The 65,998-nt window shown below is 37.8% G+C and overlaps 1 protein-coding gene and 1 long non-coding RNA gene across 2 annotated transcripts; both read left to right on the top strand.

Annotated features, from left to right (window-relative positions):
- Positions 1-17,016: 17,016 nt before the first annotated feature.
- LOC135702812 (large ribosomal subunit protein eL22-like) lies at positions 17,017-23,557 on the top strand. Its single transcript, XM_065223852.1, has 3 exons — positions 17,017-17,112; positions 17,355-17,522; positions 23,244-23,557. Exons 1-3 carry the CDS (start codon positions 17,101-17,103, stop codon positions 23,508-23,510), a joined length of 447 nt encoding a protein of 148 aa, XP_065079924.1. The 5' UTR covers positions 17,017-17,100; the 3' UTR covers positions 23,511-23,557.
- Positions 23,558-44,329: 20,772 nt separating this feature from the next.
- Positions 44,330-59,546, top strand: LOC135702814 (uncharacterized). The gene is made up of 2 exons (XR_010517720.1): positions 44,330-44,417; positions 59,359-59,546. It is a non-coding gene; the product is annotated as an uncharacterized LOC135702814 (long non-coding RNA).
- Positions 59,547-65,998: the final 6,452 nt, after the last annotated feature.

The following is a 65,998-nucleotide window of genomic DNA, read 5'->3' on the forward strand; positions in this document are numbered from 1 at the left end:
ATAAAAAGATTTTGTAAAAAATCGTTTTCTAATTTACTAAAACATTGTATTACTTTTCAGGTTTAACTGCTGTAAACTACTGTATGATAGTTCGTCGCCGCCGTCGATTTATAGTCGATCATCCTTTCCAGTGTACTTTAAGACGAAATGGACAGGTTTTATTTATTGGACGGATGAATACATTTTAATTTCAACACAGAACCTGTACGTATTATGAAACATTATTATAAAAATATATTCTTGCAGTACACTCAACGTTTGCTTAAAGCGAATCACCATTAACTGAAACGTGTTATTTAACTCTTAAAGTCTGCTAACGCTGTAGTTGCTTTAATTCAAACACACAAATTTCCTTAAGAAAATTTATCATATTTCGTTTAAATTTTTGCAATGTGATTGTGCAAATGAAATTAATGTGTGAGACACATAATTGTTTTTATTCGAACTTTAATAAATATTTTAGTTAGTGACAGATAAAATACATTTGCCAATCCATATCCCATTGTTTGTGTATATTATTTTAAAATGTTCGGATAATATTTTCAACATGGTATTATCAACAATCAATACGAAACTAACGATTTTAAATTGGCTCACCACTTTAGTAGCCTATTGGTCCCAAGCAAACGATTAACGTACCCTATTCTAGTTGAAATTCTATTACTACACTATGTTTGTTTTGATTCGCTATGAAAGTTTGACAGATAACATCAGGGGTGTGTGGATTCATGCAGAACATGCAGGGGTGAGTGAAATAGCTTGGGACTGCTTGGGACCGTTGTTCTGGTACTGAGTGAGCCAAAAATAATAATGATTTTCTTCGGGACCCAGTGGTCTTAGAGTTACCTCTATGGTATTATCATAGAAGTAACTCTAAGACTAGAAGGTCCCGAAATAAAGAGCTCAACTTTTTGGCTCAGCTCTGGTACTATCTTCGGTCCCATGCTAATCGATTCACCCCTCGAAACATAGGAAAATCCACTAACCCCTCATTTTATCTGTCAAACTTTCATAGCGAATCAAAACAAACATAGTGTAGTAGTAGAATTTCGACTAGAATGGGGTACGTTAATCGTTTGCTTGGGACCAATAGGCTAGTCAAGTAGTGCGCCAATTTAAAATCGTTAGTTCGTATTGATTGTTGGTATTATACACGGTCTGAATCCAACACAAAACAGTATACATATTTTATTTATGTTATTTTATTCAAGAGTTTCGAGTAAGGAAAGTGCTGTGCCGTAATGTGGGTCGATCACCTTTTCGTGGTACGTTACGGGATGTATGATCTACCGCCGAAACCTAGTCATGACTGTAACCGTTTGGTCACAAATTCATAGGTTTTTGTCATTTATGTTATATATTCAGAACCTTCACGTTTCTTGTGCAAAAACAGCAGTATACCACAGAAGTGATAGGGTTCTGTACCGCTGTGAAAATGTTGTGCCGTTACGTTATGTCCACCATAGAGCTACAAACAACTATACAAACAAGGATGACGGGATGACGGGATGAAGGAAAACTGGGAGAAAGAACGGCCATTGCCCAAAATCGGCCTCTTTTAATATCAGGCGTCCGTGTGCTAAGACGCATTTTAATTAGCTAAGTGCAGTGATTAGCTAAGTGCTGTTTTTGAACGTGAACCAGGACCCCCCCCCCCATAGCAACAGCTAGTGTGCGCTAGGGAAATTTAACGTTCAGGTAACTAAATACACTGCACCAAAAACCGTAAATTAGCTACGTATTCGTCCGATAGGACCTCTTTTTATATTGGACCTTAAAAGGTCATCCGTCAGCACACGGCCGGCTCGAGAAATATTGGAACAGTTTCCGAGCCGAAACACTACTATCTGGCCAAACGTAGGCCATAATCGCAAAATAGTTTTCCCTTCTCGGCTTGACCAAGGTGGCCTTGCCACGGTCGGCCGATCGTGCCAACGAAGGACGACGCCTGCCATCCCATCGTCCAGCAACGCCCGCTGGCCTGTCATCCGCTCGCTTCGCCAATCTGCCGAGAGTTCCGGCCGCACAGTAGGACAGGAGTCACTGTGTCGGCCATCCCGATTCACCATCAACGGCAGCAGCGGTATGTACCGGTACAGTAAACAACGCGATTAGGCTACACGACACATATTACACGAAATTATGAACACAGAACAACACGCACCCAACACAGAAAGTGGCAAATAAAAGCATCTAAAGAAAAGTGAAAGTTCTTCGTTTTTGTATCGCGAAACCCTCTGATTACCCGGTAGCTAGCCGACCCTGGGTGTTCCGGAGCTTGCTCTTGTCGCCTGAGTCGACCGGGTGCTGTATGTTTGATCTCCGAGTAGGTAGTTGGTGAGTGCTGAGTTCTTACATCAGTTATATGACTGCTAGGGGAACAGGATTTTTCAGTAATCTAAGGAACGCATCTTAGTCCTAGTCTTAAGGCCGGCGCACAATAGATACGTTTTCGGGTTTTTTGACAGATAATGCATGGGCTAGTCCTTGTTCATTTTTTATGCCTTGTTGATAGTGACAACACTCGGCTTTATCCATCGAGGATGAACTTGAAACAAGGAAAAAATGAGTTAGTTAGCCTTTATCTATGCGATTCCTAATCTTCTATTCGTTGTTCCCTAGTTTGAAGCGGTTAAGACTAGGGTTCTGATGCATGGTCATTATCGGTGTCATTGCTTATTTTTGTTGCTAAGGAATCCAATTTTGACTGACAAAGGGGCGCGCCTTTGGAGGGTGCTCTCACTGTTCGAAGGGTATAAAAAGCGGGACCTTTCGATTAGAATATTCCTTACGAGCGATTATGGCCGCCACAATCTGACTGACTTTTTGCTAAGGAACATATGATTTGACGTTTGGGTTGTGTCGTTTGACGTGTAAACGTTCAAATTTGAACGTTTACACTTCAAACGACACAAGCCAAACTTCAAATCCTATGTTCCCTACCAGAAACTCAGCCAAATTGTGGCGGCCATAAGCGATCGTAAAATACTGGATACAAAATACACCTCTTCAAGACGGGTAGATGAATCGAAAATACTCAAGTTGATAGCCCCTCGGGTCGAAACTTGTCCTGATAATAGTAAAGCCCTACAGTAAAAGTATGGACGTCTGTCAAAAGTTGTTCCAATCGAACCGTCAAAATGCACCGCTTTGCTCGATTGGAACAGCTTTTTTCAGTTTTGCGGTGACAGTCGTCCATACTTTAACTAGAGGGCTTTACACGGTGTTTCGTGAAAATCCATTAATGGGTAAAAAAATACCCATTTTCAAACCATGTAGGGTAGAGCGCTACTTCGTCGTAATCGCCCATTTCCGTTCTATCGATCAGAAAAGATCAATAATATCAATGACTTCACCGTGCACAAATCAAAAATAGGTTTGTTCCTATGCGTTAGTTCATTAGCTACAACATAAATCCTGTTAGAGCGCATTGTATGAATATTTACGCTCATTGTTCTCAAAACAAAAGAAGCGCTCCTAGCGAATCCCCTTTTTCTACGTTTATCCGTAGGACGAAGAAAATCTAATGGCGTTTCAATGCGTTTGGACGGAATTGAAACTCGTAGAACGAATTTAGAATCAAGAAGCAGTATTAGATTTTAAACAATATCTCAACAATGTGTGACTCTTTATCAAATCTAACGGTACGTATGGAAAGGTGAATAAATTTAGAAGTCATCTTTGACAGCAATATTCGATTTTTAGTTAAAACTCGTTCAGAAAAGAGAGGTAAAGTGCGCGTTGTGCTTAGTAGGACGGAAATTAGATCAAAAACCCTATGCAGCTTTCAAAAAATGGGGGAATTTAGAAATCTTTAAATGGGTGAAAAAATACGCATTTAAAGAATCAGTTCACGGTTGAATTTTACCCACTAATGGGTGAAAAAACACTTGGAAATTTCATCGTCTCATTTCCGTCACCGATTCATTGGAAATGCTAACAGTTAATGTCCGCAGCATATTTTGCGAAAATAGACGATCTCCGGAAAATTGTTACGGCTTACGGATGAGGTTACGGATAAGTCAATACAAATTATCTAATATGGTATTATAATATTTCGTGTAATAAAATTTGAGCGGAACACCTGCATTTATTTTCAATGTATAGAGCTTTTTGACGTTTAATCGGCGCACACTACTGCACCATTTACATCGAACGAGTGCGAGCAAGAGGGAAACAGATTAGTGGGAAAACAAACCGTCCATTCATCCATGAGTGCTAGATAGAGAAAGACGATTAAACGTCAAAAAGGTCTATTAGAAAGTTTTTTATATCAACGAGGATAAATTACCAAGCGCTTGCATCCTCCATTTGTAAAAATGGGTATTTTTTCACCCGTTTTTCTGTAAACACAATTTATGAAAATGGGTGAAAAAACACCCATTTATTGACAAACCACCCATTTACCCATTAATGAGTAAACCATAGTTTACCCATTAAATGAGGAGGGGCACTTTTAGCACAAACGAAGTGTGCTTTTAGCGGAAATGGGTATTTTTATACCCATTACTGGGTTTTCGCGAAACACCGTGTAGATAGTAGCACTAACCGCACAGGTTAGGGGCTGTTCATAAACTACGTAGACAATTTAGGGGGGGGGGGGTTGACAATTATCCACGACCCATACAAATTTTAAAAATTTCGTATGGACAATTGTCTACCCAGGGAGAGGGGGGTAAAGAATCCCAAAAAAACTGCTGTCTATGTAGTTTATGAACAGCCCCTTACTTCTTTCCTTTTGATATGATCATTGGACGATCACCGATTAAAATTTATCCAAGCCACACTCAACAAATAAATGTAGAACATATTCAATTATGGTTTTGATGAACATTTCGACAGTGAGCATTCATAAGGGCGTATACGCGATGATCGATTCTCTTCATCGATTTTCTCTTTTCTTAATAACTCGCTAGATTTAACGTTTGTCGGTGCGTTTGTTGTTGCTTTTGAAAGCCAATACAACCTATTACAACTCTACATTGAACAAATTCTACAAAATTGTTTCGCTTAGCTGTAGCAATGCAAAGAGAAAAACGATGAAGAGAATCGATCATCGCGTATACGCCCTTATGCATGCTCACTGTCGATTTGTTTTTTAGAATCGATCAAAGTTATTTACACTCCTTTCCTTCTTACTCCCTCAATTCAAAATGGAATCCGCTCGCTTGCCGCCCCACCTGACCTTATCGCTGTCCTGGATGAAGCTGATTTTCACCTTCTTTTATAATGCGTTTATTTTTTCTAGGCTCATTTGCTGTAGCTTTGCGGAGCCGATATTCATTGTTTGGATAACAAAATTACTTTAAACTAACGTTAGTAAAGCGGGGGCTGATTACTCGCGGCTATCTCGAGGTTAGGGGTAACAAATTGTAACAACTGGATGGCAGGGTAAGGATTGTAAACACAAGGTTTGGAGAGCAATGTGCTCTTGATCTCGAACTAAGCGACACTCTGATTAAAAAGACGAACATGGGGGTACACCGATGGGCAGCTAACAACTTGGGAGAACACAAGATGACACTAACTACTAAATCCTCAGATCTATCCGTATTAAAAACACATAACTTAAATTCAAATAGTCGAGATCTCGGCTTGCCAAGACATCTCTAACGGGTATCGCGGGTTGTTTTCCTCGGGCCTAGAGGGATGTGGATAACTCAGATCTGGCAACACGGTGTAAGGTAATCTGATTTTCCCCTTCTGTTGCAGCAGCTCTGTTCAGTTGTGTTCTTAAAAATACAAAGCATACATTGCATTACATGATAATGTTTGTCGCTATCTGCGTTGTTGGTTTTTTTTTTCTTCGCTTGTGTTCTCGGTCCAGAAATTTGTAGCATCGCGAGTGAAATCTTTATGGTTTCTCTACTAGCTCTCTCACTCAGCTTTCTTCCTGGTGTCGTCATCATGCCCTTGTCCTCCTGTAGTGTTTTGGTCCGATCCGTCATATATTGAGAAACACCGAATTCTTTCGTTATAAGTCGTGAGAATGCGATACTTCTCATTATTATCATGAGTTTCTAGAAACTTTTCCTTGAGTTGCTGAATGATTTCATCATCGTTTGTAGTAGGCACACTGTCAGTACTTCTGATCGATTGTAAACTGGGTGTTTTTAGTGACTCTGAAAATGAAGTTAAAAAACATATTTGACATTACTGTAAACACTACACTACATTCGAGCCTGACGTTACAAAGTTTTCAATATGCTATAATGTGACGTCATGCTCGTTTGACTCATGGCTACCAATGTAAATACATTTTTTAAATACAATATTCACCTAGGCTGTTGATAGCAGGAACTCCGGATGGTCCAGCGGTGGGCTCTTCGAGTGCGGGTTTATACAGTTTGAGGTAGCAATTTCTGCATATGAAGGAACTGCCATCTAATTTCACTTTTTTCTTCACCGCATGCACTTGAAGAGCTTGGGTAAGAATCCTCTTTAAAGCATTTGAAACCCACAAACAACAACAAGAACACCTAAAATTCATCGTTTATAAAACACTGGCTGTACAGAATATCTTTGGATTAACAGAGCTTTTGTTTCCTTACTGATTATTTCACTTCTAAGTTCATCCTTAAATATACCACCATGCATTGTACCTACGAACGAACAGTAAGAATAATTATAGAAATTTTCGAAAAAGCAATATGGAAAATGAGTAGAAGACAATGAGCAAAAAGTTTGGTTTTCCTATAGTAATTTCTATATAAACTTCGAATAGTTTGTGCCAAGTCAGTTTCTTACCAAGGGAGTTTTCCATCAACTGACATCACAATCCGTACGAAATCTGCTTCATAAGAAAAGTCTTAAGGGCAGAGTAGCTCTTAAGAAGCCATGGTTGTTCGCAAAAAAATATCAAAAAAAGATTGAAGTGGGTCTAGGACCCCATTTCATGGACCAGTGATGACTGGAATAAGGTTATCTGGTCAGACGAGACGAAAGTAATGCTATTTGGGTATGATGGTATCAATGGTGATGGCGATCACCCAGTTTAATCATGGTTGATAAGATTGAAGATTTTTTTTTTTGAATAAATTTTAATCATTTTTGATTCTATTTTAATAATTTTTGATTGAATTTTAATCTTTTTCGATTATATATCAGTATTGAAAAAGAATAAAATTTAATACTGGTCAGATTATTTCGAATTCAATCATGCTTGACTACTGCCAAAGTAATCATGGCTCGGACTCAATAAGGTGAAGCGGGAATCTGCATACTTTTTAAGCTTTTATGATTTAATTTATCTTTGAGTGTGGTTTACCCATTAATGGGTTAATGGGTGGTCTGTCAATAAATGGGTGTTTTTACCAATTTTCTTAAATAGTGTTTACCGTAAAATGAGTGAAAAATACCCATTTACACTATCTGTCCATAAATGGGTGGTTTTTACCCATTTTTTGGATTGTGTTTACCGTAAAATGGGTGAAAAATACCCATTTTTTTAATTGTGGATGCAAGCGCTTGGTTATTAAATTTTGTCCTCTTTGATATAAAGAACTTTCTAATAAATTAAAAATAAATGCCGGTGTTCCGATAAAATTTTATTACACTAAATATTATAATACCATATTGGATAATTTGTATTCCCTGTCCATGGATGAGGGACTTGATGATCATTTCATGTACCCAATACTAATACCTTTCTCTCTATTCTTTTATTCGTTTTCTATATCCCTTCACCATCACCCCATATCCCATCATCTTGACGAGAGATGAGTTACTTGCATGGTGCACGCCCAAGTCGTACTACAGGATAATATGCCGAGCGTGGTTATATCACAAAAACCTCGACAAAAACCACGCCGGAACGGAAATCGATGGAGCTGAGGAATAATGAGGTAAATTCTACACAGTATTTTAAAGGAACCAACTCTAAGCAGGTAATAATAGCAATTAATAATCAAACAACCATAAAAAGGTAAGAATGAATTTATTTATTTTAAATACAGTAATGACCTGATTTTGTCAGCCCCTCCGCGCTTCAGACATTTTTCTTTCAATAATTTCACATACCCATAAATCTAATTTTTTTTCATTCATCGTTAAGAAGGATATTTAAAGGTTCAAAAAGATTACTGAAAAAGGGCATGGGTTTTGTAGAACATAGGAATACAGACAAAATCGGAACATTACTGTATTCCATTTACATATTTCCGGAGAGCTTCGAGGTTGGAGCGTAGTTGCTTTTGTAGTTAGGCACGTCATTTGTCTTTTTCTCGCGGATTGGGGCTCAGTCTGAAAAAAACCTCGGAAAAAACTAATAACACAAACAGGTAAAGGAATAGTTCCTTTATGATTTGGTATAGTTTGTTTGCAAGATTGTTTTTTTGTTCGCGGGAGACCGGCGATTGACGTGTTTGTTTGCAGGGGCGATTGCGCCCAGATTTTGGGGTTCTCCGGATTTATGGTCGTAATCTAATACACACATTTGATCACAATACGAGCCTAAAAGCTGCAGTGACCTATACACGGTAACCAGCGTAAACACATAAATGAGTAAAAAAAATACACATTTTTTATATATATATATGCAGCTGTTAAAAAATTTGTAAATTTGGAGATCATAAAATTTGTAAAAAAAATACACATTTTAAGAATGTAGTTCATTCCTCGTTCTGCTAGCGAATGAGCAACATTAGGGTCTGTTGTCTCGTCACACGGCATAGCTTTGAAAGTGTTTTTTCACCGCGAAACGTTATTTTCCGGAAAAAGTTTTTGTGCCTCAGGTGACTGGCGAAGCCTACGGTCGGACTGTCCACCTTTAAAACCCGCTTCGACGATACCGAAATTCGGCATACGGCAAAACACACGGACGGTGTGTACAACTGGAAACAATAACCAGCAGAAAGCAGTGAGCCACCGCACGGACATCTATTGTGGCAGAGCAGCAACAGTATAAGCAGTAGAAACGGTAAGGGCAAATAGTAGCACGTATCTGTTTTTTGTATACCCATTCCTCTGACTGTTTGCTTGTGAATCGTCTGTCTCTCCCCCAGTGGAATCGTTCCACATAGGGTGGTTCGTAAATCAAAAAAAGTAAAAAAAAAATAAATTAATTACTTCTTAACGAAAGTTTTAAATTTCGTACACTGATAAAACAGCAAAGATTTTATTTATGTAATTTCACACATAACTTTCATAAAACACCCCACACATAAATTTTATAAATATCATAAACACGATATGTGTCCTACATATACCAAGTATGTGTACCTCAAATAAACGTCATGTTTTGTGTCACATGGCAAAAAAATATGTGTGGTACACATAAAAAATATATACACCCGACTGCCTGACCGCGGAAGAGGTGAATTTCAAAATGGAGACTGGAAAATGTTACGAAGAACTTTAACAAGTAGAGCGATGGGGCCAGGTGGAACGGGAAGCAAGTGGATTAATTTGCCGATGCCGGCAGCTTGGACATCAAGGATCAAGTCTCGGATCAAATACAGCATCAGTGAGAAAGAGTAAGTTTCGGGATGAATTTTGAGTTTAAAGTAGCTAATTTCGACACCTTTTCTAATTTCAGTTGTAGTTGAGCGCTAAGCTTCCGGAATCACCACTCACTATCGAACGCTGCTATAACCATCATCCAAAGAGCGGAAGAACTACTGACTGCTCTGAACCTGATAAATGACGAGAAATCGATGACGATGACAAAGGGAGCCCAAAAAAAAAAATCGTCAAAATTGTCGTCGTCCTCTTCCGGTGCTGAAACAGTATATTAGTAAGAAGGTCGTGACATTTTTAATCAGTTACCTGAAGGAGGACTACTAGAGCGAAAGGTCATGAATAAATGATTATGAGAATAACTGTAGTGATGAGAAAAAATATATATTGATAAATTGCATTTTTTTCGCTTAGTAAAAAGAACCTCTTCATGCTTTGCAGGACTGCCTCGCGTACAAGAAGCGTACCAACAATGTGAAGCGTTCAATAAAAGAAAGCTCTAAGCTAACGTTTGCAGAAATGGTTAAGTTGCAAAATGGAACCTCTGCTTCGTTGGCATCAACACTTTTGAGATTTTGTCTTCCGATGAACTGGACTCTGACATAGCAGATGAGAGTGAGTCTCCGGAGGTACACGCCCCCGGTAAAAGGAAGCCGACTAGCTCCCCGGGAGTGCGCCGGAAAAAAAAATAAAACCACTCTCAAAAGCATGCAAAAATCTGAAGGAAGCGGGGATTCATTGAAAAAGCCGAACAAATCGGTAATTGCTGCTCCATCTGATCCTTGCTGCAGCTTTTCCACCCCGCCGCTACCTAATAAAGGTAATCGTAAGAGGTTACCAAAAATAAACATCACGTCTACTCGCAATTCAAAGAAAACTCTCTCGTCCAAGCGAGGAAAGATTAAATTTAAGGACATTGTGGATAATATTTTGTATGCCCTCGGCTTTCCCGATGAATCGCCACTTCGAGGGCTTATTGACCTGCTTGTTTCTATAGTCGGAAACTACTTCAAGCAATTGACTGCATCATGGCCCCTCATTGGTGAATTCATATCTTTCGATGGATAATTCGTCGAGTGAGGATCAAGATATGATCACTTTATTACAATGGAACTGTCGTAGTTTAATACCTAAATTAGACTCGTTCAAGTATTTGATTCACAATTCTGATTGTGATATATTTGCACTCTGTGAAACCTGGCTTTCTTCTGAAGATGAACTAAACTTCCACGATTTTAAAATTATCCGCCTGGAGTGAGATGATTCATATGGTGGCGTACTTTTGGGGATCAAAAAGTGCTACTCCTTCTATAAAATCTCAATCCCAATAATTTCAGGCATTGAAATTGTCGATTGCCAAATAAATGTGAAGAACAAAGATCTTTGCATAGCTTCTGTATATGTCCCTCCAAGGACTTCCATAAACCGCCGTCAGCTTTGGAGTTCAGTTAATATCCTTCCATCTCCAGTTCTAATACTGGGCGATATAAACTCACACGGTACTGGTTGGGGCGAATCATACGATGACAATATTGTGATTTGTGCGACGATTTCAACTTGACTATCTTGAACACTGGTGAAGCAACACGTATAGCAAAACCTCCTGCTCGAGAGAGCCGTCTTGACATTTCTTTGTGCTCTAACTCACTATCATTAGATTGTCTGTGGAAGGTTATCAATGATCCTTATGGTAGTGATCACTTGCCAATTATTATTTCAATCAAAAGTAGTCGTCTAAAAACAGATCAGTCAATTCAAGTTCCTTTTAATCTCACGAGGAACATTGATTGGCAAAAATTTGTATCGGCGGTAACTCTTGGTATTGATTCTACCGATCCTCTACCACCACTGGAAGAGTATCGTTTCTTTACCGAACTAATCTACAAAAGCGCATTAGAAGCTCAGAAACGATGTGTTCCAAGTGCATCCCTCAAAAGAAGACCCGCCACCCCTGGATGGGATGACGAATGCACAAAGTTGTATCTTGAGAAATCCGATGCCTTTAAAGATTATCGTAGACATGAAAGATCTGAGCTTTTTGAAAAGTATCTAAAGCTTGGAAAAAAAGCTTAAAAACTTACTAAAAGCAAAGAAACGAAATTACTGGTGTACTTTTATCGAGGGACTTTCTAGAGAAACCTCGATGACAACGCTTTGGAAAAAGGCTCGCTATATGCGAAACCGCTCATCTTCCAATGAGAGTGAGGAATACTCCTCCCAATGGATATTCGACTTCGCTAAAAAGGTTTGTCCAGATTCTGTTCCAGCACAACCAACTTTACGGGATACAGCCCGAAGTAACGGTTCTCTGGATGAACCATTCACAATGCTGGAATTTTCAATGGCACTTCTTTCATCGAATAACTCTGCTCCGGGAAGCGATATGATCAAATTCGACCTTCTAAAAAACCTCCCCGATATCGCTAAAAGACGATTACTTAACCTATATAATTCATTTATGGAATTCAATATAGTTCCACCAGCATGGAGACAGGTTAAAGTAATAGCTATTCAAAAGCCTGGGAAACCAACGTCTGATCACAATTCTTACCGTCCGATCTCTATGTTATCATGCCTGAGGAAATTATTAGAAAACATGATCCTATTAAGACTTGACGCAATTTGGTTTCCGAAAGAGTAAAGGAACAAACGATTGTCTAGCGATGCTTTCATCTGATATTCAACTGGCCTTTGCGCACAAGGAGCAATTGGCTTCAGTCTTTTTGGATATTAAGGGCGCATTTGATTCGGTTTCCATAGACATACTGTCAGACAATTTGCACAGTAGTGGATTACACGGTATTTTAAATAATTTCTTGTATAATTTACTGTCAGAAAAACAAATGAGCTTCAATCTAGGTCAACTGAAAACTTCTAGAATTAGCTACATGGGCTTACCCCAAGGTTCATGTTTAAGTCCCTTACTTTATAATTTCTATGTCAAAGATATTGATAACTGCTTAGATAATCAATGCACGCTTAGACAGCTTGCAGATGATGCCGTGGTTTCCATGAGAGGTCCACGTGCAGAAATCTTGCAAAGACCATTGCAAAATTCCCTAAATAATCTGTCTCTCTGGGCAAGAAATTTAGGGATCGAGTTTTCACTGCAAAAAACTGAATTGGTAGTGTTTACAAGGAAGCGGTTTCCAGCCCAACTGCGTCTAAATCTTTTGGGCAGAGACATTACCCAATCTTTAACCTTCAAATACCTTGGAGTCTGGTTTGCTTAAAAATGCACTTGGGGTACCCACATTACGTATTTGAAACAAAAGTGTCAACAAAGGATCAACTTTCTACGATCAATTTCCGGGACATGGTGGGGTGCTCACCCGGAAGACCTCATTAAACTATATAAAACGACTATTCTTTCAGTTCTTGAGTATGGCTCTTTTTGCTTCCTCTCGTCAAGAAAAAGCCACCTAATCAAATTGGAACGTATTCAATATCGTTGTTTACGTATCGCCCTTGGCTGTATGTATTCAACACACAATATAAGCCTAGAGGTCCTAGCGGGTGTAAAACCCCTGCAGAACCGTTTCTGGGAGCTCTCATTAAGAATATTGATTAAATCAGTGCCAACATTTCAAAAGGGCGTAATTGCTTTTGTAAACAATGGCTTTAGACGTCGATTTCTCGCAAATGAAAACCCACCCCTCTAAATTACAAATTCTAGCTGATACAGGAAACATTCCTCTGCGTGCTGGTGTCATTTATTTTCATGAGTGAGCTTTCATTCGCGAGAAATCGACGACTAAAGCCATTGTTTACAAATGCAATTACGCCCCTTTGAAATGTTGGCACTGAAATGTAGTGTCAGTAACAACCTTGTGATTGAAAACTTCGAAGAAATGCTCGAATTGAGCATCCAGTCTAGATTCGTGCGAATCTATCTTAATTATATGTCATCGGATATTAGCCTTCCTTGCTATAACCCCTCTCGTGTATGCTTTACTAACTACAGTTCCCCCATTGACTATGATCTCTCCATGAACCAGGCTATTCAAGGAGTTCCATATCAACTTCGACCTATCTCAATTCCCCGCATTTTTGCTGAAAAGTACCAACAAGTCAATTGCAATAGAAGATTTTTCACTGATGGATCACGCATTGATGGATCCACTGGCATCGGCGTCTTCAATGAATACTCAACCGCCTTTCGGAAACTTCAGGAACCTTGTTCCGTTTATGTTGCTGAGCTAGCAGCAATCAACTTCGCATTGGGGATGATTTCCGATATGCTCATAGACCATTACTTCATCTTCTCAGATAGTCTCAGTTCGATTGAGGCTATTCGGTCGATGAAACAAGGTAGGCACTCATCTTATTTCCTTTCAAAGGTAAGGAGCAGATGAGTTTGCTGGTCGAAAGATCATATATGATTACCTTTGTATGGGTCCCCTCACATTGCTCAATCTCAGGTGGGCGCACAACAAGCCGAGATTTATGATAGAAGAATTTCACATCATGATTTTTTCCCATTAGTACGTCTGAGTTCTCTTTTAAGTTGGCAAAACGATTGGACAAGTAATTCTCTTGGGCGGTGGTTACATTCCATTATTCCAAATGTTTCTTCGAGAGCGTGGTTCAAAGGTCTGGATGTAAGTCGGGGATTCATTCGAGTGATGTCAAGACTTATGTCCAACCACTACTCGCTAGATGCACATCTCTATAGAATAAACCTCGTTGACAGCAATATATGTAGGTGCAGAACCGGTTATGATGACATCGATCACGCAGTTTGGTATTGCCCGGGTAATGACGCCTCCAGAGTGCGACTATTGGATACCCTAGTGGCCCGAGGTAGACAACCCTTCCGTGAAGTAAGAGATGTATTGGGAACACGTGATCTTCCCTACATGCAAGCGATCTACGAATTCCTTTGTTTGTCTGATGTTAGAGTTTGATGTGACTATCCCCTCCTTTCCAAACAATTTTCCGCCATTGTGTCCCAGTCTTATTATCCTCCTGTTCCTGTGCTACTGGCCCTTGCCCAGCCAGGATTTGGTCAACCGTCCGAGAGTAGTATCTGAAGGAGGCTTCAGAAACCAGTTTCCTACCTAGATCCTTCCAATTGAAATTGTTACCCACTAACCTCGAGCCCGCCACGAGTAATTGGTACCCAATACTAACCTAGAAATACTGCTATTTAAAATGTAAATCAAACATTACTGATTTTGGCTCCGCAAAGTGTCACACATGACTGAGCCTAGTAAATAAACGAACTAGTTTAAAAAAAAGAATGAAGTACCAGTCAAAAAATGTGTATTTTTATACTCATTAATGGGTAAAAAAAACTTCAAACTTTGCTGCATCCTGATTTGTTGACGCACGCCATTTGCTAAATTTTCTGTGAAGAACAGCAGGTAAATGGAGGAACTACGGTCCAAACTGGACAGTGCGCAACGATGGACATGCTAGAGGGTAGGTGATTTATACTTTTGTCATACACAGCAAAAAAAAAATGTAATATCGATCCACGTAATTCAAGCTGATGTATGAAATAATGATGTAATAGCAAAAAGCAAATACAATATTACATCAATGGACGTAATTTTGTTCTCAAAATTGATGTACATCGTACAACGTAATATTACACAACCGGCGGAATGATCTCTGTGCAGCTGTTTAGATGTAATATTCAACAACTTTTTTTTTTCTGTGTAGCTTTTAGTTTTAGTTTAGTTTACATACTTCATATACTGATTTTTGTTTTTCTTCCCTTGATTTGTTTTGCGTGCTGACCACCAATGCTACCGACGCCAGGGAGGAAGCTCTCATACCTGGACCCTACCTATCGACCCATCACCCATTATATTTTAGTTCTAGAAATGATTACTTTTTACACATTTTGCTGTAAAAACCGTTTTTGAAAATTGTGTAAAAAATACACTTCTTTTGATGTTTGCTGGGTTTACATATAAATGTGTAAACGCAGTTTACACATTTTATGAGTAGACCCCTTTTTTCACGAAATGTGTGAAATTTTACACATTAATGTGTTTACGCTGGTTACCGTGTATTGTTAGAATTGTGTATCGCATGGAGAGCCCAACCGAGATGTTAGCCTATTAAGACTGCAGTTGGTCAACTCTCGAAAAAAAATATTGGATAATTTGTATTGACTTATCCGTAAGCCTCTCCAACATTTTGGATTCTAACCTTTTCCGGAGATCGTCTATTTTCGCTAAATATGCTGCGGACAGTAAAGGGTCAAGGCCGGCGCACAATAGATACGTTTTCAGGTTTTTTGACAGTTAGCCCATGCATTATCTGTCAAAAACCCGAAAACGTATGCATTGTGCGCCAGCCTTCACCCACATTAGATCCGTTTGCGTTGCGTTGACGTAAATTTGACAGTTAGACAATAGATTTAGCTGTCACTTTGCCGCAACGCGTCCGATCCGGATCTAATGTGCGTGGGCCTTAACTGTTTGTATTCCCAATGAGTCGGTGACGGAAATGAGACGATAAAAATTTCGAATTGTATTTTTTTTTCACCCATTAGTGGGTAAAAATATACCCATATAACCCGTGAACTGATTCTTTTAATGGGTATTTTTTCACCCATTTTATGATTTCAAAATGCCTCCATTTTTGGATAGCTGCATACATGGTTTGAAAATGGGTATTTTTTACCTAGTATGGGTTTTCGCGAAACCGTGTACGCGTGTTTTTTGCACGCTATTTCAAAACTTCCTAAATTTGGGTACAATCCACACAGATCGGTCAAAACTGGACCTACCCAAAAATGGGTAAACTGGTGGCCTGAATTTATAAAGAGGTGACATCTTATCCATTTGACAGGTCTTCTGCTCGATTGGAATGACTTTTCCTATGACTTTGACAGACGATCGATTGTTCCAATTTTGACATGTCGTCTCTTTATAAATTCAGCCTCTTTAGGGTAAACTATGTTCGGAGTGACAAGTTGACAAATGAACAAAATCGAACGGATTCATGTTGATATATGTATGTATATATCTTGATAGAGCTGGAATTAGGGCGTAACAGCTTTTGTAAACAATCACTTATTTTGATGATTTCTAGAAAGTTAAGGCTTGCCAACGCAAATCAATAACACCAACGGGTAGGGGGAAGAGTTCCCCTACCTGACGGTTATGCTGGTTTGCGTGAGCGTGCCTTGAGTTTAAAGAAATCATCGATAGAAGTCATTGTTTACAAAGGCTGTTACGCCCGAATTCCAGCTCTCTCTAGATATGATATGTTGTCCATTTGTCAACTTGTTACTCCCAACATAGTTTACCCATTTTTGGGTAGGTTCAGTTTTGACCATTTTTGGGATGGTTGAGGTTTGAAATCAATGAGCTGGATTACCGAGGTGAAGCAATCACTCACACAACCACTGTACGATACACGCAAGCACACGCAAGTAGTGACGTCACTACTTGCGTTTACGTTGATTTTTTGGTTTACTAATACAACCCTATTTCACGATCTGCTTAACCTTTCTCTGTACTCATTGGTTTGGTTTGTGGTTTGGTGGTTTGGCGTGTGCATTATTTATTCCTACCTTAATAAAACATCTTTAGTAGTCATCTTGAAAGAACTTGACGTTGCTACCAACCTTCCGAAATTGTTCACCCTGATTTCTTTTTCGTCCAACTTTTGTAAAGCAACGTCATGGCTCCAGTGGTGTGTTTCAAATTATTAATTTTTCTAGTGCATTCTTAGAACATTACTCTTCGTTTCACGATTCTTGGATGCTCGAAATTGTAAAGAAATTGGAAGATTATGCATTATGAACTGTCCGAGCGGTTTGACACCGCTAAGATCTTTTATTGTTGAATGCGATATCTCCCACGTGTGCTGAGCAAATGTTCAATAGGATGTATTCCGGTGATTTTGATAAATAAAAATGTTCCTTTCGTTTTTAGGTGAAAGCCGTCGCGTCTGTCAAGACGAAACCCGGCAAGGGTGGCAAACTGCCCAAGAAGCAGCTGCTACGAGGCAAGAATGCCCTGAAGAAAAAGAAGGAGCACTTGCGTTTTGGAGTCGACTGCACCAACATTGCCGAAGACAATATTATGGATGTCGGTGATTTCGTAAGTATACGAACGAATCCTCATTATCCTGATTACGGATTGTTAAAAAAAACGCTGATAATAGTTTCCGCTGCCCGATTCTTGATAGAAGCTAACTAAATTGTATCCCCTACTCATTGTGTACCGAGATACATACATAACCACACTTTTCCATCAGTGGACTTTGTTTACTAACATCGAAATCATACCCGGTTATCATTTCCGGTCTTCCTGCTATTGGGTAGGCAATCTCTACATTTCAACCATATACAGTCTCTCCCTTACTCGACTTATTCAAGGGACCATAGGCTCGTAAAGTAAAAAATCTTAATTTCTGCATATTAGCCAAGAATGCAATAGTCTATTTAGCTATTCTTTATTTGAAAGATTTTAGCCATTTCTTGACATAAAAATTCACAACCTAAAACCGTTGTAGTAGATCACAATTTTAATTCACAGTGATCCGGGAAAAAAATAGGCGTTTGGCCATAGGAACAATGTGTCTCCTCCCTCCTAATAACACTAGTTTACAAATAAAAGTAAAAAAATAACTTCAATGTTCGATCTATGATCCTTATGTAAAATCGTGCGCTGAATCAAAAAATGTAAAATCCCAGTAGGATATTTTTCTAATGTTATTTAGTTGGTCGAAAGAAAATTTTCTTATCTTTAAGTTGGCCATAAAATAATTTAAATAGCTTCATTACAGCCGGAGCTATTTGTATTTTAGTAAACAAACCTTTTTTGAGTGATATTTCATTTTTTAGCTGTATCTAGAAACCTACCGAGATTTTTTCTGACTACATTTTTGGATTCAACAATCGATTTTACATGGGAAATGACCACCAGCTTACAAAGTTCAAATATGCTGTGAACTAGTGTAATCAATTAATTGTATACATTCTACAAGAATCTCTTGCAGGCCTAATGCCTACTGAAACTGTTCATTTCATTTTTGTATGCACAAAATACTTTTCTCTAACGCGAATACTTGAACAATGTAGCTCAAATGTGAATTTTTTTTGTAAGAAAATAAGGTTTATAAGTAGTTTCTAATAATTAATCGGTTTCGATATTTGATGATGCCAATACACCAGTAGTTAATTTCCTGTTTATATTATTTCATATAGAAAATAGCGGTCATTAACAAATTTTTTTTTTTTTTTTTTTTTTATTTATTTATTTATTTATTTATTTATTAGGGGGATTTACGTATTCTCGGCAATATCTATGTAACGCGCACATTTGCCGTTTTTGGTTGTTTATATTCATCTGATGCCTGCTGCTTTATCAATTCCCAGGGCTGGTAGCGAGTCGCTTTTTAGTGATAAAAAGTCTCTGTTTAAGGCCAAGTCACTAAAGCCACTTTTTCTTGTAATAAGTCACTATTTTCAACTTTGTAGCGTGAATTTATTTCAAGATTGATTATTCTTTGCGTTGTGACCTTTAATTGTCTTTCTCTATATACACGATGTCTACTAGTTTTTGTGGATAAAATTACCTGAGTTTTCCAAGTAAGTCCAAGATCTTAAAATATTAAATGTCTTAAAGTTTCGTATTCCATGTACAAGTTCAAGATAATGCAAATATTCAAAGTGCCAGAATTAAGTAAGCAAATAAATGATTTATTTCAAGTTCGTAATTACCTATATGAAAGATTAGGAATCTTCAATGCAGTCTCATTAACTTTACAACAATTGTAGGAACTTTGGAGAAGTTCTGAGGAATGAAAGGAAATGCTGAGAATTTCAGTGAAGCTCTATAAACAAACTGTAGGAACATAAGGGAAGTTAACACGCTGAAAATATGGGAAACTTACTGGAAGCTGTCAGAACCTCAAAGCGGTTCTTTTAGCACCCGAGACTTCTCAGGAATTTTTATTTTAAATTTTTTTTAAAGAAGTTCTAAGCACCTCGAAAAGCTGATTAAAAATCTATAATCGTAAATTTAGATAAATTCAAGATAAATCCATGATGTACTGGAAAACAAATCGTAAACCCGCAAATTTCAGAGAATTTATGAAAACTTCAGAAATATTTCAGAAACTTTACAGAAGTCCAAAGAATTTCAGAGAAATTTAAAGGTGTTGACGAGAATTCTATTTATTTCCCAGCAGGCTTGCAATTGCTCATTACAGCTCAAATGCTAGTTTTCGTAATTATGAAACTATGGGATACTATAATCATAATTTTATTTGTAAGAAGCGAGAAGAGGTGGTAAAGTTTGTGTATGACATAAAATTAGTCAATTTTGCTTTCAGAAGGTCACAACTAACGATTTTATGACCGCTGATTGCTCGCTCATCGTTACAGCTAATCGCTATTGTGACCCTCTGAAAGTTAAATTGACAGGTTTTATATGTCATACACACACTTTACCTTCTTTTCTTGCATCTTGTAAATAAGAATTATCATTAAAATATCTCATTGCTTCAAAAATCTGAAAAATAGCATTTTAGCTGTAATGAGCATTTGCAAGCTTGTTTCCCAGCATAACCGAGGTCTTCAATAGAAATAAGAGCTTTATGGAAACTTCGAGAACTTAGGTCAAAGAATCAAAGGGCAGTTCAAATAATTTATAGGAAATATTGGATACCTTAAATAAGTTTCGAGAAACTCAGTGAATTTCCAAAAACTTCAGCAAAGCTCCGAGAGAATTCCTGGAAATTTTATGAACATCCGGAAAACATGAGAGTATTTTAAGGGTGTTATATCATGGAGATTTCAAGAACTTTAAAAAATGCGAAAATTTAGCTTAGTTGATTAGAGAACATCAACAAAGAACTTTTAGTAAGATGCGATATCTTCAAGAAATTCCAGAGAACTAAATATAGATATTTTTAGATAGTTCCGAAGTACTTCGAGGACGATCAGAAAGCTTCAGAATAATCCCATTAACTTAAGCAAATTTGCAGCGACTAACAAGGAGTTCCGTGGAATTATAGGGTATTCCAAGAATTCTATGATTGATCATAAAATGTCAGAAGCGTCAGGGAATTATGAATATATATCAAAAAATTTGCTGGATGATTAAACAAATTTAGAGAACTTCAGGTAAGCATAGATACGTTCAGGGAAAAGTGAATGTTAATAATAAGAAACAGCCAAATTAATTGATTTCAGTCAAGTTGCGGGTTCTTAAAAAAAATACTGATAAATTCAGGGCAGTCTAGAGAACTTTAAAGAAATTCAGCAATCGTTTAGGGACCAGGAAGTCTAGACTATTGAAGAAGTTTTAAATTAGTCGATAATTTAAGGGAAATTTTATGAACTTCAGAAAAATCTTGAGAACTTTATTGAAAATCATAGAACTATATTAATTATTTCGTTCTAATTTCATGAAAATTGCGGGAGCACAAAAGTTCCATAAATTTAGAAAAACTTCGGAACTTCACAGAAGAACAGTGGTCTTCTGAAACCAAAAAAAATATTTAGCTATTTATCAATTTTATCTAGATGAACGCTTCATTGGGACGGTACTAATACATATTTTTGGTCGCTATTTAAAATTTAGTCGATTGCTGTATTTATGCATGGGCCATTTCCCCTATTTGTTTAAATTTATTTCTTACGGAAGATTAATCCACTGTGAATCTTTAAAGTTCAAAGTGTGAATGAAAATAACGGGAAAAATTAAATGTTTGTATTTTAAAATTCATTATTTTCTTTAAAATATCCTTAGTAAGAATTTTTTTAAATTCTTTGAGCCTTCAAAAAACAAGTTTTCCTGAGGATTCCCTGTTTTCCAGATTTTTGTAGTTAGTAGACACCGTGACTAATACCGTGGGTTTAGTTATAAATTTTCTATTGTATTTTTCGCTTTAAAGGTTCATATCGTACATAAGTGTTTATGAGATAATAATTGAATAAGTCATTTATTTGATGCGCCTACTTTTAGGTCACTTTTTAGTCGCTGTTTTTACAACTATAGTTAACCTTTTAGTCACTTATTTATTCAAAATGGTCACTAAAATCACTATTTCTCACACCAGCCCTGCATATTCAAATCGATAGTATTGTCCCAAACTGTTTTAAAACAATGCTCCTAACTTCTCAGGTGAGTGTGACTATTATCGGCAGCCTCTTTTTCTTCGGCAACCTTTTCTTGATTCGCTTGTTAATCTGATGGTCTATTATCGGCAACTTGAAATCAGCAGCATTTTGTAGTGCGTGTGTTTCATTTCAAGTAAAACAGGAAAACAAAATGTGTTTGCTCAGCCATAAAAACCTTATCAGATCAGATGCTGTAAGTCTTAGGAATCTTTTGAAAACATTCAACAAAGTATTTTGGTGAGAAAATACAGTGAAGTTACCGTATAAATTGTTGTTCCCGAAAACAGTCAATGGGTGCCGAAGCCGACATTTACTCTATTTGATAAATAAGAGGTTTGTAATATTCTATTCTTTTGCCTCTAGCTGTTTCAATAAAGTATAGTTACAATTAATCTTTCCCTAATATTTATGCATATTCTTTTCGAGATAGTTAAAAGTATTTGAAGCATTTACTAGTGGAAATTAATATAAGGACACTTTAAAAGCCATGGCTCCTCTCAAATCTATAGAATCAGAGGAATTCTATATCATGTGTTTTTTTGGAAGCCACATTATCATGCTACAATATGAGCCTAAGAAAGAACCAATTGCATCATGTAGGGGAAATGGCTCTAGTGTTGGCCTATGGATCTAAGATTGGGCCCATCGCTAAAAGTCTGCTATTTATCAATTTTATCTAGATGAACGCGTCATTGGGACGGTATTAATGGATATTATTGGTCGCTATTAAATATTTAGTCGATTGCTGCATTTATGTATGGGCCCAAATTAGGGCCATTTAGGCCGACATTACATTCATTTCCCCTTCGTAGGAACAATAAATACGAAACGAAATTTAATTATTTTATTCATGTGTTTCACTTATACATTTTTGCCAAAACATAAGCCTTATACATTCCATAAGACAAAACACATAGGTCCTATAAGAATGCATACAAGGATGTGTGACTGCTTATACATTTCATTTGACACATGATCTTCATTAACTTCTTGCAAAGCGTCTGCTTATTAGTTGTCTTATACATTTTATGAATAATTAGCATTAGAAATTTGCCAAAAGCCAAAAGGAGATTTCTATCCGTGAATGGAAATGTGTTTTTCTCCTTCGGAAATAAATATAAGCACAAGCACGGCATACAAAAATGTATGGTAAATTGGCCATTTTCGAAACATTACATAGTATGGCACCAAAATAATAAAAGAGTTAGTACAAATAATTATTAAACTTCATTTCTGAAAAGTGATCCAATCGCTAGAAGTTCTCGAACATCACAAAAATCATTGGTTGATCAGCGATGATCACATAGGAGATACTTACATTTCAGTGAAGTAGAGCCCACCGAGATAATAGCCTAGTATGATTAATTACGTTGGTAAACTCTTGAAAAAAAAAACTGAATTTGATTTCCCAATCATTCATCAAACGTATTATGCATTGTTTTTTATTATGATCAAAGAATTCAGTTTGAATTATTTATTTTGATGATTATGTTTTATGACGATATCATGTTGAATATGCTGCATAGGCTATACTTTGTTCGCATTCCTGTCAAAAATAAACCAATCACGCCTGAATCACAAACTTTATCCAAAACTATACCCAGTTGTTTCGTCTTGTCTTGGGGTTGACGAGCTGAGCAGTATTTTGATCATCTAATCTATTTTCAATGTTTTCTCTTCCATTTTCCAGGAAAAGTACCTGAAGGAACGCTTCAAGGTCAACGGAAAGACTGGAAATCTTGGAAACAGCGTATCTTTCGAACGACAGAAGATGAAGGTCTACGTCAACTCTGATGTGCACTACTCCAAACGCTATCTGAAATACTTGACCAAGAAGTATTTGAAGAAGAACAGCTTGCGTGATTGGATTCGTGTCGTATCCAACGATAAGGATTTGTACGAACTGCGCTACTTCAGAATCAGTTCCAACGATGATGAAGAAGAAGATAACGAGTAAGCTTTCTGAATACATGTAAAGGCTTCGGTTTAAGAAGTTCAAAATGATATCCAAACTTGTATAATTCTAAATGATTCGAAATCCGACCAAGTGTTGTTGTTAACCCTAAGATGTTTTGCATGATCATGAACATTAGGTAAGGTTAAGGTGAATCGCTGTGGAAGTTTTATTCCTAATTTATCTAATTTACACCTTGCAATTTCAAGAGCACACATATCGAAAAAGGCAACAAGGAAACTGGAACTTTACGTTTGCTGCAATGCAGTTAACAGGGAGTTCCAATTTCATGAGCGGTGTCGTAACAGTCCGAGATTTGTGTTCTAGAAAACTATTAGCGAATTCGTTTATTATCGGGGAACGAAACCGAATTTTTCGTCAGTGCGAACCTCAACCTGAGCTGGGGTTTAAAAACAAACGATCAAACTGACGTTTGTCAGAAAACAAGCAGACCCAATCTTGATACCCCATCCAGGTTGGAACTGAATAATACTGGATTAACAATAGAAAAGGGCCCATCAGCATTTGTAAACAAACCGTTCTAAAGCCCTTTCCTCACAAAGCGAAAGCAGCCCACGCAAACCAACACCATAATCGGGTAGGCGAAACTTTTCCCTATCCGATAATAGTGTTGGTTTGTGTGAGGAAGGGGCTTTAGAACGGTTTGTTTACAAATGCTGATGGGCCCTTTTCTATTGTTGATCCATTATTATAAACGAATTCGCTATATAAGTGATAGTAGGGCATATCAGCCATCATGACGGGCAGTGATCATGATCATTAGCAAATTGATATTTTTCCGCTGTCATACACTCTCAATAGCACGTGTGATATTGGAGCAAAATATAATGCTTGATATTGAATTTAGAAGCTCCTTTGATATTGCGAGACTATTCACAACGAGTGAAGTTAAAGGTGAGAGTTGAATTGACGCAAAAATGATTCCATTGCACCTCGTTTTCTTAAGCGCTCATTACACATATCAATATATTAACATTAAATTGACATACTGACAATAATATTGAAAAGGTGATATTGAAGACGATAATTGATGGCAAGTATTGACGAAAAGCTGATTTTAATTTCATTTTGTCAATCCTCAGAATGTGTTGACAAAAAACCGTAAATTTCGCCATCAATATCATCAATATACGAATATTGACAACATTAATGGCAACACGTTAGAAGCCTTTTACTTCAATGTATTAAAGTCAATATTACATGTCTCAATTCCCGCACACAAGAAACATGGATCAGCAAACAGAAAGTGTGTATAGAGTTAACGTTTGCATTCGGGTCCAAACAGAAACCATTGCTGGACCTGTTTGTATAGAAAATACTTGCTACACACTGAATTCGAATCACCGAAGGCGGTAAATTTTGCCAAACAAAAAAAAATCAACAAATTTTAATTGTATCTTTAAAAGGGGTTTACCAGGTCTGTACATTTTCGGAAAAAATCTCCAAATTTTAAAATTTTCCACTGATTTGTAAACTTTTACCGAACAGTTCCGTAGTTTAAAAACTACCAAACAGCGGAGTCCTGATTTAGTAGATATATATAGAAACCAATTTTCACCCAACTTATACTTGCACATTTTAAATTAATTTCCAGGATTTTTAGAATAAATAGTGTTATATAATGATCTAGTCCAAGTCTATTCTTAAGTTCTCATATAAATTTAAAGGAATTTTGTTTACAGAATGATGAATGAACTAGGTGATTCATTATAGCATCCAATTTTATTTTTGATATCACTGAACTCTCCTGTTTCGTTAGAAGAATAACGTTTACCTAATGTTGGTGGGCGGGCTTAATTTCATGCTTTATAGTGGAGTGTTGGAGACGGTAGGTTTATGGTCGGCGTTGCTGGCTCATGCCGCGATAGAATGGCGACATGGGCAGGCGATGGGGATTACTAAGCTTCCCCTCTCTGATAAACCGCTGCATGAGAGAACCAAAGATCTAGTCTAGCAGTGATAGTATCACACTTGTTACTCCTTTTATTGAGAGCCGCGTCGTAGTACGCTTACGTATAGGCACTGACGTTGGGTGTGATACTGGCGGGTTTTGCCGCAAATCACTCTTATTTTATTTATTTTTTACGCAGATAGATTTATTTGGGTTTGCAAGGGAATTATACTATTGAAATATTTCAGAAAGTGCCCAACAGTGCTCCTTCTATTTGCGTGACAAGCTTTCATTGTTGTTTTCATTGAAGTATTACTCAGAAAACAATGTTAAACATCATTTTTGTACAACATCCCACTGCGACCTAGCAAGAAGTACAGTCGACTTGTTTCGCGCTCCGGTATTTCGGAAGTTTTCTCGGTATTCGGTTGGTTTAAATTATCAGTTTTTTCTCGCTTAGTGATTACTGGCATAGTACCCGGCTAAACAATTATCTGAAAGTGAGTTTTTCTGAGAAGAAAGTGGTTTTCGGCGCCATCGGAAAGAAAATTGTTCACTTGCAATTGGATATTCGCAAACCAATTTGCGCTTCATCGGTGCGTGATCACGCATACCTGCACACAGATCATCGTCATCGAGTGTCAGCATCTGCCTTCGCATTTATACCGGTCATCCATCATCGTGTGTCCAGCAGAGTGCCGAGCATAATACAAGCACACCACTACAAAGATCGCCCGCACACGCGCATCGAAGGTCACCCACGCTGCGCGTCGCTCCGCTGCTGCTGTGTAATCACTCGGTGGTAGTAGTATAGCAGATAAGTTTTTTTTTTCCTGTTTCTTTCTCTCGCCCATCAGTTAAATTTAATTTTGTGTTTCTGTGTTTGTAGTTTTTTTTTCTGTTTATTGTGTCTGTGTGGTTTTAAGCATCGTTTCAGTGGTAGAGCGTTTACCGCTCCCACTAGTACGGCAAAATGGACGTCTCGTCAGAAGACGATATGGACATTTTGTCGGAAGATGACACCAGTTTGCCACTCGATGGCAAGAAAAGACGAAAACGTCCTGTCATTCATGGTTCGTCTCAAAAAAGCCCCCGATCGCGAGCCTATCCAGATGACTCGACTGGGCCATGGGTTGTCTACTTTCAGCCCAAAAACAAACCTTTGAACTTGATGCAAATTTCCACTGATCTGACGAAGCGATACTCAGCCGTGACCGAAATCACGAAGGTTAGGCATAATAAACTTCGTGTTGTCGTTTCTAACCTGAAGCAGGCTAACGAGATTGCTGCCTCCCAGCTCTTTACGATTGAGTACAGGGTTTACATACCAGCTCGTGATGTGGAGATCGAAGGTGTGGTCACCGAAGCGAGTCTGACCCCCGAGATCTTGGAGAAGCAGGCGGTTGGCCGTTTCAAGAACCCCTTGCTCCCCCCGGTGAAGATACTGGATGTCCAAAAACTGGGCTCAGTATCTGTCAGCGAGGGTAAAAAGAGTTTTACCCCCACAGACTCGTTCCGTGTGACCTTTTCTGGTTCAGCCCTTCCTCACTACATCGAGCTGGGAAAACTTCGACTACCTGTGCGCTTGTTCGTTCCCCGGGTCATGAACTGCCAAAACTGTAAGCAGTTGGGACATACGGCGTCCCACTGTGGCAGCAAGGCACGCTGTTCCAAATGCGGGGAGAAGCACGAGGATGGCGCCTGCACAGTCACTGCACCAAAATGCGTGTACTGTAAGGGAACTCCTCATGGTCTCTCGTCATGCCCGGTGTACAAACAACGCGGGGAAAAACTAGAGCGCTCTCTTAAAGAACGTTCCAGGCGGTCTTTTGCAGAAATGCTTAAGACAGCCAAGCCATCGACCAACGAAACAAATCCCTTCGCTCTTTTGTCAGATGACGAGTCTGGCTCTGACTTGGCTGAGGAGGGAGTTTCTTTCAGTTTTCCGGAAGGTTCTGCCCGGAAACGAAAACGCATCCGTTCGCGGAAAGTTGCAGATCAAGAACCCCAAATCAGCTTGCCCAAATCAAGGAGTGGTGGAAAAAAGGAGACTTCTACTCCTCCTGGATTCCGCAGAACTGATTATACCCAGGATTTTCCACCTCTCCCGGGGACATCCAAAACCCCCGATGCCCCAATTTTCAGAACACAAGCCCCTTCTTCATCTGGGTTGTTCTCATTTGATAACATTGTGGACAGTATCCTCAATTACCTCGATATTTCTGATCCTCTGAAAAGCATTGTTCTGGCAATGCTTCCTACTGTGAAAACCCTCTTGAAGCAGTTGACATTAAAGTGGCCCCTCCTTGCAGCAATCATCTCCTTCGATGGATAATTTTCCAAACGAGGTCGGGGATTTGATCACTGTTCTACAGTGGAATTGTCGAAGTCTTATTCCTAAGATAGAATCGTTTAAGTTTTTGGTTCACAATAACGATTGTGATGCATTTGCTCTGTGTGAAACTTGGCTCTCTTCAGATATCGATCTTCCTTTTCATGATTTTAACATTATTCGACTGGATCGTGAGGATTCGCGTGGAGGAGGAGTACTTTTGGGGATCAAAAAGTGCCATTCCTTCTATAGAGTGAATCTTCCACAATTTCCAGGTATTGAAGTTGTCGCATGTCAGGCTTTTGTTAAAGGCAAGAGCCTTTGTATTGCTTCTGTGTATATTCCTCCCCGAGTTTCGATTAGTCAAAAACAACTTTCAGATATCTGTTCAGTTCTTCCTACTCCACGGTTGATTATGGGAGATTTTAATTCCCACGGTACAGGCTGGGGGGAACTGTATGATGACAACCGTTCTACTTTGATATATGACCTCTGTGATAACTTCAATATGACAATTCTTAACAATGGAGAAGTAACACGTCTGGCTGGTCCATCCTCAAATGGAAGTAGATTAGACCTCACACTTTGCTCTAATTCATTATCGTTGGATTGCACGTGGAATGTGATCCAGGATCCCCACGGTAGTGATCACTTGCCGATCAAAATTTCGATTGCCAGTGGGTTCAATTCGTCGGAATCCGTTAACGTCGCGTACGACCTCACCCGTAATATCGATTGGGCAACGTTCAAGACCGCGATAGATGAAGCCGTGTCGTCGGTAGAAGAGCTTCCACCGTTGGAGGAATATAACTTCCTCTCCAATCTGATCTTGGACAGCGCGCTTCGAGCTCAAACTCGGCCGGTTCCAGGAACGTCTTTTCGTAGGAAACCTCCTACCCCTTGGTGGGACCAGCAATGCACTGAGGTTTATCGTAAAAAGTCCGACGCGTTTAAGCTTTTCCGGAAACGCGGAACACCCGAGTATTTCGAAGCGTACTCGACTCTTGAACACGAACTCAAGAGCCTCATCAAAGCCAAGAAACGCGGATACTGGCGGCAATTCGTGGACGGTTTATCGCGCGAAACGTCGATGAATACGCTTTGGAACACGGCGCGAAGGATGCGTAACCGGTCTTCAAACAACGAGAGCGAGGAGTACTCGGATCGGTGGATTCTCAAGTTCGCGCGAAAAGTATGTCCTGATTCCGTGCCGGCACAGATGATTCCTCGCGAAACGACGAATTCGGTAGACGAGATCAGCCAGCCTTTTTCAATGCTAGAGCTCTCACTCGCGCTCCTTTCGTGTCGCAATTCGGCTCCGGGGGCTGATAGGATCAAGTTCGACTTGTTGAAGAACCTCCCAGACGTCGCTAAGAGGCGCATGTTGAACTTGTTTTGTCAGTTCCTGGAGTTCAATATTGTTCCAGATGATTGGAGGCGAGTGAGAGTTATAGCCATTAAAAAGCCTGGAAAACCCGTGTCAGATCATAACTCGTATCGTCCCATCGCGATGTTATCGTGCATTCGAAAATTGTTGGAGAAAATGATCCTTTTTCGCCTCGACAAATGGGTTGAGACGAACCACCTACTCTCAGATACTCAATTTGGTTTCCGTAGGGGTAAGGGAACGAACGACTGTCTCGCGTTGCTTTCCACAGAAATCCAGTTGGCTTTTGCTAAAAAAGAGCAAATGGCTTCTGTGTTCTTGGATATTAAGGGGGCTTTTGATTCAGTATCGGTTGAAGTCCTTTCAGAAAAACTCCACGCTTGTGGCCTTTCCCCATTAATTAATAACTTTTTGTACAATTTGCTGTCAGAGAAACATATGAGCTTTTCTCATGGAAACTCTACAGCTTCTCGATTTAGTTACATGGGTCTCCCCCAGGGCTCATGTTTAAGCCCCCTTTTGTACAATTTCTATGTCAGAGAAATTGACAATTGTCTAAGTGACAACTGCACGTTGAGACAACTTGCAGATGATGGCGTAGTGTCTATGACAGGGCCCAAAGGGGTCAACCTGCAAGGACCCTTACAGGATACCTTAGACAATTTGTCTACTTGGGCTATCCAGCTAGGTATCGAATTCTCCACGGAGAAAACTGAGTTGGTCGTTTTTTCTAGGAAGCATAGCCCAGCACAACCGAAGCTTCAACTTTTGGGTAAGCCGATCACTCATTCCATGTCTTTCAAATATCTTGGGGTCTGGTTCGATTCCAAATGCACCTGGAGATCCCACATTGAGTATCTGAGACGAAAATGCCAACAAAGGATCAATTTTCTTCGTACAATTACCGGAACGTGGTGGGGAGCCCATCCACAAGATCTTCTAACGTTGTACCGGACAACGATTTTATCGGTTTTAGAGTACGGTAGTTTTTGCTTCCAGTCGGCGGCTAAAACTCACATCATCAAACTGGAACGTATCCAGTATCGTTGTCTTCGTATCGCATTAGGATGCATGCACTCGACTCATACGATGAGTCTCGAAGTGTTGGCGGGCATGTTGCCACTATCGGATCGGTTTTCGGAATTGTCCCTCAGGCTCCTCACCCGTTGTGAAGTTATGAACCCACTGGTAATCGAAAACTTTGAGAAGCTTCTTGAGCTAAACCCTCAAACTCGTTTTATGTCATTGTACTACGTGTACATAACTCAGGATGTCAGCCCTTCACAGCATAATCCTCATCGTGTATGCTTCTCCGACTTCGGCAATTCAGTTAGTTTTGATTTATCCATGACGCGGGAGATTCGTGGGATCCCAGAACATCATCGTTCCATGATTGTTCCGTCAATTTACGCTGCAAAGTTTGGCCAAGTTGATTCCGCAAGATCGTTCTTCACAGATGGATCATTAATAGAGGCGTCCGCTGGTTTTGGTATTTATAACGAATTTCATAGCGCCTCTCGAATGCTTCAAGCTCCTTGTTCCGTATATGTTGCTGAGCTGGCGGCAATACATTATACGCTAGAAACGATCGCCTCACTTGCACCAGATCATTATTTTATTTTTACGGATAGTCTCAGTTCTGTCGAGGCTATTCGATCCATGAGGCCGGTAAAGCACTCCTCGTATTTTCTCATGAAAATACGAGAGCTTCTGAGTGCTTTATCTTTAAGATCTTTTGTCATCACCTTTGCATGGGTCCCATCTCATTGCTCGATTCCGGGCAATGAGAAGGCGGACTCACTTGCTAAGGTGGGCGCTATGCAAGGCGATATTTACGATCGACAAATCGCCTACAATGAATTTTTCTTCATTTATCGTCAACAGTCGCTCGCCAGCTGGCAAAATAAATGGAGTGAAGGAAGTTTGGGACGATGGCTATTCTCGATCATCCCTAAGGTGTCGAAGAGTCCTTGGTTCAAGGGGTTGGATGTGGGTCGAGACTTCATTCGTCTGATGTCTCGCCTCATGTCCAATCACTATTCGTTAAACGCTCACTTGTTTCGTGTTGGGCTGGGAGACAGCAATCTCTGTGAATGTGGACAAGGTTACCAAGACGCCGATCACATCCTTTGGTCTTGTGCTGAGCATCGTGGAGTCAGATCTGAGCTATGCGATTCCCTTCGGGCTCGAGGTAGACAACCTAATGTTCCAGTTCGGGATATTTTGGCTAGACGTGATCTGGAGTTTATGAAACTCATATATGTTTACTTTAAGAATACTAACCTTAGATTGTAAGTTTGATTAACCTTGTGTTTAGTTTGTGTATTGTGCGTGTAGTTTTTTTTATGTTTGTCTTCAAGATGAATAGAAATAAGTTCATGTTTTAGGATTAATTAAATATTTGTATAATAAATCATATTTCAAACCTCCTTCTCCCTTTCCCCATCCAAAAAAATGTAAATCTCCACTAACCTCGAGACGACCGCGAGTAATCGGTTCAATTCCTTTAACTCTAGATTTAAGACATGAATCATGTATAATGCAAATCATAACTCGGCTCTGTAAAGTTTATTCGATTGAGCCTGTACAAATAAATTAATTAAAAAAAAAAAAAAAAATCATTTTTGTACATGGTATTGTAACTAATCTTATATGTGCTTCATTTTGATTTGGGATAAGTGTTTGAACTATGGCTCGGGATTTCCACTGCGGTGTGCTTCTATTGTGACATACCCATATGTATTTTTGTGGGGCCACATAGTGGAAACGTGAGAGCGTAGTTGGAACATTTACCCTATACAATATACAATTTAAAATTAGCTTGGAAACTAACTTCAAAGTGAAGCATTTTAGTCACTTGAAGGTGTCATCTGGGACGAACAAAGATATAAGATAAGATGTGTAAAAGCCAGAAGTACTTGAAACACGTTAAATTGTAATTTAAAAGCATGGGTTATGTAGGTAGATTAGAGATTTCAGTTATTTATTAAATAAACTTCAATTATAGAATTCAGAAAGTTAATTAACATAAGAGATAGGACGCGGGGGGTCCGCTTAGGGAGGCGACTAGCCTATGAAGTTGTATAATAAATCTTCCTATTTAGTGTATTTGTTAATTACAGACAATGTCAATAGCGAAAGTCATATCTTCAACCAGGCGCTTACGAACAAGTGAAATTTTAGGAAAGATGTGTTAAATATGTTGATAGGTTTGAAATAAGAATTAGGATTGTTGTGCTTTAGTTTTCGGTAAGGTATGATGTGTCAACAAAGCCCTTTTGAGCAAATTTTCAAACATCAAATTGATTGAGTGATTTATTGAAAGACATTGCGTTGCGAAAATTGACAAGTCATACATCTAACATAGTAGTAGTAGCAGTGTCGCATAATCTTATCACAATTGCTGCAAATAGTGCTTGAGGGGCCAGTAGGGCTGAATACGGATCAAAACTAACATAACTACTAACACTAAAATGATCCCGGAACTAACACTTATCCATTGCACTTTTAGCTATTTATTAGTTTTATTTTTCTACTAAGTCATCTATGCTTCTTTCTATTGTTTGGATCAAGTACCACTAATACTAATCTACCTTTATGTATGTTTTACTCCCTTTTAACCCATTATCTTTATGAATGGCGAATCATATGACGTGAGACACGTACAAGCTGGAACTCAAAGAATTACTTCGAACAGGATGTCAAACAAATTCAGGACCAATCCAAATGAGACCAGAAACCAACAAAGCATCGGGGAGTTATATATTCTGGGAGAGGTATTTGATAAATAATCAAAAAGTGGTAAGTTAAAATCAGAGCCAAGGATCATGAGAGGTAATTGTCAATAATTCATTAATTAGTAGAAATCTCGATAACTTTTTCAAGGGAGCGTATCGGCTTTTGTAGGCGGTGCGTTTGGTCGTCGATTTGGCTTAACTGGCACTATCATCAGACAGGGGAAATTTTCCTCTACCTGCTGGTGGCGTTGATAAGCGTGTGCGAGCTGCCGGTTGCGCCGGATCGACGATCGGATGCATTGTTTGCAGGAGCTGGTGCTTCCCTTTGAAAAAGTAATCGAGAAATAACCATATTATCCTGTAATTGATATTACTATTTTTATATATCAATGAAATTAGTCATGACAGAATAACAGATGGGGAAGGACAATAGACACATGTTGACACAATAAACAAGACAAGTGGGGGTTAATACACAAGACAAAATGACAAAATAAGTGACGACAGAAGACAAGACTGGGACAAAATCAACATTAAAAAAAAAAAAAAAAAAAGAATGCGCAATTATATTATTAAAACTATTTGGATCAGCACAAAAACAACAGTGACCAAATGGGCACCATAGCCTAGGAACGTCTGTGTGTTGATTTAAAATAGAGGCTCATAGAAGCAAAATTTATCAATAAAAGGGGTCCAGTGTAGAGTTTTAGCAAGTTGCTGCCACTGGATCACTACAAAAAAAAAAAAAAAAAGAATAACGTTTACCTAATGTTGCCCATACATATAATGCTTAGTTTTAGGTTTTATCTTAATGATACACTATATTTATCATCATGATGAAAATCCTCTTATACTTTCTGAAAAATTACTATTGATGATTATTAAAGTAAACTAATGACCAGAAGACGTGCAAGAAAGTTAATGTAATGTGTCATACAAACTGTATTAATGGCCACACATATAGTTTATTAATTAACATAGGAAGTACCGTGAACGTGAGTTATTTTGCGACTTGTCATTCAAAATATTGTCAGTGTGTCAATTTACTGTCAATATATTGACCCGTGTAACGAGTGCTTTAGTGTGTTGTCATTAATGTTGTCAATATTTATGTATTGATAATATTGTAAGAAAAATTGACAAGACAATGTTTGTCAATATATTGACATGTGTAATGGGCGCTTTAGAAAGAAAAGGTTTAATAGTGCTATCTCTTTTTTATCTTCAGACACGATACGACCATAGAGGTAACTCTAAGACTAGAAGGTCCCGAAATAACGTACTCAACTTTTTGGCTCAGCTCTGGTACTCTCTTCGGTCCCAAGCTAATCGATTCACCCCTCGAAATATAGGAAAAACCAAAAACCCCTCATTGTATCTGTCAAACTTTCATAGCGAATCAAAACAAACATTGCGTAGTACTAGAATTTCGACTAGAATGGGGTACGTTAATCGTTTGCTTGGGACCAATAGGCTAGTCAAGTAGTGAGCCAATTTAAAATCGTTACTTTCGTATTGATTGTTGATACGACTGCTACCAGTCGTTATGGAAGTGTAAAGCAGTGCGTTCGTGTGTAAAGCAAAAATCATGAAACTCAATCTCACCACAGTTTGGAGAGATTTGCAGCTGGTGAGTTTTGCTAGCTTGATATTTCGAGCTGCAATATCAACCGCAGTTGTGTCAACAATCAATACGAAACTAACGATTTTAAATTGACTCACCACTTTAGTAGCCTATTGGTCCCAAGCAAACGATTAACGTACCCTATTCTAGTTGAAATTCTATTACTACACTATGTTTGTTTTGATTCGCTATGAAAGTTTGACAGATAACATCAGGGGTGTGTGGATTCATGCAGAACATGCAGGGGTGAGTGAAATAGCTTGGGACTGCTTGGGACCGTTGTTCTGGTACTGAGTGAGCCAAAAATAATAATGATTTTCTTCGGGACCCAGTGGTCTTAGAGTTACCTCTATGGTTGTGTGCTTGTCGATTTTTGTCTACGAAATCAAGCGTGATCTTGGGCTTTCGTGAGATTTGATTTTTTGATATTTTTCCAACACTGATGACGGCCATCTTTGAACTCTTCAAGGAAGCATCTTTAGTGTTTTTTCTTAACAGTGACATCCAAAGAAACGATTCCCGCGAATTTAACCATAAATCAGATCCACAATTCTAGGGAAGCTAGTTCAATTTCCTGGGAAACTACTAAAAAGGCATACAAAAAATACATTTTTTTTTCTGAAAATATAGTAAGGTTTTTATAACACTAGCTCGAATGTAACACTTGCCCGGTAATAATAATTTTCGGAGATTTTTTCCTTATTTAAAACATGAGTAGTTATTTCGAGTTGTATTTTTGACAGTTTAACAGTTTTGGTTTTAGGAATATAAACTTTAACACGGATAGAAAAAAGTATAGTTCAGTTTACAAAATTGATTTTTTTGTATCTTTGTCACCTGGAAGACTATACTGAAGTATGCTGCCCAAGAATTGCGAGAGCTGGAGGAGGCGCTTGCACATTCATTCATCGTTCGGTTGCTTTTGAGACGCTGAAAATTGAGAAGTTTCTTGAGGGTAGTTTAATTGTAGTTGCGCTTCGTTCTCCAAAACTTAAAATCAGAGAGTTAGACCACCTCATGCTGATTTGACAGAAAGTATAAGTTTTTTAGACAACTTGCTGGAGAGTCACAATGGAGTCCCGTTTCTATTCAGTATCAATCAATGGTTACATCAAATGGATATTCGTTTCTAAACCGTACAGATGCATCTAGTTTTACCTAGAGTCGGTTATAATGAGTCACGCCAAGAGAAAAACAGTTGAACTCGCATCACGGTTTTCGGAAGATTCCCATTCTTTTCACTTGGCAACTGAGGACTTCTACAACAACTTCAAATGACTTCTAGCGAGAGAAAAATATTGCGACTGTAGTAAATCATTATATCAGTGATTTTGTCAAATTATCTTAACAAAAAATAGTAGAAATTCTCATTACTAATCATTACCGAGCGTATCCCATGACAATTTAACGCTCACTGCGTGTTTATGCTCATTTCTTCGATTATATTTTATATTTTATTGCAATACCTTTCGTGGACCTTTCATAGCATCGTAATGTTTATTTACTTTGCACGATAGGTAGCCGGTTTGACAGTTCAATAGGTAGACTTGGCTTCACTCTTGGCGTGACTCATTATACACCGACTCTAGTTTTACCTACGACAATAGCTTGTCAGGATCAATAATAAATTGATCATGGACTAACAGATCTGACTAATTATGAATTCGCAGTTGGATTGCATGATGTCAGCTTCACTGATCATAGAGCTTTTTGACGTTTAATCGGCGCACACTAATGAACCATTTAAATTCAAGGAGTGCGAGCAAGAGGGAAACAGATTAGTGGGAAAACAAACCATCAATTCATCTCTGTGTGCTAGATAGAGAAAGACGAATAAACGTCAAAAACGTCTATAGGGCAATGTTCCCTGTCCAAGGATGAGGGGCTTGATGATGATTTGTCAAGTGTCGCTATGATTTTTTTTTAATTTGTTAAAATTCTAGTTTTTCTTTAGTTCATTGATTTGAACGGTTCAAGCGAGTTAATTTCACGGAGCCGTAAATTGTAGTTTTATAGTAATTTTAATATTAGCATAAAATAAAATAGTAATTTTAAATTCGCTTTCGTAAAGCTAAGGTAAATAGTTTGCTTTGAGTGTATAGTTAATTTATAAGAAAGTTCTAACTTTTTTTTTGCACTTCGAAACTTGACGGGTCATACCTCTAACATAGTAGCAGTGACAGTGTCGCATGTCCTAACAACAACTGTCTGCGACTAGTGTTCGAGGGGCCGACAGGGCTGAATAAGGGCCAATACTAACAAAACTCTAACACTAACATGACTCCGAAACTAACGTTCATGCATTGCACAAATAGTTATAATGTACACTCAAAAATATTACAAAACGAATATAGATTAAATTTTATGCATTTTATGGTTTTTCAAAATTTATACATTGGTTCGATTAAAATTTTCGTCAAATTATACCAAGTCCGAATAACGGAGTGGAATTCGATCAGTGTTTACTAAAATGACAGGAATAAGAACATCTGGATTCCCTTCGGAGCTTCGTGCTGGTGATGGGCTTTGTCCCAGTGGATTTCTACAGCGCCTGTAATCTGCTGGGCAGCATCGAAATTGTAAGTATTTTTTTTAAATATTATTAATAAAAAATAAACTAATGAAAAAAGCTTCCTGAGACAATTTTTATTTTCATTTGAAAACAATAATATTTACCATAAATGAAATAAAGAAGCGAAAAATACATTCTCTTGAATAAACCGTACACAGCAAAAAAAATGTAATATCGATCAACGTAATTCAAGCTGATGTATGAAATAATGATGTAATAGCAAAAAGCAGATACAATATTACATCAATGGATGTAATTTTGTTCGCAAAATCGATGTACATCGTACAATGTGATATTACACAACCGATGGATTGACCTGGTTGCATCAGTTTCGATGTAATATTCAACAACTTTTTTTGCTGTGTATCTATGCATTGTGAGTATGTTTCGATTTTATACTATGGCACGCATAAACCATTTTTATACTAAGTTTGCATTCTCTCCCTTTATACCGACCTTTGCGTCGGTACGGAGAGTTGCTATTTAGCGTAACTTTTATACTATTTAGATTTCAATATTTTTTGAGTGTAGTTGTACTTTCCTAATAACCCAGCTATCACAGATAAACAGACATAACATTCGCAGGTTGTTCATCGAATACGCATTTGACGGTCAATTTGAGTGTTTTTGGTTGGCGCGTACGGTCGGTTCCCTTGCGTTTGACGTCTGCACACTAGCGCCACTGTTAATCGTACTATCCATCACATGATACTCGACAGATGGCGGTAGTGTTTTAGTGACTTTGTGGATAGAAATATTAAATGTGTTATTTCTGTTTGTCTGTGCATCTATGTTTCTTTTTCGTTGTGTGTGTGTGTGTGTGTGTGTGTGTGTGTGTGTGTGTGTGTGTGATGAGGTAAATTCTACACAGTATTTTAAAGGAGCCAACCCTAAGCAAGTAATAATAGCAATTAATAATCAAACAACCATAAAAAGGTAAGAATGAATTTATTTATTTTAAATACAGTAATGACGCGATTTTGTCAGCCCCTCCGCGCTTCAGACTTTTTTCTTTCAATAATTTCACATACCCATAAATCTAATTTTTTCTCATTCATCGTTAAGAGGGATATTTAAAGTATACTTTGGTGCAATAGGTTCAAAAAGATTACCGAAAAAGGGCATGGGTTTTGTAGAACATTGGAATACATTTTCAAAAAAAGAGGCTGACGAAATCGGGACATTACTGTATTCCATTTACATTTACATGATTTATCACATATTTCCGGAGATCTTCGAGGTTGGAGCGTAGTTGCTTTAGTAGATGGGCACGTCATTTGCCGGTTTCTCGCGAATTGGGGCTCAGTTTGGAAAAACTAATAACACAAACAGGTAGAGGAATATTTCCCCTATGATTTGGTATAGTTTGTTTGCAGGATTGTTCTTTTGTTCGCGGGAGACCGGTTGTTGGCGTGTTTGTTTGCAGGGGCGATTGCGCCCAGATTTTGGGGTTCTCCGGATTTATGGTCGTAATCTAATACACACAGTTGATCACAATACGAGCCTAAAAGCTGCAGTGACCTAGTGAGCACCATAGCTCGAGTCGTCTGAAAGTATTGTGTATCGTATGGAGAGCCCAACCAAGATGCTAGCCTATTAAGACTGCAGTTGGCCAACTCTCGAAAAAAAAAAGGTCTATAGGGCAATGTTGATAAGTTTAAAAAAGTTTAAAAGGCTTCCCGAATGCCACAAGAGAGGATACAGTTATCGAAATTACTAAGTGCAATTTTGATCAAGCTTCTTTAGACCTTTGTCGGATGGCTCCACAAGCAATAAATTTGAATGAGTTTTGCATCTTAGCTTCGGATATAATTGTAAACAACTCACAACGGGTTAAACTCCAACAAAAACATTCACGTAGAGCACCTTGGATAGATGACTATGAGACCTGACTAGAGACCTTAAAAGAACAGCTCATGATTAAAAGAAGGGAAAATCTCTGTTCAAAGTAAATCAATGGGGCGAGTTTTAGTGAGGCGGCGGCAGTACCAGAAGTGGAAGTGTAAAAATTGGTAAAATATTTTAAGGAGATTTTCCCTTCTTTTATACATTAGCAGTTCTTTCGAGAACTTTGGCAAAACTAATATCGATGATTTGACAGATTGCTAATATATTTTTAGGACATTTTCCCTTATTTTTAAATTTATTTATGAGATTGATCGCAATGCATCGCCAAATCGACGATGCATTGTTTACAAAAGCTGATACGTCTCTTTGATAAAAGTTGTCGAGAGATGTTAAAACCTATTTGTACCTTCCTAGCTCGCTTTCTACTCTCTATATTTCTACTCGCAATTTTCACACTGCGGTACTCTAAACGGAACTATCAATTCTATACTTTCATTTCCTCATCTATCGTATAAACATTACCACTTTAGTCTGTTATTTGAAATTAGCATCTTCAACTATGAAAAGCATGTTTAAAATAAACAGATTTATTTTTGATCACATATTGTTGTCAATTCACGAGGGGCACGCAATACAGAGAACCGGTGCGTTGAAGTTAAAATGCAATCAAAAGTACTTAAAGTAATTAATGCGTTTTGAATTAGTACTGACGGCAATTAAAATTATCTCTCCGTGTAATTAATGTAATTAAAAGTATTGAAAATTTAATTAATGTACTTTAATTACGAAATTTCAACTGTAATTAATGGAGTTAAAATGGAGTTCTGCACTGTGTAATTAATGTAAATAAGGGGAAGTTTACCGGCCCGGAAATAAAAATATATTTTCGGCACGTTTTTATTTTTCTAAAAATATTGGTACAATTATCTAAAATCCAAGAAAATCAGTTTCTTCTTTAGATTTTTGTCAAAAATTAAATGCCAAATTATTTTTTCTATCTCATCATGAAAAAACAATGGACCCTTAGCAAAACCGAAAAGTCGATGTTTTGTGGTTTTTTGAGTCCAACTTTACGCCATAATGATTATAAAAAATGTTTTTGAACGTGAATTTTCTTTGAAAAATTAGAAAAATGTGATTTTTTTTAGATTTTTTATACCTTTTTTCAATATTTTTAGAAAAATCAAAACGTAAACATTTTTTTCGGAGCGGACTTCCCCTTAAAGCAGTAGTTAATGAAATTAATTTAATTACAGCCGTTGCCTGCGTTGGAGTTAAAGGTTATTGCGTGCCCCTAGCAGACCCCCTTCACTCTTTGGATTTTTTTAGAGACTGATAACAGCGCCAAACGGTTTGTGACGTGACAACGTTGAACTACAGCGTTGGAAGAAAACACGCACACCAACATCTATACATTTACGAACCCACACAACTGAGCGGACGGTACAGTGCAAATCAAAACACGAAGCGGTGTCATCACTCATCGTTTTCATTCAGCTTCGGCTACTTCCGTTTGCGTTTGCTTTCACCGGCGTTGACAAATACTTCCTACGTTATAAAATAGGAAAGTAATGATTATTCCAATGTAATTTTTGAATAGAATGCGTGCTGCGTTGGCCAAAGAAGACGGCATATTTTATTACGTTTAGCAATGATTTCGATAATTTCCAGTTGGAATAATTCTTTAGAGAGAGTGAATGCTTTTCCCATGTTTACTTCTATGCTTATTAAGGGGTTACGCCTACCTGCCTACTTTCAAAAAATCGATTTTTTTATTGTCCTAATCGAAAGTATATAAAGTCAAGAATATTTCCTCAAAAGATCAAGTTGATCCGATGAAAATTGTGAAAGTTATGCGACGTACAAAAATATTCACTTATAGTGGACTAAACCCAACTTGAAACTTTAAACGCGATTATCTCGGAATCATATTTTCAAAACCGGTGCCAAAATTTTCTCGAAATGTATACATTCGATTCGTCCGATTGGTTTTGATTTCTGTTCAGTACTATTTTGTGCAGTCCACGATCGTTCGGATTTCGTCTATCATTGATTTCGATTTTTTACAGCCGATCAAAGACAAATTTTAAGGATCAAAAATCGGCACTTCAACTTTGCAAGGCCGCCATTTTGTCAAAAAATTTAAAAAAAAAACGAACGATCAAGGACTAGTTTAACACATGCTTAACGATTTGGCATGGTTTTTTTTTATTTCAGATGATTACATCACAAACCGCAGTTGGCACCGCAAAAAGCGTTTTTTAGAACATCGTCCACGGGGAGCAGCCGTGCGGGGCACCAAGACCTCGTTTTTACAGCATCGAATGATAAATGTCCAATTTAATGTGTGTTCAATAAACGGCAGTAAACCGATTTTCAATATGTTGCGTCGTTTTCGAGAAAAAAAATCCAAACTTTCGCTTTTTTTTGGTCTTGCAGGTAGGCGTAAGCCCTTAAGATTCTTTTGAGCACCAGCTCCGCAAATCATCAATTACTATTAGAGATTTGCATCTTACTGATACCGGTGGTATATTGGAAACTCTTTCGCTCGAAAGCAAAACATATTACAAGCACATCATGATGCGCGCTTGGATGTGTGATTGTTTTCTCAAGTGTTTCTGTTGCGTACAAAGTGGTAATGATTGAACATCGGAAAAATCACAAACAAGTAAGAATTTTGGTATCGCAATATAATGATGATGACTTCGAGGATGATATCGTCCTCTTTCCTCGGCTGATCATCAACGTCCGCATTGACATCTATCATAGACGAGTGCACGGATGGATTTGAGTTCACTCACTCGACAAAAAGTGACACAACACTAAAAATGAACACATAAATAATGCTCGCATAACATTTGAAAATGGATTATCAATTTTTCCTAACAACTTGCAAGGTCATTTTCACGAGAACCGAAGTATGCTTACGTAAACCAAGAGCACTATCGGGAAGGGGAGAATTTCTCCTACCCGATGGTGTTGTTAGTTTGCGTGGGCGTATTCGGTTCGCGCGAAAAGGGCTTAACAAGTTTTGTGTACAAAAGTTTATAGGCCCGTTCATTTTTAGTAAACAGGGCCCCGCTGTTGTGTCACTTTTTTGTCGAGCGAGTGAACTCAAATCCATCCGTGCACTCGTCTATGCTGACACCTGTCAGTTATTGAGCCCAGGTGGTGAAGTTGGCGGGGAACTCCCAACAGTTTCAATGTGCAGTCAACAGATGGCACTGCGATCACATACGGGTGGTAATTATTTGCCTTGTATGAGGAATTGGTTAGTGGGATATCTTGTTAATTAGATATCTTTGCCCCTAGTCAAATCATCCAAAAATATTCACGTTTATTTTCAACACGAATATTTTTAAAATAAACGTAACAATATTTTTGTTTAAACATTATTAACAATGGCTTCAAACATGGAATACGTTTGAAATCAACCTAGTTTATGTTTGTGGCCAGAAAAAAACTGATTTTACGTTTAAATTTACCTCAAATATGTTTGTTTCGACGGTAAATTTTTCTGCGTGAGCTTTTAACCACCGACGAATTTTAACCTCGCTTTTAACACACGGCAAATGAGAACAACCCAAATTTGAGTTTAGTTCACTCATAATCACCCAAAGTGTAGGAACTCAGCGATGAGTAAAATTTGTCTCATGTTTTCCCAAGTTTTTCCAGGGAAAAATTCCCGAATTTGAGAAAAGTAAAGATTGGATTCACTCAGTCTATCCAGCTTTCCATTCTCAGTAATGGCGGCCTGTTTGTATGAATAAACGTATCCTTCCCTGTGCTACCTGGAGGTTCGGATTTTGACCCCTCCTTTTCTCTCTCCATGAACAGAAGAAAATGAAACAACATACGCCCTCCAGTTAGTGTCAAAAAGCACAGTGAAGGATACATTTATTCATACAAACAGGCCGCCATTACCGAGCATGGAAAGCTGGATTGGTATTACTCCGAGACTGCATAAAATTTTCGTCAATTTCCTCATTTTCCGGCAGATTTTGAAGGTTTTCCACAGGAAACCATGAGACAAATTTACTCATTGCTGAGTTCCTGCACTTGTGGTGATTATGAGTGAACTAAACTCAAATTTGGGTTGTTCTCATTCGCCGTGTACGTTTTTATTCACGGAATTAGGTTTTGCACCGTCGGGGTTAACCTCAATCTGATGACAGTTCAGTGGTACTGTTTACGTGGACTTAGTCGTTTTTTTCTTGGGTAGATTTTCTCGATAATTTTTCAGACTGCAGTGAGATGTAAACCACACTTCTGCATTGTCCACGAGCAACATCCTTTCACCGCACTGTTTCTCGACAATTTTCAAGTTAAAATTCAGAAATTTTAGAATTTGTTTTTTCGAAAAAACGACTAAGTGCTTGTAAACAGTACCACTGAACTGTCAAAAAGGTTCAGCCTATTAACACTGAGTTCATTTGTGACGTCACGCTGCAGAACCTAATATTCGTACAATAATAAAAAAAAAACAGAAAATGGTTGAAACTTTCTCTCTTCCTCTTTGCGTAATGTTCACTCATCTTAATTTTACCGGGCATTCAAAATGTTCAAGGAACTGATAATATGATCACTCAATTTATCCACAAAACGGAACGCTTTGTGTTCATTCGAATAGCTCAAGAATACTAAATTAATAAAATTCCACACATTTTTATTAACGAATTTCCATGTGAAATTCCACATGATTTTCATGTGACCAGACATAAATATAATCCACGCAGAAGCACACATGAAATTTAAGAATCAAATTAATAGTATGTGTGGTTACACATGGTTTTTAAGTGTACATATATTAAGTATGTGTCCGACACATAGATATCATTTGTTGATCACATTGCAAAAATTAATGTGCGCGACACATAAAAACAATGTTTGAAATTTTATCAGTGTAATCTTCTTGCTTTTACTTCCATCTTCTTTCTTTTCTCTGCTGGCACTAGGATCCATGCCTCATATTCAAAAATCTTGCAAAGTTCGTAGTTCGGTTTCCTCCCATACCACTTCTCGAACGGACTCACCGATAGACCGGGTCGGAAGACGATTCTAAACGTATGTTGCCGTCAACACCGCTTCTCCATAGAATCTTGAATCCAAGCCCGCATTCAGTAGCATACACATGGTAATCACCTTAAGGTAACGATTTTTCCTCCATATTTGGTTCGGTTCGATTCAAATGTTACTTTCGACGTAATGAAAATTTGCTCTTGATTGAGTCGTTTGTGCTCATTTTCATCTGAAGCATGGCCAAGTTAAGTTATACCAAAAAATGATTTCATCTAAGCGTGAACGTCGAACTGTCACATTGATGTGTGGCTCTTCTATTTACCGTGTAGTGTTTTACATAAAAGTCGTGAAAAAGTCAAGTGGGATGATCAGTGGTGTGATTTTTGTGAGTTATTTTTGGATAATATTGCATTTGTATTCATAAAAGTGCGGCTGTGAATTTATTGTTTGCTGTTAATCATTTTGCCAAAGCCGAAAATGTAAGTAGATTATCAATAACTAAACATGAGCCTGCTGGCACCGCAGTGCATCGTCATGCAATCGATTTTTCATTGACTCAGTGGAAGCAAAACCTGTCATTGTGAGCGGCGTGGTGTGATGATTAGAGTAAAACCAGGATTGACTAGACATACAGTATTGATCGATTATTCAAATGTTAGCATAAGCTGGCAACTATGCGTGTGTATTAATATTAATACGAGCTGTCGAGCATTGATTGAAACATCTTGACAATCGAAAAGAGAAACAGTTTTATTCCATGAAAATTGTTTCGTACATTTTGTGTTAAAACCAGTTCTTTATGATTAGCATGAATTAGAAAATAATACTCTTTATAGCTTATTGACCCTTGCGATTCCTTATTTGGTTTGTTACCCTAGTTTCAACCTTCGGTACAAAACAAATGCGAGAGTCTGTAAAAATTAGTCAAGTTAACGAAATGAATGTAAAACAGACAAACACAAATATCAGCTGATCTTCAGGGGTATTCACCCATCTTGGAATAATTATGTTGATATACTGTCATTTGGTAGAATGGTTTTGGATGTCTTCTTTTTTTATTTTACTTCATTCAGCATTTTGAAAAAAGGCAATTTTAATTTTGTTTTCAATGATCTTGTTCTATAGTTATTTGAACATGCGCCGGTGACATTACTAGATGAATTTTTCAAATTGTCCTAGCTGATTTGATTTTATCATCCTTGATCAATTCGATTAGCTCTAAGTATTTGTATTTTTATTTATTTAGTGTAAAGTTAGTCTGTAGTTGACACTTTTTACCAGGTCAAGGAAGAATACATTATTAAAGAATAAAAACAAACCAGCATAAGGCTGAAAGTCTCTTTAATAAAGAAACGAACAAAAACACATTATTAAAGAAGAACTGATTTTAAACAAAAAAGTATTAGTTTTTCATCGTACCTAGCTATTAATCAACATTTATTTTTACGGTGCACGGACGAATAATAAAAATCTTCAGTAGACTAAGGGCCAATTTCTTCACCACCGCATAGGCTTTAAACCAGGCCCCTTATTGTGCAAGTCTAAACAAACTCAACTTGAGTGCATAATGTGGTCTAAGGTTTAACCATATGAGTAAACCTGGTTTAAAACTTAAGCGCATGTGAAGAAATTGTAAATCCGGTTTAACCCAAGTTTCACCAAAATTTAAAACCTGGTTTTAGCCGTCTTACAAAGAAGGGTATACATTAGGGTGGTTCAAAATAACGGTTTTGCTCCATCAAGCTCAATCGATTCTAAATCAGATCCTGATGAGCTTTTTGAGCGTCTTGTTTATTTCAATTAATTCCGTTATAATTGCTCATCTTTTGACATATACGCGTATTAAGTCTACTACAAGCAGACTTCATCAGTGCCAAGTACACACAACTGAAGAATCAATTTTTTTTTAAACTTTAAATGATCTTCATTTCTTGTATTTGTGTGTTTAAATGTATTACTTATCAAGTGACACAGATGCGTCTTTTCAACTTTAGTTCTTTCGAATTTCAATTATTATTAGTTACAGTTCCTAGTCATATCAGGCCTGTTTTAGAGAATGACCACCTTAGTGGGATTGGTTTGTTTTCAATTGGAAAAAGGAAACTACTTATAACTACTATTTACAACTACAACTAACCTACAACTACTATATACACCTACAAATTGCTTATCAAAGCATGTTCTGATATATTAAATTTTTGTGCAAATTGAGTATTAATTTTGTTAATTCTGGAATCTATTTTGGGAATGCCTGCCAGTCAGTTTGTTCACCCTTGAGAGGCGGGATCTCGGCAAATCAGCGGATACAGACACCTAACCAAGCCAGAACACTTGACTACAGTTTTGTCTTCATGCGAACGGAAGAGGAGCTTTTTATCGAACAACATCCCGAGATAGCTTACCTCGGCAGACCACTCAACCCTTTTTTTTTGTTTTATTGTTTTATTGTTGTTTTACAGCCCCAATGATGTTAACCTTTTCAACTATGGTTAAAAAAAACATTCAAGCATGGTCATAACATAAAAAACATTAAAACCATATATCTTATAGTCAGTTACTCCCGGAAAATAGAAGAAACCTTTCGACGAAGCGCATCACGGGAGAGATGAAAGTCGAAGACATATGCAACTCTGTTGAATGTTCTCTGCAGTCCGCAAATCGCACCGTGTGCGCCCATAAGTACAGTACAAAAGGGAGCCCGTTTCAGTTTGGGCGATTGCCGATGGAGCAACATGATCGCTTGAGTTTTGGAGGCATTGATTTTGATTTTCCACGTGGTGCGAATAGGAAAAACATGCAACCGTCTGCGAAGAGAGGAATGTCGGAAGTGTAAATGCTGTAAATCAAGGGGCCCAGCAAACGCATTGCGGAACACCTGCTGGGATGGAAAACGTGTCTGAAAGACAACCAATCAACGATACCTTAAACGACCTTTGCTGGAGGTAGTTACGGGTTATTTTAATCAGATGTAAAGGAGGAGCGACCCCGGCGTAGTGGTTCAAGATGATATCGACAGCATTTTATTTTTCGGCAGCGTCACCGAAAGCTTCGTTCGTTCGACCAATCGTGCCATCGGACTGGCCCCGAGTTTCCTTCCTCTTCTTGCTGCGTTTTTTCCGTCACAGCTGGCTGGATATTCCCATCCATGGGGAGAACAGCAAACCTGTTGAATGTAGGTTAATACACCCGAGCTTCCTTCACCAGGCTTCGCGAGCGATGCTTCCCCATTTCGGGGCACGCACTAAAAAAAAACCGCGGAAGAGAGAGTGCGAACACTATTTTTTTCCTTCATTTGTTTTTCGTCGATCTTGTTTTCCGTGCTGAGCACCAATGCTACCGACGCCAGGAAGGCAGCCCCACACCTGGACCCTACATATCGACCCATCAACTCATGAAACGGGGACCAACGGCTTTACTTCCCTCCGAAGGAAGGCGTGATCAGAGATGTTATGCCTCAGAACATCCCGGCGGCGCCGACTGGGATTGAATCCAGGCCTGCTGGGGTGAGAGATAATCACGCTTACCACCGGCGCCGCTAGCGCGAACACTATCGCCACAAACTTTTCGAACAACTCGAGAGAGCGAGCTGACACCGGACTGAACTGCTCGACGATCACTGAAGAATACATCTATCATCTAAAACTAATATACTAATCAAGGGTTAGAACGATGAGAACAAAAAGTTAATATTTCCCATAATAATTCCCATATAAACAAGAAAGGGCCAGTATGAATGTTTCTTTTCGTATATTTAACGTCGGTCTCTGTTCCGCAATCTAGTGCCAATCACCGACGGACATCGACTGCCATCCATTGACGGCAATCGAATGTGCAGGAAGGCAGCTTCCACACCTGCGTAGGATATCGCACCCATTTATCAACACACATGGACCGGGACCAACGGCTTTACTTCTCTTCCGAAGGAAGACGTGACCATAGATTTTTATGCCTCAGAAAAATCCCACCGACCTCGGCTGGGATTGAACCCAGACCCATTGGGGTGAGAAAGCAGTCACGCTTACCACTACACCATCGGTGCCGGCAGTATGAAAGTTAGCGCGTCTAAATTTTGGGAGAACTATCAGGACCTGATTTGAAATCGATTGGGCTTGGTTGTGCAAAATCGATATTTTGAACCACCCTAAAATATATGCATATATCGCTTGGACTTTCGATACGAGGCCCGGAAGACCGAGTGTCATATACCATTCGACTCAGCTCAACGAGATCTGAAAATGTATGTATGTGTGTGTTTTTTATTACAGTAAAGACGAAAACTTCAATACACACTTAGAAATTATTACCCGAACTTTCAACAGCTGAACTGTTCGGTAAAAATCAAAATGCCTGATTAGATTTAAGACTTGAAAACAAGAAAAAATTCACCACATTCGCAAGACTCGACTATTTAGACAAGGCTGACAGTGTTTTTAAATTAATATTAAGTCAACCTGCCTTTGAAATGAGGGTCAAAGTTTTACCGAACGATCAGCTGTTGAAAGTTCGGTAAAAAATTACCCTATATGTTACACCCTGGCACGGTGTAGTATTCACTAGTGGCCTAATGTCTCCCCACTAAAACCTCCTTACTCGCGCATGTACCTCTTATAATCTCAGCGTTGCTAGCTCGCTGATTGTTTCTTCACATAAATTACAGCTCCGACAGTATTTGAGCGACTACCCTGCTGACGGCATCCCAGATGCTCTCCTCTTGACACATTTCCTCGACGACAGTCTCTGCGCTAAGGGTAGGCATCTCCCTTCGCACTGCTTGAGGATAAAGCCCTACAGTAAAAGTATGGACGACTGTCACCACAAAACTGAAAAAAGCTGGTCCAATCGAGCAAAGCGGTGCATTTTGACGGTTCGATTGGAACAACTTTTGACAGACGTCCATACTTTTACTGTAGGGCTTTACTTGAGGACGGTCGAAGCAATGTTGCTGATTGATGAGCGAAGTCGCGATTTGAAACCGACAATAATCTCCACGTGAGAGAACTACAAACCAAAACTGTCTCTGTTCATCAGTCACCTACCGCTTCAAGAGAAGAGCGAAAGAGTGCCCTTTACGTTTACGCCTTTATGAAATGCATAAATCCATGTCGATACCGAGGAAACTCGGGCACTGAGTGAGTGCCGCTCGAGTTTCAGGTGGCTTGAATCACTGATTGAGTGAGTCAATTGGCGTTGACGGCGACTCTGTAGCTCTTTACTCCAAATTTTTCGACGGTGCCGTCAGCGCCAATGGTTCAGCAAGATTTTACTTGTTATTATGTACGGATACGGAGACACGACAAAAATAGCGAAAGAGAGTTTTTTTTTCTCCCTGCCTGCCGCAGTCCGCGTTTTGTTTCATTGGTGAAGCTTATTGTTGTTATTCTTACTGATGCAGATTTTGCTGTCTTCACCCACTAAGGCTGTGAACCATTTGCCGAGTTAAATTCAACTCGTAGTTAAAAGTGACATTTCGAAAGTTATTTCTTATGTTCGAAAATCCCTGTGTTACCGATCGTTCGGATTTCGAGCAGAACTCAGCCACGGTTGTCAAAATTTAACTTCTTGTCTGTCAGAAACAACCACGCTTGGATAGCAGGGTTAATCGATAATTTTCCATCTGTCAAATTTTAACCAAAAGTTAAAATAATCCACCAAATGGTTCAGGGCCTAAGCAATGCTCACCTAAATTTTGCTGCGGGGAGGCGAAATATTTTGCAACAAATGGACGGTTTTGCGCTAACGAGGCATCTTGAGGGCAGTGAGGGAAAGATGGACACTCTCTATTTTAATCCAAAAAATAGTGTCGCATAAAATTAAATGTACTAAATTTAGTGCTTTAGCTCACGAAGTGCTTTGTTTTTAATTTACGAAATGTTGCCCACATGCAGTTTATAGTTACCGGAAATCCTTTTATATGTCAAGATGCAAATCAGGGTTATAGATTGTTTTTGGATTTTTAAACAATAATAATTAAATAGGGGCTCTTCATTAACTTCATGGACTGTTTTGGGGGTTCTACACAGTTTAATGTGTTTAGTGCATATTTTACTATTATATTATACTAACCATTTCGTTCAAGCTAAATCTTTCACACAACTAAACATTGATGAACAAAATTTACCCTGAGAATTTAGTAAATATATTTTGTATTTATTTTTAATTTAATTTTTTTCTCGAAACAATTGCATGTATGCTTTGTACTTAATTGATAGCAGACTTAAGCAGTGCCGACGCGTAATTACTTTGAAGTACCTGTTCAACATGTTCAATAACAAAGTTCTATTTCTAAAAACTTCAGATAATGCCTTCTAACTTCATACAATTTCTACAAAATTCGGGAAAGTCTTACAAGTTTCAGGAAAATCCTGTGAACTACTGTGATGACCTACGACGGTCAGGAAATCTCTCCGAACCTTCAGAGAAGTTTTACAAATTTCAGAGAAGCCTTACGAACTTCAGGGAAGTCCTTTAATCTTTGGGGAATAACTACGAATTTTACAGAATTTTCTACAGATTTAATGTAACTTCTACGACATTTAGGCATTGCTTAAAACTTAAGGATAATCCTATGACACTTATGGATTTTTTCCGAGCTTCAGAGAAGTCTTCAATACTCTTGGGAAGTCCTCTGAACTTAGCATAGTTCTCCAAGCTCCTAGAACTTCCGAGAAGTCGATTGAACTACAGGTAGTCCTACGAAATTCATGGGAGCTCTCCAAACTTCAGGTCATTTCCAAGAAATTAAGGGAAAACCCACAAACTTTTGGAAAACCCTTCGATTTTTAAAGCCTAATGCACTTCAGGGAAGCTCTTCTAAATTTAGGGTCCTCATATATTCAGTTAAGTCCTTCAAACTTCAGGGAAGTCCTCAGATCTTCGAGAAAGTTCTTCGAACTTGAAGGAAGTCTTACGAACTTCTGAGAATTTCTACGAACTTCGTGGTACTTCTACGGTATTTAAGAAATTTCTATGAATTTCAAAAAACTCCGAACTTCAGGGAAGTCCTAAGATCTTAAAAAAGTCCTTCGAACTTCGGGGAAGTACCATGAAAAAAATTCAGGCAATACAGGCAATACACCTTAACGCTTCAGGGAAGTTCTACGAACTTTAGGGAGTTTCTATGAACTTCAGCAGTCAGTCTTTTTAAAATAAGAGTTAATAAAGCAGCGTTGTTTATGAAATCTATTAATCATATGATTTTGAAATCATGTTGTAATCAAAATTCTGCTAAATAAGATCCTTTATCGTTGACAATTTGCGGAAAATTTAAACAAACTGGAAATCCGTAAAATTGTTAGAAGCAAAGGTTTGTTTAAAGAGTCCTCATTCATATCACATTTCGCAATTTGACTTTGAGATAAACTAAAAATCGCAATAATAAAGTAAAAAAATCGCAGTTTCAAAAACAGAAATCTCAAGATTTAGGGGCTTATAGATCTTTAAATTTCAGACATTAGATAGGACTCCGCGCTAGTCCGTCGTATCTCAGCTTTTCTTCGTCATATACCCCTAAAATCGCTCATTTTACGGGTTATCGCAAATGTTTCAGTGTCAATCGTAATTAATCTTGTAAGCAAAGATGTTTTTGCAATATTATAGTTTTTGCTATTATAGTTTTAGCACATAGAACGGAAATAAGCGCCATGATACGACGAAGTAGCACGGCTCCCTACCAGCTTCTTTACAGCAAACAATCAGATAAAGATTTCACGAGCATTCACAAGAACCTTAATACCTATTTTGGTTTGTGAAATTCCGCATTGCGCGAAGAATGATGGTACAAGGATTCACTTAATTTTTTTTTATTAAAAATTGTTTTTTAAAACCAGGAAATTTTTAAATCATTGACCAGGAAAACCAGGAATTTCATAATGGAAATTCACTTGCCACCCTGTCAATGACTGAGAGAGAGAAAGTCTGGTTAGATGAACACATTCTCAGCATTTGTCTGTTCTCCCGCCGAGTTGAGTCGGAATATTTTTGTTATTGCCTCTGTCCTATTCGTAGTGAGAGCCTGGTTGGAAAATGAACATGGTGAGTTGTATCTCTCAAATACTGGTACTGAGTTTTCATTGATGCGAAAATTTGCAACATTGGGTTGAAAACCATGTGCTCCGGCGTTTCATCCACATTTCCACACTTAAGTTGGGTTTAGACTAGGCAAGTCAAATGATCAACTCAGTTCAATTCAATTTTTTAATTCAAGTGAGTTGATCGAGTCAGTTGAATGGCATGGTTTACACGTTAAATTCGCGTTCAAGTCAGTTGAATTCAATTCCGTAAATTCCGGATAAATATACCGTTTAGGGGAAACGCTATTATAGTTGCGGTACGTTAGAAGCGTTAAGTTCCTATAGTTGTGCATGGAGACTCAATACACAACTATAGGAACCTAGCGTACCGCAACTATAGGAGCGTTTACCCTACTACGTGTGGGCTATATATCGCATACATTTACATGAATTTTTCAAGCGTTGTTGCACAAATTCGAGGATTACTTACGAGGTTGTGTTCCCAAAAACGGGAATGCGCAGTATAACCATAGAGGTAACTCTAAGACCACTGGGTCCCGAAGAAAATCATTATTATTTTTGGCTCACTCAGTACCAGAACAACGGTCCCAAGCAGTCCCAAGCTATTTCACTCACCCCTGCATGTTCTGCATGAATCCACACACCCCTGATGTTATCTGTCAAACTTTCATAGCGAATCAAAACAAACATAGTGTAGTAATATAATTTCAACTAGAATAGGGTACGTTAATCGTTTGCTTGGGACCAATAGGCTACTAAAGTGGTGAGCCAATTTAAAATCGTTAGTTTCGTATTGATTGTTGGTATAACCATAGAGGTAACTCTAAGAACAGAAGGTCCCGAAGAAACGAGCTCAACTTTTTGGCTCAGCTCTGGTACTATCGTCGGTCCCAAGCTAATCGATGCACCCCTCGAAACATAGGAAAACCCACGAACCCCTAATTTTATCTGTCAAACTTTCATAGCGAAAAAAAACAAACATAGTGTAGTACTGGAATTTTTACTAGAATGGGGTACGTTAATCGATTTGCTTGGGATCAATAGGCTAGTCAAGTAGTGAGCCAATTTAAAATCGTTAGTTTCCAATTGATTGTTGGTATAAAGGCCGGCGCACAATGCATACGTTTTCGGGTTTTTTGACAGATAATGCATGGGCTAACTGTCAAAAAACCTGAAAACGTATCTATTGTGCGCCGGCCTTAACTTTACAATCCTCCGAGTAGGTACGCTGTCTCTCGAAAGGAAGGAATAGAAAAAATATCAACAACGTAGGGGCTTCACCATTCGATAAATCTGGCAGGGGTCGACATCTTTCGTTTTCAGTGATAAATATCATATTCAGTCGAAGACAACAAATCAAGATGATATGATGTCTTCGATTCAGTATAGAGTATTTGGTAAATGTAAATCTTAAGCATTATTACATATATCGATAAACAGGAAAGCATAAATTTTTTCACATGATTATCGAACTGACTGGTACTATCCTCTAGTAGCCACTGTCGAAATTAACTTTTATTAACACGAAAATATTGACAATCACGCTTGCAACAACAGAACATAATCAAAAACTGTAATTTTCTCTTATTACAAGTTCCCTCGGGGGCATCCTAGTGGTAATGGAGTGGCTAATTTAATATAGTACATTTTATGACTATAAATAGCCTATTCTTGAAAAACTATGTTTCACGAAAACAAGCCGTCGAAAAGCATGTTTTGCTGAAAAACTTAAATTTTCGGTTACAACTGGATCCCACGGGGGCATACCGGTGGTTCTTAAGTAGGAAAAATGGTAAATGATGCATTTCAAGGCTATAAATAGCCTATTCATGAAGAAAGGCATGCTTTGGTGATGCCTTCGAGAGGCATGTTTTGGCGAAAAACTGTAATTGTCCCCAACTACAAGTTTCCCAGAGGGCATCCTGGTGCTTCCAAAGTGGCCAATATAGTAAATGTTCCATTTAAGGCTATATATAGCCTTTTCATGAAAAACCATAACGATAGAGCCGTCGAAAGGCATGTTTTGGTGAAAACTTCAATTGTCCCCTACCATAGGTTACCCTGGGGGTATCTAGGTGGTCCCGGAGTGACCAATATAGCTACTGGTCCATTTCAAGACCACAAATAGGCTATGCATGAAGAACTATGAAGATAGAGCAGTCGAAAGGCATGTTTTGGTGAAAAACTACAATTTTCCTCTACTACAGGTTCCCTCTGGGGCATCCTGGTGGTCTTGGAACGACCAATATGGTCAATGCTCCATGGTGAGACTATACATAATATTTGCAAGAGAAACCATGAAGAAAGAGCTGTCGATCGGCATGCTTAGTTGCTTGTATGCATTCGTTCTTTATAGTAGGGATGTCAAAAAAAAAAATCTCAAATCGTGAAATCTTTAGAAGAACTGTTGAGCTAGATGACGATTTCAGTAAAATTATGTATACCTATTATATAATATGTAGTTTTATTTGGGACTTTTTACACTCACAGCCCTTCATAGTAAATTTAAACAGCCCTAAAAACACAAATGTTCAGTAGGTGTTAACTAGATGATCCAAGTAACCATAGGCACGTTATTTCGCCTTTTTGGCTATGTACGGGCCTCATCAGAACTTGCCCAGACAACCAGAAGTCGTATAACAATTTGCAGACATTGTCGTAAATTGCTACAGTTTAAGTCAAAATCGCATATAAGAATGGCATGCATCGCATTATGTTTAAGTTAAATCGTATAGAATACAAATTTCTGACCTATATGCGATGATTCATTTTTCCGTCGTACTGTATCACAAATCAAATCGGATTACATCGTAAGACTTTTCAAAGTGAATTTGTTATTACAGATTAAATCGCATATGATGTTAAATCTACTCGTTTAAAATTAAATTCAAATTTGCACGTATATGGCCTCCACTTTTGTACGTATTAGCCATTTATTTGCATTCTATACGATTTGTTGGTTTGTATATATGTTTCTATATCGTGAAAACAACCTTGTATATACGTGCATTCTGGTTGTCTGGGTGCAAACACTGGTGTAGCCGTTGTTCAGTTGTATATAGCCAAAAAGGCGAAATAACGTGCCTATGGTTACTTGGGGAGATTGGTAAAACATTGGTGAATGAATTTTAAAAATTGGTTGCGAAACCACCGAGATCCAGCTAGTTGATCATTTAGGACCGAGTGATTCGTGAACCTGGTATTCCGCGTTAGGATTTTGCTCCCAGTATTTCTAGTGTTAAAGACAGTGGCGTTTCCTTAACCTCAATCTACCTGTGCACTCTCACAACATAAACAATTAGGGTTTTTGATCTAATTTCCGTCCTACTAAGGACATCCCGCACTTTACCACGCTTTTTGGAAAGGGTTTGAACAAAACATGGAATGTTTTCACCAAAGATAACTTCTAAATTTATCCACCTTTCCATACGTACCGTTGGATTTGATAAAGAGTCAAACAATGTTGAGATATTATTAAAAATCTAACACTGCTTCTTGGTTCTATTCGTCCTACGCGTTTTAATTACGTCCAAACGCATTGAAACACCATTAAATTTTCTTCATCCTACGGATAAACGGAGAAAAAGGGGATACGCTAGGAGCACTTCTTTTGTTTGGAGAACAATGAGCGTAAATATGCATATAATGCGCTCTAATAGGATTTATGTTGTAGCTAATGAACTAACGCATCGGAACAAACGTATTATTGTTTTGTGCATTGTGAAATCATTGATATTATTGATGATTTCTGCTTGATAGAACGGAAATGGGCGATTACGACGAAGTAGCGCTCTTCCCTATCAAAATATTACTTGCAATGGATAGATATCGAGTAAACTAGATAGAATAATAGATAGAAGATTAAGTGTATTTTTCAACCGATTCGAGTATGAATATGGCATTAAATCTGTATGTATGGCCCGAGGTATGGCCAAATTATTCTCCACATTAAGCATATTAATAACACAAACATTAAAGTTTGAATAAGACAGAGCTCCAAACCGAGATGTCCCTACAGGAAAGGAATTTAAAAAAAGACAAAACTTTAAAATACAATGCAGCATCCTTTAAAAAGCGCATTACTGCTGCCAGTGTGGAGGGATCATCACCCAGCATGTCGCGTATGCTATTTGGTGGTCCGTGGGGTTCCTACAGGTGCTGATACTGAGTGCATACGCATAGAATGTGCTCGATTGAGGTTGGTGTTCTACAACCGACACAAGTTATGTGGAACGGCGTTCCACCGAGCGTTCCACCGAAATTGTGTGAGATCTTGCTGTGACTGGTCTTCAAACGCGACACTATTTTCTGATCCCGCTGATTCAACGGTTCTGTCCACTTCCTCATCGTCCCTTTGATCCGTCTGATGAAGAGGGAGCGGTTTTGGGCTCACTCCGCGTCTCAAGCTTCCCACAGTTTGCTCACGATCCATCGCTTGACATCGTGTAACGGTGCTTCGTTGGTATAGCGAGGGGCAGATGGTCCTGCCCCAGCCAGAAAGTCAGATTCAGAGTTGCCTGGTATTCCGCAGTGTCCCGGAACCCAGCAGCGTGTTTGGTGGCGTGGACTTCATCGTCGCCTGTACCCAGGGATGAGTACGGGCCTCGGATGTCAGGGCTTGTTTGACGCTTTGCAATTCCGTGAGGACCAGGATCGGTCGATCCGAGCAGCGATACATATAGCAGAGAAGTCAGAACATTGCGGCGGTAAGCTGCAGCTTGTTGTTGTGATGTTTCCGGCTAGACCGATACCGACCCCGGCCCGTTGCAAATGAAGTTTAAAGGATATATCAATATCATAAACTGTAGTAATTATAATCTACAGGTCGATAACGATCTTGTCTACTCACATCTGTTCCTTTACTATGCCCTGAACACAAAAACCCTAGAGGCATTATGGTTTTGGGTAGAGAGGGTAAAGTATAAGAGAAGAGCGGATTCAAAATAAACTGCCTTGACAACCTACCCAAACAACCAGTATAACAATGTACAAACAGTTTCGTAAATTGCTACAGTTTAAGTCAAAATCGCATATTATAATGGCATACCTCGCATTAAGTTTAAGTTAAATCGTATAGAACGCAAATTTCCGACCTATATGCGATGACTCATTTTTCTGTCGTACTGTATCACAAATTAAATCGGATTACATCGTATATGATGTTAAATCAACTCGTTTAAAATTAAATTACAAAATGCACGTATATGGCCTCCACTTTGGTACGTATAAGCCATTTATTTGCATTCTATACGAATTTTTTGTTTGTATATCATGAAAACAACTTTGAATATACGTGCATTCTGGTTGTCTGGGTAACAACAACAACAACACTGCCATTGTAATCAAGATAGGCGCTGCTCGATTGGCTCTGGCTTTGACATTTCGTTTGGCTCCAAACTTGCCAGTCCGCTGGAGAACTAACCTTATCGAATGATTTTCATCGACAAGCAAACATTTGTGCTTACATTTCACACAGCAAAAAATAAATTTTAATATTACATCCAAGAGGATGCACTTCAATCATGTCGAAAATCTCATGTAATTTTTTATGGCCGCAAAAATAAACAAATGCAGTAAAAGCAGCGTAATGTCAGTTCATGCACTGTATTCATGATAATTTTGTCCTTCTTGGCAAGTAAAATTACACCACATTTTCGACACGATTGAAGTGCATCCACTTTTAAGTGATATTAAAATTAATTTGTGTAAAATCGCCGAAAAAAGGTTTATTTTTGTCAAGCACACCCTAGTCTATTTGCAAACATTATAGAAGATAAATCTTAAACACAGCTTCTAATGTAATTGTTTCTTGTTCAGAAATATATTTCAAAAGCAACATCATCATCATCATCATCATCAGCATTATCAACATGATCGATAATAAGGCCTGGGTTCAATCCCAGTCGGCGCCGCCGGGATGTTCTTAGGCATGACATCTCTGAAGTAAAGCCGTTGGTCCCCGGTTCATGAGTTGATGGGTCGATAGGTAGGGTCCAGGTGTGGGAGCTGTTTGCCTGGCGTCGGTAGCATTGGTGCTCAGCATGGAAAACAAGATCGACGGAAAACAAGCCAAGGAAAAAAAACATGATCGTATATCTATTTTTTGAAATCAGGGAGCAAATTTAGGAAAAACATATTTTTTTCTAATTCTGCCTTTTCCGAGATGAACTCAAAGATATGAAGCGATGTTTGTGATGATGTGGTAGTGCTTGAACTCGTAATCCTTGCTGTAATCAAAATATATTTACTACTGTGATCGTGTTTGTCAGTTCCTTCATGGACACACTCGTTTTGCATCATTCAACCAAGCGGAAGAATGAACTCACCACACGCGCTCATTTTACTTTCAATAGGACACTCATATACCATTAATATTGTAATTAATGAATGTTCACATCTCCGTTTTCCGTTTTTCAATGAACCATCCATGAGAGATTGAACTTGTAAACAAACAATCTCAAAAGTCATAACTGCAGGGGTTGCAAACTCATGGTATACTGAGACTAACACCTTGATTGCGGCACTTCGACACGCTTGGCACAGATATAGTATTCGGCACAAATTGATATGTGTAGAGTTGAATACCCGTTATGCACAGGTAAAAAGTGAGGTTACGGGACGCCACTGGTTAAAGAACCCCGAAGCGTATTAAATTACAGCAGTTTACTAAAGCAAACTTTTGGAAGTTGTAGTTGCATAATTTAGAAAATTTGTGTAAATTTATTTATTTACACCCAGGTCTTTCTTTTTACATGGGAGATATGAACCGTGTTAAAAAGCCTACTAAGATTTTAATTTTTCAGATGCTAATATATAAAAAAAATATGCTATACACACAAAATTGTGACTTTTTTAAGCATGCCATTCGATTACTAATGGCTTGAAACGGATAATGTAGTTCGAATCAAGTCAATAGGATAGGTTGTATCGTTATCGAGAAATCGTTAATACCGTGTAAATTGCGACTCAGTTGTAAAAAGAAGAAATCATGTAAAAATAGACTTAAGTGTATTTATTTATTTATTTATTTATTTATTTTAAAATTAGTATTCGTCATGGGGCTTAAATTAGCCTGTTGATTGAAAACAATAAATAAATAAATAAAAAGTACTGGATCGCCTTCAATTGAAAGATATTAAAATTATTAGTACTTAATGGAACCCTTGCGAAATGATGTACAGTTAACTCTCCTTACTCGATATTCTCCCTAACTCCATTTCTCTATATTATGAAGGTATCAACTAAGGTTTAAATAGGGTTTTAATTAAACATTGAAATTTAAAATTTATAAAATGTAACGTTGATATTTGAATCAATTACCTTAAGATAAATAAACGTCCCACTTTTACTGTACAATTGCTTGATTTATTATTTAATTTTGTCTTTCTAGAATTAACACTTGATCATGCCTGTAGGCAAAAAAGGCGCCCAAGGATCTAACACAACAACATTAGCAAAACAACCATCGTCTGTAACTAACAACAGCGAACATAGTTTGAATAATCTTGTTAATAGACCCCAGCGTAATGATGTTCTAGAAAATTTAACTAAAGAGCAACTAAAAGCGGAGTGTCGAAGGCGTGGACGAAAAACCAGTGGGAATAAATCGGAATTGGTACTTATATATTTATATATTATAGCCAACACTTACTTATATATTTTTATATTATAGTAAACACTTCTATGGTTACATTACGTTAGAAGCGTTAGGTTGTGTATGAAGTCTCCATACACAACTATAGAAACCTAACGCTTCTAACGTAACGCAACTATAGGAGCGTTTACCATTTTTATTTTGCTAAGCCTTTTTCTGTTCGCTTTTTACTATTTGTTTTTTTATTTGGGTTGATTAACATAGCGTTATCTGATTTTTGTTTTGTTTTTGTGATAAATTGTATTTTAATTAGGGTTGGGCGCGGTACAGAAATTACGTAACGCGAAAAACGTGGATTTTGGACCCCCTCCTTCCCTATGTAACAATGAATATTGCTTGACTCCCCCTTAAAATTACGTAACGCTAACTCACAACCTTGACGTTCGAGCCATTTTTAGTTCGCAACTTAGCGGGGTTCAAAAGTGTTCGGATTAAAATCGGTCAGATTACCGGACTCTACCCTATTTGGCATAATGACGTTTGGCATAAAATTCAATTTGGTATAAAGCCGTTTAGCATGATAAATGTAGAATTTGTTTACTTATTCCGATAAATAGATATTTTACCATCTCAGCTGTACTTCAACAGAATAAGGAAGGTAAATCATTATTTTATGTATATTTTCCCTTCTTTTGAACATGAGCTATTCGTGAAAACTGTTATACCAAATGGCTATTTTTCAATCAGCAGTTATTCCAAATAGCATTTTTCTAGACGGGGTAGAGCCAGCAATCCCAATTTAGTAGGGAAAATGGATGTAATGTCGGCCTAAATGCCCCTAATGTGGGCCCATTCATAAATTCAGCAATCGACTAAATTTTCAATAGCGCCCAAAAAATATCCATTAGACGCGTTCATCTAGATTAAATTGATAAACAGCAGATTTTTAGCGATGGGCCTAATCTTAGATCTATAGGCCAACATTAGAGCCATTTCCCTTATTTTGAGAAAATTAAACCTTCTATAGATAATTTCTAGAGTATTATGAAATTGGCTCACACTAGCCTATCGGTCCCAAGTACATCGATGAACTTACCCCATTCTAGTTGGAATTCTAGTTCTACACTTTGTATGTTTTGATTAGCTATGAAGGTTTGACAGATAAAATGAGGGGTTCGTGGATTTTCCTATGTTTCGAGGGGTGCATTGATTAGTTTGGGACCGAAGAAGGTATACTGATGCAAAGGAACGTTAGAATTCCATAATAATTACTTATGAAATTTCGACAAAAGGATTTCTTATGTAAATCATAAGTTTGGCTTATGAAATAGAATTCATACGTTAGCTTATGTAACTTAAAAAAAAAGTAATGTAAAAAGTAGCAGACCGGATTCGAATTCTGAGCGTTCAGATTATTGACTCCGTGATTTGTTTCCATGTCTATCAACGCTTGGGAAATATAATAGGTTAAAGGTGTATAAAAGTCACTCGGTAGTACCTAATGTATTAGGATAATCATTCATAAGTCGTGCTTATGGAATGCATAACGCATGCCTATGGAATCCATAAGAATCTTATGAAATCAAAATTGTCCAGGTTCATAAGCTATGTCTTGCCTCAGAGTACCAGAGTTGAGCCAAAACATTGAGCACGTTTCTGCGGGACCTTCTGGTCTAAGAGTTACCTCTATGGTATTATGGAGTCAATTGTAAGAGACTGCCAGATAAAAATTCTGAGACGAACTCTGAATAAATTATGAGATGATTCTAAAGAAATCCTTGAGAAAATTCGAAATAAATTCTTTAAATTCCCAGATATAGGATAGAAAAAAAAATCTAAATTTCGAGACTTTGATATCTCATTCTTAAAAAAGTTCTCGTTAGAAAAAAACTTTTAAGCTTCATTGCTATCTGCCATACTTTGAAATATTTTTAAGATTTCGAACAAAATCAAGTGCCTGAGGCTTTATTTTTTTAGATCTCTGGCACCAGGATTTGTTTTTAGATTTTGAACCGAGATTATTTTTTTGTATTCTATGATTTTGCAAATTTATGTTATCTTAGACTTTGTTGAAAAGCGATAACTCGACCTTAGTAAAACAAATTATTTCCTGGAACTCGTTTACCTTCGTTTGAAATATTACCAGGTAATTCAAGATTTTGCACTCCCCTTTCTACGCTTTCATGACATTCATAAATGACGTAGGATTTCAGGGTAGAGTGGATTTCAGAAGTTGTGACCAGCTATGTATTAGGTGTAGTAAAATATGCTTCGAGATGACTCAAAAATACGCTACGTCATTTATGGATAATGCCCATACATGGAAAAACATAATACGTGAGTAGATCTTTTGTTGAAAAATGGCACCCCTAAAAATAGCAGCATTTCTGTTAAAAATTAAAGCATTTGAATTTAAGAAATGCACTAATTACTATTAATTTAAATTATACTAATAATATAATTATTAACTATACATGTTTTGGTAAAAGTAGGTAGCTTTTTATTTATTTTTTTGTTTTCAGTTAAGAATCTCGAATGAAAAAAAGAACTATCCTTACATCTATGAAACAATTTTATGATTTTGCTAAGTTTTTAATTTTTTTTAGTAAATGTTCAACTTTTAATAGTTTTGATTGCAAGTTTTATATATTATTTAAAACTGTTTATGGCACTTTAGGTAAGTAAAAACGTTTGTGGCAGATTTTTTATTGTTTTCTCAAATAAATCCTATTTACAGTATTAAATGTTCCGTTGTAGTCCTGGAAATCCTGGAAAACTCAGGGAATTTCATTTAGTAAAATGAGTAGACACGCTGTCCTCGGTAGTACTCTACCAGGGAGGTCATCATCTTCATAATCATCTTCATCTGAAGTGTTTTTTTTGCTGACAGTGCAGTAACTAGCACAGCGTAAAGCATGGCCGGTCTAAAAAATTGTTTATATATTAGAAGTTATTTCTTGAGGCAAAGTTCTGATTTCCTGTAAGAAGATAAAAACATTGTATATATTTGTTCAAGTATTAGTTATATTTGGCTTGGATGCCCTCAATATGATCTTTAAAAGTTAATTTGGTCGAGTACTAGTCCAAGATATTTCACTCACAAGGTTTCAAAAAGGAAGCTCTGAGCTTATGTGGAAATAATATAAGTCGAGTTTTGGAAGGGCTGGGAAGAATCTATCTAAACTGTTTGCTGTCTGCTGCAAATGACATGAAGACTTATTCCTTTAGCGGAAATTCCTGTGTCATCAACGAACACAGATTTGTGGTAACTCTGAGGCAAATCAGAGAGGTCCGAAGTGAAGTGAATTCTACTCTGAGGAACTCCAGCTCTAACAGGTAGTCGTAAACAATGTTGAATCATAGAGGTAACTCTAAGACTAGTAGGTCCCGAAGAAAAGTGCTCAACTTTTTGGCTCAGCTCTGGTAATATCTTCGGTCCCAAGCTAATCGATTCACCCCTGGAAACATAGAAAAATCCATGAACCCCTCATTTTATCTGTCAAACTTTCATGGCAAATCAAAACAAACATGGTGTAGTACTAGAATTTCGACTAGAATGGGGTACGTTAATCGTTTGCTTTGGATCAATAGGCTAGTCAAGTAGTGAACCAATTTAAAATCGATAGTTACGTATTGATTGTTGGTTGAACTAATTTCATAATATAGAGTGGAAAATCAAACTTTTTCATTTCGGCAATCAAACATTTAGCCAAACACTGTCGAATGCTTTATCTATGTCTAGAAGGGCAACTCCAGTTGAGCAGCCTTAAAATTTGTTCGTTCGAATTAAATTGGTTGAGAGTTGATGAGTAGTTGAATGCCCATGGCGAAATCCAAACTGTTCATCTGTAAAAATCGAGTTCGTATTGATGTGAAGCATCATTCTATCCAAATTTATTTTTGACGTAGGACTAAGTCTTTAATTTCTATACTGGGAGTCACATTAAAAATATCAAAATTCAGACATGTAACGAAAAATCCCAAACACAGGACGCAACAATCGAGCGCAAATCAAACACATGGCGCATACTCATAAGCAGACTGAATTCTGAATTCACATCATCAATATTATTGTCAATAATTTCCCTTCGCGTCAATGCTGGGTTGTTCTCACCATTTCACCAATGAAAGGAAGGGAGGAAGCAGCGATAATAAAAACGCTTGTCAAATCGGTTTTTCGTCATTTGCTTTCGAGCAACTGACGGATAAGCGTCGGACACGACGCATGAGTGGAACAGCATGCATCGCACCAATACAAAGACGACGCAGTGTTGCCACATTATTTCCATTTTCAATCTGTATTTTCATCGTAATTTTTTTATAAATCAGTTTCTAGCTGACAAAAATCTGTATAAATACCATAGTATGGTCTTATTGCGGATCGTCGTAAATATACTTTCATTTCATTTGAAGTTCAGAAATAGTTCATAGCTTCATCTTGAAGAATGACTTAAGTTTGCTTTCTAAAGAATTAATCTATTCAACAGACCTTAAATCCTGAATCTAGATTTTTTTGAGTGATTTTTATCTTTTCTAAAAGTACCAATAAATCAAAAATCAATGAAGAGACAAACCGGAAAAAAAATTAATGAAGAAACAATCACATTTTCGCAAAATTTGAATGTGTCATGCCCGAGATTACAAAAATCATTGTCAGGTAATTTTTTTTTCAAGAATTTAATTTTTCTGAATTATTTGTTGTAAAATGTTATGCTTTATGTTTCATTTTCTCAAATTCATCTAATCAAACCAAATTTCAACTTTATTTGGCAGATTAAAAAGAAATTGAATTCGCTTGCTGTTGCTCGAACCTATATACTTAAGTGTAATCAGAATTTTTTGTGAAAAACTTTGGGATGGTTTCATGTGTATTTCTCTATTTGCAATCGTCATCAACTTTATTGTATTTTGTCACAACACATAACTTTTATTTGGATGTTTGGTAGAATTGCATAGAATATTTTGTATCTCTGATATGACGCTAGTCAAATGTCAAAATATCCAGTTGACTCTTCGACTCACAAACTGTAATCAATCAGCTTGTGGGTTATTAAAACGGCTTGTTTACTGATTCGACAAATTAAAAAATAGTACCTTACACCCTGTGATATGGTTAATTAAACAATAAGAATGAAAAACTAATGTCCATTCTAACCAATCTAAGTCCCTTCTAAGCAATAAGAAATCAGAACATCTAAGCATCCGAAGTCCGTTTAAAATAAACGAAGATAATAAAATAAAAAGTGAAAAATTGGTATTTGGTTAGGTTCTTGTACCTACTCAAAAGGAAGAATGGATTTTTTTATAGATATTAAATAATACAATCCAGAGTTAAACAAATATTCCACTTATTTAAAAAATCTGAAAAATCTGTATAGTAAAAAAAAATCTAATCTGTAAATTCAGATATCTGTATCAATTTTTTTAGAAAAATCTGTATCATTACAGATAAATCGGTATATCTGTCAAGGCTTCCAGCAATAGGCACCATGACTAGACTGCCGTCATCCGGTCGACATTGACTTGCCCTGGTGTGGCCACCATTTGAAAAACAACCGGCCCTTTTCAGGGCCACCAATTCAAAAACGGAAAGAGTTAAGAACTAAATAATCAACATATTTGTTCCGTCCACTAGCGGTCCTACGTCAAGCCTCCGTTCGTACCCCTAGGCACAGACTCTTCTACTTTTTCAAAAGAAGAAAGCAACTTATTTGACGGTAGCTAAAAGCTTCAGCTGTATTTTTATCCAGCTTCAAAATTGGAACAACTTTTGCATTTTTCCATTTATCAGGAAAGTATGCCTATTGAAAACATCTGTTAAATAATTTTACAAAGAAATACAAGGTTCTCTCTGGCATGCTTGGCATACACAGTTTTGGTCACGAACTGCTCATTTGCTAATAACTTTGCACACAGTTGACGGAAGATAGTTCTTTTTGAAGCAGTAGATAGAATAGCGTGTAAGCTTGTTATAGATATGTAAAAAAAGTAGATGTTAATGCTAGTAGTAAACTGTATTTGTTTTTGCGTTGTAAAAATGAGGTAAGAAATGCTCACTACACATCTCGGAATTTAAGTGTTAAATTGATAAGTGTTGATTCAAATGTCAAGCTTTACCTAATCTTCGCAGATCTATAGTAAACTATGAGCTAATCTATCAATTACTTTGAAGAAAAATAAATTTCATCATCTGAGTGAAAAGTTATTACCAAATGAGTAGTTGGTGTGTACAACTGTGCATGCCAAGCATGCTCTCTGGGCGTTTTTTGATGAGGATATAAAAAAATGCATCATCATTTCATCAAGACCTTTCATATTTTGATTTTTTTTTTAGTTATAGATCTTAATTCGTCCAAATCAGTCCCCCAGGAATCATCAAAAATATTTTCCCTAGAGGACATGTTCAGATAATTCTGAGTAACCTGATTCTCAATAG

The sequence above is a fragment of the Ochlerotatus camptorhynchus genome, unplaced genomic scaffold (assembly GCF_037179485.1).
Source record: "Ochlerotatus camptorhynchus isolate MF236.1 unplaced genomic scaffold, CSIRO-AGI_Acam_v1.1 ptg000199l, whole genome shotgun sequence".
NCBI classification, from domain to species: Eukaryota; Metazoa; Arthropoda; class Insecta; order Diptera; family Culicidae; genus Ochlerotatus; species Ochlerotatus camptorhynchus.

Coding starts and splice junctions, on each gene's coding strand:
- LOC135702812 (XM_065223852.1), top strand. Junction 17,523..23,243: donor TTATGGATGTCGGTGATTTC/GTAAGTATACGA, acceptor TCCATTTTCCAG/GAAAAGTACCTGAAGGAACG.